Genomic DNA, 66918 nt, shown 5'->3' with positions numbered 1-66918 from the left:
CGAATGAGGTCTTATCAGTTCTATGTCGTCCTTCACCATCCGTCAGACCAGAGGCTGAATGAGAAGATGAAAGTAAAAAGAGAAAAATAAAAAGGTGAAAGGAGAGATGCCGTGTGATCGAGAGAGAGAGAGAGAACATTCCTGAAGCGTCTGCAGGCTACATACAGACAGTGAATAGAGGCCCCGAAGGCTTGGATTTAGTGGTGTCTGCTGCCTGCCAGTGCTGCTGGTTTGAAAATTGCCTCTGAATCACCAGAAAAAGTATCCTAAATTACACCATGCCCCCTTGGCACACATTACAGTATTAAACATTCTGAGGAGGAGAGGAGGTGCATGACTTTACATAAGAGTTCTTCTATCTCTAGTGAGCAACATCCTCTGCTGCTCTTCCATCCCTAGTCACTCACACTGGGTTAGCTCACTTCTACATGTCCTGTTATCCTGGGTGACACAGGGCAGCCACTCTGTCATGGTTTTAGCACTGTTATAAATGTCTGCTTGTGCTAAATATTTGTTTTCTTCTGCTGGGTCAATATGTCTAATAACTAATAAGGGTCCTGAAATCCTACAAATTGGGGTTGCTGGCCTGGGTGTTGGCTGAATTAGGGATTGCCAACACAATCCTCAATAACAGAAGACTTGCTGGGAGCCCATCCAATTTCCAGGGGATGTTGAGTACTACTACTGACCTAGTTACTGACACTACAGGGGCCGGGAGGGCCAGGTAGAGCAGCAGGCAGGCCCCACAGCAGACAGACAGCAGTCTCCTGTCTCCATCGAAGCCAGCCAGAGGCCCAGTGGGCCTGTTTCACTGTAGGCCAGGGAGACCAACCTTCAGCCCAGCCCGCCGCCATGGGTCCAGCGTCCGGCTGACGGATCCACTTGGATCCACTAACAGGCAGGGTGGGGTGCAGTAAAACACTGGGGGGGGGGGGGGGGGGGTTGGATGGAGAGCGATGGAGGTGGTGGAGCTGCAGCCTTAGCTGATACCAGCTGTCTGAATAAACTCTAATTAGCACCACCACACCCTTATCGCTTGGAGGTGACAGGAGCAAATGTTCCTAGTGAACCACCCAGGAACAACAGCCTAAATAACATGGGAGAATGACTGTGTGACAGGTGACCACCTCACCTCCTGAACCAAATGGCCTGGTGAAACATGGCAGACACAGAATGCAGACATTCAAAACGACAACAAAAACAAATCAACTCAACAATGTGTGAATTCAAGCTGCACTGTTATTCTTACACCCTTGCCTCCACCACCATAAAAATGCTGGACATTCCAGAAAAAGAAGAACAACAAAATAACCAATCCCTGATAACAATTCAATATTGGGAAAGACAATACGCTACACAGGGTCTAAACTGCATTATGATGAGAGTCACAGCATTCTCACCCAATTTACGATAGAATAGTGTGGGCATTGTCATGGGTATATGGTTTTAGAATCGGGCTGGATCTTGACCGAAGCCGTCCCCTCCCTCCTTAACCCAAATTCTCATACACCTCTCTCTTCTCCCGAAAGAGCTCAATTCCCATGATGCATCCCACTAACTGATACAATGATAATAACACAGTAAGTACAATGATGCAACATGTGACCTAAGTAGAACACCTGATACGTTGTTTAACCTCTATGAGACCCAGTACAATGCAGGCGGCACCCAGCCACACCAGGTTCCTCTTCAGGGACTCTTTGATCATATGCACAAAGCCCTGGAAGGACGACGCACGCACACGCACACACACACACACACACACACACACACACACACACACACACACACACACACACACACACACACACACACACACACACACACACACACACACACACACACACACACACACACAGTTGTGAATCCTCTCTTCCTGTGACTAAATGAGCTGTTAATGAACTGTCTGTCCTCCAGGGGCCACAGTGTGTGCAGTCAGTCACTCAGAGAACCATCTGATATATATTGACCGTGTTTAACTTTATCCTCTCAAGTCCCTGCTTGTCTTACTTGCTGGATTGCTGACCTCCAGGATCTGCGCTAAGCATGACTAAAAGCGTGTTATTATAGGTTTTAGTGAAAAGACTTAGATAAGTCTAGATAAGCATTTTAGATAAAGCCTCATTACTCTTTAGGGCCCTTAAAACCTCTCATCATTGTCACAGCAATTCCCATGTAGGGAATCATGATCACCTTTTTGTTAACCTCATCTAAGGCCTTTGTAACCCCCTCGCCCTTCCCTGTGCTGGTTAATACTGACCCTCTGGTAGATGTCTGTGGTGACGACTTTCACACAGGCCACATAATGGAGTGTGGCACAAAACTAATATTCCCATGAGAGCTCTGCAGGAGCCAGTCAGTGTAGTTCTCTGCACCACAACAAAGGAACTGAAACACACATATACACTATCAAAGTTTGTTTCTCACAGAGACTATTCCCCTGGTAAGGAGTGAATAGCACTCTGCTTACTGCATGCTGTAGGTCAACGATGGCAACCTTATCCCCAGGGCTGTGCTGTACGATCACCTCGTTGACTTTCAGTGTGATCCTTCTCTCCACCTGCAGAGGGTGCAGAGGACACAAAAAGCACTTTCACCCTTGTCAATCAAGCAATACTAGTTGAATTCCCTGGAAAACAGACAGTGATCATCTGCAGTAGGTTGAGACAGCCGAGCAGACTCATGTTTACCTTGTTTCTGAAGACATAGAAGAGAATACCAGACACTATCTGCAGACTGAGGATCAGCATTAGGAAGTGTGTGAACAGAGTACAAACAACTAAGATGTTACTTCTCCAAAAGCAAAATGCAAACGTTGCAGAGCTAGGACAGGTTGTGATTTAGTATGTGAAGATGGAACACGGCATATTGACTGTTCTCCAAAACATAAAGCCCCAAGTTACCATATCTCACACTGTGCTGTACTACCCACCAATCCAAGGAGCAGACGGCTGTCTGACCACGCCCCAATGCTACCCAGGAAGGCCAGCAGGGAGATGATGATACCCACCACTATGAGGAGGATGGAGGTGTGAGACATGCCCTGGGATATGTGGGTGAAAGACTCCATTTCTGTGTAGGTGGGCTGAGACATAGCCCCGACCATGACCAGGGCCAAGCCAGACACCTGGTAGAACATTAACACATGCAATATAAATCACAGGTTAGTCAAATAACTGTAGTTTTCTCAATATAACCTTTAAACCTTTTTAATGGTTCACTCTAGAGCAATTGCAGTCAGTCAGGCACATATGTGTTCTATGAAAGTGCCCCTGGAGTGATCAGGACAGGTAGTGGTGTATATTTGAGGACATTGTGCGTGTAAGAGGTGAATGTATGACTTACCCAGAATAGAGCGTTTAGGAGGATAAAGAAGAACTTTCTTCAGAAATATTTTCTTCCAAACTGAAAAGTATAGAGGAGTTTTGAAGTCCACATTCAAGATTTTTGATTTTATAGTCACTTCTCTATATTTGTATTACTTGTACAACTTTGCCTATACCTACATATGTTTTGTACTAATAGGCTAAAGAAAATATCAGTTAGGGTAGGTACACGGAACATTTTGTACTTCATTGAGCGTTTTGACAAATATGCATACCAGTATAGATCTAACACCAAAACCATGAGACTCACCTGAAATGTGTACAAACACCTGGAATTATTGAATAGGAGGCTCAATTAACACAGCATTTCTATAGCTCCAAATGTCTATAGTACTTGTCAGAGTGAGAGAGAGAGAGAGAAGCAAAATAAGTTATCAGCGACACGATTTAGATAAAGCAAGTGGACTGCATCAGCTAGGCCTATCCTTGAAATGATTCGGTTGACATCATCACAACAATGAACTGTAAAACCAACTGGATATGATGGGTGTAGTTTCATGAGTTTACCCAGTTGTTGTGATACTGTAACACTGGGATACTGTAACACTGTTACATGAATTGAAAAGAAATAGAAGCAAACTAGGAAGGGTATTCACGATTGTTCCCCTCTCTCGTTTAATCTCAGACTGTTATTTATGACGGACTTGTTTTTGTCAACAGTCCATGATGTCCTATCGAAACAAACACCTTAGGCCGGTTAAAGTTGCCCCTAGACGTTGATCTTGGGCCAGTTTCGCATTTCCCCTACTACTGGTTCATGTTAGGATCAGGGAATGGGAAGCTGTTGATCCAACACCAGCGATGTAGCCTGCTGAGCGATGCAAAGAGCTTTTAAACAGTTTCACCGGGCACTAAGTAAGTCGCTCGCAGAACGGCAGAAAATAGCCGTACGGGATGCGGTGCGTCCGGTGGGGGCGTCATTGTTTCTACTTGGGTCACAGTTGAGTCATATTCCCCACACACGGAGCAGTACTATTGGTTACATTTTCACTTGGAAATTCCATCCGTTGTCCATTTGGTACAGTGTGGAATTCAGGATCAGAGGCCCTGCCACCTCTGGTGCCCGAGGCTTGGTTCTTTTTCCGTCTCTGGCCTATGTCCTATTGGTGATCATGCTCTTTTAAGAGGTTGGTTAAAGCTATTTATTGTATAACAATAATCCCAATTGTTCCACAATAACGTATTCGTTTACCAATTCCAAACATGTCTTCAAAGTGTTATTTTGGTAAATTCAGGAATTTGTTTGGTAGTGGTATTTGGTTATGTGAGATTTTAAATGAGATCTTCCCCCCTCTTGTTTTACACCCGTCTGACTGGATCCACCACCACTGTCTGTGTTACCAACTCAGTTCTTGATGCCTTCTTGCTTCATACCTATTCTCTAAGGGCACCACCTGAAGCCTTCCAGTTTAGTATTGGCCTATCATTTTTTAGTCCAGCCCTCAGAGGCAGGTGCAGCGTGACTTTTATTCTGCCAAGCAGTCATATCATCAAACAATGGAGGAAGATTGGAGCTGGAAAGAGGCAAGTCAAGTCACATATACCTGTAGGGCATGATAAATCAAAAAGCTATGTAATAAGGTTACAGTCACCATTATGTTTTCTATGTAATATCTCTTATTCTGGTATGGTTCTTACATTTACCTCTATCACCCCTCCCCCTCTGCTATATTGACATATCAATGAGTGTTGTGTGTTTGGGTACGTTTACCAGTTGTGGAAAAAGTACCCAATTGTCATACTTGAGTAAAAGTCTAGATAAACTCAAGTAAAAGTGAAAGTTACACAGTAAAATACTACTTGAAAAAAAGTATTTGGTTTTAAATATACTTAAGTATCAAAAGTAAATATACTGTGGATATAGATACTTTTGTACCCGTTTCCTCCAACATCTTCACAAGGTCCTTTGCTGTTGTTCTGGAATTGATTTGCACTTTTTGCAAAGTACGTTCATCTCTAGGAGACAGAACGCATCTCCTTCCTGAGCGGTATGACGGCTGCGTGGTCCCATGGTGTTTATACTTGCGTACTATTGTTTGTACAGATGAACATGGTACCTTCAGGTGTTTGGAAATTGCTCCCAAGGATGAACCAGACTTGTGGAGGTCTACAATTTGTTCTCTGAGGTCTTGGCTGATTTCTTTTGGTTTTCACATGATGTCAAGCAAAGAGACACTGAGTTTGAAGGTAGGCCTTGAAATACATCCACAGGTACACCTCCAATTGACCCAAATGATGTCAATTAGCCTATCAGATGCTTCTAAAGCCATGACATCATTTTCTGGAATTTTCCAAGCTGTTTAAAGGCACAGTCAACTTAGTGTATGTAAACTTCTGACCCACTGGAATTGTGATACAGTGAATTATAAGTGAAATAATCTGTCTGTAAACAATTGTTGGAAAAATGACTTGTGTCATGCACAAAGTAGATGTCCTAACCGACTTGCCAAAACTATAGTGTGTTAACAAGACATTTGTGGAGTGGTTGACAAACACGTTTTAATGACTCCACCCTAAGTGTATGTAAACTTCCGACTTCAACTGTGAAGTACAGCTACCCCAAAAAACGACTTATAGTATGTTCAAGTATTTTTACTTCAGTACTTTACACCATTGAGGTTTACTTTGCTAGTGACATTTATTGGAGGGTTTTGTTCTCTCAGGAGGCCCAGAAGAAGGTGTCAAGGTTCCTAGTGAAGCTGAGGCTGAAGAGTCCTTCTTGGAGCTCTGATGACAGGTCCAGTTCGGAGTCAGAGCGAGCTAACGCTGAAGTCCGCCAGGGGAAGTCCGCTACATCCCCAGATAACATTGACAGCGGCAGGAAGAAGATCAAGTTCCCACTCCTCTTCACCAAGACAGCCGTGGCTGTGACCACCACCAACCCACTTCTCACTCAGAATGACCGGCCCAGCGTGAAGCTTTCTGCCAAGGCAGAAAAGGCCCATAAGACTGTGATGGTGGCCGGTATCCCAGAGGAGATTGGTGTTGGAGCTAAGGTCATGCAGAAGACCTTACCGGCCAAACCGAAGTACAGCTGGTCATGGCCCAGTCCAAGTGAAGAAGATGACAAAGTCCAGGGCAAAGTCAAAGACTTCTACAAGACCAAACTAGGTAAACAGAAAGAAGATAACGTCCCGCCAATAGCCAAAGAACCCCGGATAAAAGGGTCCTTCCATGGAGCAGAGCAAGGCAGAGGCAGGGACTATAGCAGGAGGAGGGCGCGCCTCTCCTACGACATCCAGTGCAGACTCAACCAAGCCATGACAGATTCAGACAGACTCAAAGCTAGAGCGATCACCAAGAGATCGCTGGTGAGAATCTCCAACAAAGTCCCAACCGACAGATGTCAGAGTTGGAGCGATTCAAACCCAGGGATATCACCAAGAGGATAATTCCCTGTGATGAGCTGCAGCAAAGGCCCAACCAGCCAATGCCAAATCCAGATAAAGCTGCCCTGGTTAAACTCCCGGCGATTCCACGGCAGAGATGCCAGACAGCACCATCAACACAGAGGACCTGGAGGAGTTCCTAAACTCACTGTCAGTACCTACCCTCTGCTCCATACTTACCATTCATACCTATTCTGTTCCCCACAACTGTCACTGTTATTCCCTGACACCTCTATATGCTTGTGCCTGTTTGCCTGTAGGGGCATGACTCGTATTGAAGACCTGGCAACTACGGTGCCTGACGATCCCCAGATCGATACCCAGTCTGATGATAAGTAGCATGCATACTGTTAGCCTGTCTTCTATTGTCAACTAATACTAGCTACCAATACAAAACCCTTTTAAAAATGTATTAATTAATGATGATCTTCTATTGTACATGTATTTTGAAGTAATGTTCCTATGTTATGGGAAACAATCAAACAATAATATCTATTGTCTATTCTACCACATGTAGCCTTCAAAGAAGTCTTTGGGCAGTTTGCAAAGAACAGCAATGGTTCTCTCAATGAGGAGGGCCTGGCGTCCACACTGGACAGAGTGGGGATCAGTATCAGCCCAGAGGAGGTGAAGAAAGCCCTGCAGAAGGCTGACTACGACATGTGTTTCTGCCTCAGTATCTGGAATTACCCCAAAATATAATAACATGCTTTCCATTATAAACATGTTAGAACAGAATACATAAAAATAGTTTGTGTCCCAAATGGCCCCCTGTTCCCTATATAGTGTGGGACATTTGTACCCATATAGGGCTCGGGTCAAAAGTAGTGCACTATAGATTGCCTTTTGGGGTGCAGTTATACACATTCCCTTAGTTGACATGAGTTGACAGGCTGGCTGACTGGCTGTTTTTGTTTCTTGGCTTCAGAGGACGGAGAGGTGGGGTTTCAAGATTTCCTGCATGTGATGGCGGACAGCCAGCGCTTCTCCAAGTGTGTGAAAGGTGAAGATCCCCGACTAAGATGTTGCCTTCAATAAACATATCTGGATTCACACGTAAATATGAACATACGACTCACAGAGCTGCCATATCGCTTGTGAGACTGTATTAAGATGGTGCTTACTGTCCTCTCTCTCACTCCTTTCTGAGCTGAAGGAGCGGACCCATCCCAGTCTGTTGAGGTGTGTGAGACAGTGTTTTACAAGGCCCTGACCAGGATGCTGGCTGCTGGTATCCTGTCCAGTGGTACTACAACAGAGATAGTACCGTAAGCCATTCTAAGTCACGCTACTTTCTTTTCGTATATGAATAGCCGACCGACATCATGTGAAGCTACACATGAGTGTGTACTAACTGGATGTCGTCAAAGATTATGTAAGGTTAACAAGACATTTTCAGGGAAAAACAAAAAGAAACAACTTTTCATTGCAGTATCTTGTGAATTTTCAATAAACGTTATCTGTTTACACAGAAATAATACATTCTGGTGGTCAGCTGTGTCAGCCATATTTGACTGTCCCCTACCTCTGACCAGGTACTACCATAAAAAGACTCTGAGGCTGATCCGGCAGGCCGTGCGACCAGACAGGGGACGGGGACCATGTTCTCATCTACTACACCAAGGGAGCTCATCTCATAGGCCTGAAGAGCAACCAGCTCCTCAAGTACATCCAGCCAGTGGGTGAGCTAGCACATGATAACACCCAGCACATACAGTACTCCTTTCTCCCTCATCCCTATATTCATATTGAACTGCTTCAGCTTTCATACTCTCCTAGTCCAATTTATATTGATTGGCAGAGGAGTGATGAGGGACTGTTGTTGTTTTGATGTGCAGAGACAATTGCCCAGAGCCAGAAGGAGAAGGACAGCCCGTACTTGAGGCGTCCCAGCCTTAACGTGGCCTACACCTCCTGGGACCCCCAATGCATGTCCCCGAACCCTGCACAGTGGGCCAAAATGCATCGGCTGCATGAAGTCTGTCAAGACCTGGAAGACCATTGAGATTAATTTTTCGAAAACATTTTCACAAATTGAAATTTGTGAGAAATATAGAAAGGCAGCGAAAATATGTTGCTACTCTTCTTGTATTTGTACCAGCAGTCAATCAAGCACCATGGGATGGAGAAAATGGAGACGATCACACCTGTGAAGATGAAGGTGAACATGTCCATGAAGGAGAGGGACCACCTCACTTACAATGAGATCAACCAGATAAAGCAGAAGGTAAGACGGATTTGAACTGTATGTATGACAATATTGATGCAGTCAGTCCCACATTGAAGTTCTCTCTGTCTCTGTCTCTGTCAGTCCAGTCTAAATCAAGTCTGAAGGAGTACCTGAAGGACCTGACCCAGCTGAAGCGTAGGGACATGTGGAACTCCTTGGGCTCCCTTCAGTGTTACTGCGCCCTCCACAGCCAGAAGGACTTCCCCAAAACCTTCACCACCAACTCCTGGTCCTGAAGCAGCTGACGGAGACTGGAGACCTGGACGCTCCCTGTAGGTCCACCCTACGCCCGCATATAGCCAATCACTGGAGCCCATCGCCAGGAAGCAGCGTGCCTCGTCCAATCAGGGAGGCTAAAAAGAGAAGACCCCGGCGGCAACCCCCACTGACAGGAAGAGCAGTACACTGTAGAAAAGAGGAATAACACCAATAGCAATCATAACAATACTGATACGATCAATTACTTTAACCACAAAGATCCCACCCCCACTTCCTCTCACTACAGTCTCCACTCCCCCACCCCTCCTGATCCCAGTCACCCCCACTTCCTCTGACCACAGTCTCCACTCCCCCACCCCTCCTGATCCCAGCCACCCCCACTTCCTCTCACTACAGTCTCCACTCCCCCACCCCTCCTGATCCCAGTCACCCCCACTTCCTCTCACTACAGTCTCCACTCCCCCACCCCTCCTGATCCCAGTCACCCCCACTTCCTCTCACTACAGTCTCCACTCCCCCACCCCTCCTGATCCCAGCCACCCCCACTTCCTCTGACCACAGTCTCTACTCCCCCACCCCTCCTGATCCCAGCCACCCCCACTTCCTCTGACCACAGTCTCCACTCCCCCACCCCTCCTGATCCCAGCCACCCCCACTTCCTCTGACCACAGTCTCCACTCCCCCACCCCTCCTGATCCCAGCCACCCCCACTTCCTCTCACTACAGTCTCCACTCCCCCACCCCTCCTGATCCCAGTCACCCCCACTTCCTCTGACCACAGTCTCCACTCCCCCACCCCTCCTGATCCCAGCCACCCCCACTTCCTCTCACTACAGTCTCCACTCCCCCACCCCTCCTGATCCCAGCCACCCCCACTTCCTCTGACCACAGTCTCCACTCCCCCACCCCTCCTGATCCCAGCCACCCCCACTTCCTCTGACCACAGTCTCCACTCCCCCACCCCTCCTGATCCCAGCCACCCCCACTTCCTCTGACCACAGTCTCCACTCCCCCACCCCTCCTGATCCCAGCCACCCCCACTTCCTCTCACTACAGTCTCCACTCCCCCACCCCTCCTGATCCCAGCCACCCCCACTTCCTCTGACCACAGTCTCCACTCCCCCACCCCTCCTGATCCCAGCCACCCCCACTTCCTCTGACTACAGTCTCCACTCCCCCACCCCTCCTGATCCCAGCCACCCCCACTTCCTCTGACTACAGTCTCCACTCCCCCACCCCTCCTGATCCCAGCCACCCCCACTTCCTCTGACTACAGTCTCCACTCCCCCACCCCTCCTGATCCCAGCCACCCCCACTTCCTCTGACCACAGTCTCCACTCCCCCACCCCTCCTGATCCCAGCCACCCCCACTTCCTCTGACCACAGTCTCCACTCCCCCACCCCTCCTGATCCCAGCCACCCCCACTTCCTCTGACCACAGTCTCCACTCCCCCACCCCTCCTGATCCCAGCCACCCCCACTTCCTCTCACTACAGTCTCCACTCCCCCACCCCTCCTGATCCCAGCCACCCCCACTTCCTCTGACCACAGTCTCCACTCCCCCACCCCTCCTGATCCCAGCCACCCCCACTTCCTCTGACCACAGTCTCCACTCCCCCACCCCTCCTGATCCCAGCCACCCCCACTTCCTCTGACCACAGTCTCCACTCCCCCACCCCTCCTGATCCCAGCCACCCCCACTTCCTCTCACTACAGTCTCCACTCCCCCACCCCTCCTGATCCCAGCCACCCCCACTTCCTCTCACTACAATCTCCACTCCCCCACCCCTCCTGATCCCAGCCACCCCCACTTCCTCTGACCACAGTCTCCACTCCCCCACCCCTCCTGATCCCAGCCACCCCCACTTCCTCTGACCACAGTCTCCACTCCCCCACCCCTCCTGATCCCAGCCACCCCCACTTCCTCTGACCACAGTCTCCACTCCCCCACCCCTCCTGATCCCAGCCACCCCCACTTCCTCTGACCACAGTCTCCACTCCCCCACCCCTCCTGATCCCAGCCACCCCCACTTCCTCTGACCACAGTCTCCACTCCCCCACCCCTCCTGATCCCAGCCACCCCCACTTCCTCTGACTACAGTCTCCACTCCCCCACCCCTCCTGATCCCAGCCACCCCCACTTCCTCTGACCACAGTCTCCACTCCCCCACCCCTCCTGATCCCAGCCACCCCCACTTCCTCTGACCACAGTCTCCACTCCCCCACCCCTCCTGATCCCAGCCACCCCCACTTCCTCTGACTACAGTCTCCACTCCCCCACCCCTCCTGATCCCAGCCACCCCCACTTCCTCTGACCACAGTCTCCACTCCCCCACCCCTCCTGATCCCAGCCACCCCCACTTCCTCTCACTACAGTCTCCACTCCCCCACCCCTCCTGATCCCAGCCACCCCCACTTCCTCTGACCACAGTCTCCACTCCCCCACCCCTCCTGATCCCAGTCACCCCCACTTCCTCTCACTACAGTCTCCACTCCCCCACCCCTCCTGATCCCAGCCACCCCCACTTCCTCTGACCACAGTCTCCACTCCCCCACCCCTCCTGATCCCAGCCACCCCCACTTCCTCTCACTACAGTCTCCACTCCCCCACCCCTCCTGATCCCAGCCACCCCCACTTCCTCTGACCACAGTCTCCACTCCCCCACCCCTCCTGATCCCAGCCACCCCCACTTCCTCTGACCACAGTCTCCACTCCCCCACCCCACCAGATCCCCCCCCCCACTTCCTCTGACCACAGTCTCCACTCCCCCACCCCTCCTGATCCCAGCCACCCCCACTTCCTCTGACCACAGTCTCCACTCCCCCACCCCTCCTGATCCCAGCCACCCCCACTTCCTCTGACCACAGTCTCCACTCCCCCACCCCTCCTGATCCCAGCCACCCCCACTTCCTCTGACCACAGTCTCCACTCCCCCACCCCTCCTGATCCCAGCCACCCCCACTTCCTCTGACCACAGTCTCCACTCCCCCACCCCTCCTGATCCCAGCCACCCCCACTTCCTCTGACCACAGTCTCCACTCCCCCACCCCTCCTGATCCCAGCCACCCCCACTTCCTCTGACCACAGTCTCCACTCCCCCACCCCTCCTGATCCCAGCCACCCCCACTTCCTCTGACCACAGTCTCCACTCCCCCACCCCTCCTGATCCCAGCCACCCCCACTTCCTCTGACCACAGTCTCCACTCCCCCACCCCTCCTGATCCCAGCCACCCCCACTTCCTCTGACCACAGTCTCCACTCCCCCACCCCTCCTGATCCCAGCCACCCCCACTTCCTCTGACCACAGTCTCCACTCCCCCACCCCTCCTGATCCCAGCCACCCCCACTTCCTCTGACCACAGTCTCCACTCCCCCACCCCTCCTGATCCCAGCCACCCCCACTTCCTCTCACACAGTCTCCACTCCCCCACCCCTCCTGATCCCAGCCACCCCCACTTCCTCTGATCCCAGACCACAGTCTCCACTCCCCCACCCCTCCTGATCCCAGCCACCCCCACTTCCTCTGACCACAGTCTCCACTCCCCCACCCCTCCTGATCCCAGCCACCCCCACTTCCTCTGACCACAGTCTCCACTCCCCCACCCCTCCTGATCCCAGCCACCCCCACTTCCTCTGACCACAGTCTCCACTCCCCCACCCCTCCTGATCCCAGCCACCCCCACTTCCTCTGACCACAGTCTCCACTCCCCCACCCCTCCTGATCCCAGCCACCCCCACTTCCTCTGACCACAGTCTCCACTCCCCCACCCCTCCTGATCCCAGCCACCCCCACTTCCTCTGACCACAGTCTCCACTCCCCCACCCCTCCTGATCCCAGCCACCCCCACTTCCTCTGACCACAGTCTCCACTCCCCCACCCCTCCTGATCCCAGCCACCCCCACTTCCTCTGACCACAGTCTCCACTCCCCCACCCCTCCTGATCCCAGCCACCCCCACTTCCTCTGACCACAGTCTCCACTCCCCCACCCCTCCTGATCCCAGCCACCCCCACTTCCTCTGACCACAGTCTCCACTCCCCCACCCCTCCTGATCCCAGCCACCCCCACTTCCTCTGACCACAGTCTCCACTCCCCCACCCCTCCTGATCCCAGCCACCCCCACTTCCTCTGACCACAGTCTCCACTCCCCCACCCCTCCTGATCCCAGCCACCCCCACTTCCTCTCACTACAGTCTCCACTCCCCCACCCCTCCTGATCCCAGCCACCCCCACTTCCTCTGACCACAGTCTCCACTCCCCCACCCCTCCTGATCCCAGCCACCCCCACTTCCTCTCACTACAGTCTCCACTCCCCCACCCCTCCTGATCCCAGCCACCCCCACTTCCTCTCACTACAGTCTCCACTCCCCCACCCCTCCTGATCCCAGCCACCCCCACTTCCTCTGACTACAGTCTCCACTCCCCCACCCCTCCTGATCCCAGCCACCCCCACTTCCTCTCACTACAGTCTCCACTCCCCCACCCCTCCTGATCCCAGCCACCCCCACTTCCTCTCACTACAGTCTCCACTCCCCCACCCCTCCTGATCCCAGCCACCCCCACTTCCTCTCACTACAGTCTCCACTCCCCCACCCCTCCTGATCCCAGCCACCCCCACTTCCTCTCACTACAGTCTCCACTCCCCCACCCCTCCTGATCCCAGCCACCCCCACTTCCTCTCACTACAGTCTCCACTCCCCCACCCCTCCTGATCCCAGCCACCCCCACTTCCTCTGACTACAGTCTCCACTCCCCCACCCCTCCTGATCCCAGCCACCCCCACTTCCTCTCACTACAGTCTCCACTCCCCCACCCCTCCTGATCCCAGCCACCCCCACTTCCTCTCACTACAGTCTCCACTCCCCCACCCCTCCTGATCCCAGCCACCCCCACTTCCTCTCACTACAGTCTCCACTCCCCCACCCCTCCTGATCCCAGCCACCCCCACTTCCTCTCACTACAGTCTCCACTCCCCCACCCCTCCTGATTCCAGTCCCTATGATGACTTCGAACCAGAGCGGCTGTAGTTATGAGTGCAAAAACCTCCCATGCTATGTGTACAAACAGGACCGGCCCCCTAGCTGATCTGTTGCCATGGGCCTAACTTACATTAGCCCGCCCCTGAGGCCCATGAGAGGGGGAGGAATGGAGGAGAGGTGTGTGTTGCCTGGATGTTGTGTCCAAACAGTCATTTCCAATAACTCCCACGTCAAGAGCCACTTCTCCACTCTAGACATCCCACATTAACCTCAGTCTATGTCTAAATCTAAGGGTCCTACAAGGCCAGCCAAGACATGGAGCCTAGGAGGAGAGCCAGAACTACTCATCCCCTTGGCCTGCTCCAACTGGCTGGGTTACACTATGGTCTGCTGATTAAGTCCCTGACAGGTCCAGGTCCTGATAGGGTTGAGGACCCTGATATCAGGCCCAATTGAGGAAGGGATCAGTGCTGGTCTGATCCATTCATTATGAACAGTCTCAGTCTGATGTTAACCAGACATGCCTGAGACACACACACACAGACACAGCGTACGTTAGCCCTCCGCCTGGCTCCCATTAAGAAGATGACAGGTAATAAAATAAACCACAGTGAAACAGGGAGCTCTGTTGTTAAAGCTGTTGTGCTTGAATGTGTCTGTGCACTTGGCGATATCATAAATGAGCAGTGACACTGTTTACTAAGCATACTTGGCCTGATGGCCCCTGTCATCCTGTAAACCAGATGCTTTAGCCTCAGCAGTTTCCTTTTCCTCTCTTCTGTATGCTGAGACCAGATAAGCGCTATTGTGGCAAATACAACAGTTTGGGCTCGATATTTTCTCAGCTAATTGGATAGTTGGGCATTGGTCCTGCCTGGGATATCTCATCATATTTTTCTCCAAACAAATCTATCATTGTTTGGAAATGTTAAACTAGGTAAGGCTGGCCCGTGTCTGTTTCTCTGGATGTCATGGGGAAAGAGAGAGGGCCCCCTAGTGCCTTTGACTGGGTCCTAAAGGATTATTGTTGTTTGACTGAGACCGCCTCTCCAGATGGTTTACCACAAGGTGGTGCCAGTGTATCAGCCCTTATTGTCTGGTTCAGTCGCTTCACTTCCTCAGAAAGGCTCATTTTTCTCTGTCTTGTTATGAAGAAGATATACATTTTAGGTATAATGAATCTACACTTTAGTATAGTAGTTTATTACTGTTGATATGAAGTAATAATATACTGTAGTAGTAGTCATTTTTTTAACAAGGCAAGTCAGTTAAGAACAAATTCTTATTTTCAATGACGGCTTCATCAAACTCCTGTCAATATCATTTTTTTAAATGTCACCTTTATTTAACCAGGTAGGCCAGTTCAGGGGCAGAACGACAGATTTGTACCTTGTCAGCTCAGGGGTTTGAACTTGCAACCTTCCAGTTACTAGTACAACGCTCTAACCACTAGGCTACCCTGCCGTCCTCAAAGCTCTTCAAAATGTTACGCTTCATCAAACTCCTGATGTCAATATCATTTTTTAAATTTCACCTTTATTTAACCAGGTAGGCCAGTTGAGAACAAGTTCTCATTTACAACTGCAACCTGGCCAAGATAAAGCAAAGCAGTGCGACAAAAACAACAACACAGAGTTACACATAAACAAACGTACAGTCAACAACACAACATAAAATAAAAATAGAAAAATCTATGTACAGAGTGCAAATGTAGAAGAGTAGGGAGGTAGGCAATAAATAGGCCCTAGAGGCGAAAATAATAACATTTAGCATTAATACTGGACTGATAGATGTGCAGATGATGATGTGCAAGTAGAGATACTGGAGTGCAAAAGAGCAACAGGGTAAGTAATAATAGGGGGATGAGGTAGTCGGGTGTGCTATTTACAGATTGGCTGTGTACAGTGATTGGTAAGCTGCTCAGACAGCTGATGCTTCAAATTAGAGAGGGAGATGTAAGACTCCAGCTTCAAAGATTTTTGCAATTCGTTCCAGTCATTGGCAGCAGAGAACTAGAAGGAAAGGCGGCCAAAGTAAGTGTTGGCTTTGGGGATGACCAGTGCAATATACCTGCTGGAGCGTGTGCTATGGGTGGGTGTTGCTATGGTGACCAGTGAGCTGAGATAAGGCGGGGCTTTACCTCGCAAAGACTTATAGATGACCTGGAGCCAGTGGGTTTGGCGGCGGATATGTAGTGAGGGCCAGCCAACGAGAGCATACAGGTCACAGTGGTGGGTAGTATATGGGGCTTTGGTGATAAAACGGATGGCACTGTGATAGACTACATCCAGTTTGCCGAGTAGAGTGTTGGGGGTTGTTTTGTAAATGACATTTCCGAAGTCAAGACTCGGTAGGATAGTCAGTTTTACAAGGGTATGTTTGACGGCATGAATGAAGGAGACTTTATTTGCGAAATAGGAAGCCGATTCTAGATTTAATTTTGGATTGGAGATGCTTAATGTGAGTCTGGAAGGAGAGTTTACCATCTAACCAGACACCTAGGTATTTGTAGTTGTCCACATATTCTAGGTCAGAAGCATCCAGAGTAGTGATGCTAGTCGGGCGAGAGGGTGCGGGCAGCAATCGGTTGAAGAGCATGCACTTAGTTTTACTAGCATGTAAAAGCAGTTGGAGGCCACGGAAGGAGTGTTGTATACTGTTGAAGCTCATTTGGAGGTTTGTTAACACAGTGTCCAAAGAAGAGCCAGATGTATAAAGAATGGTGTTGTCGGCTTTGAGGTGGATCAGAGAATCACCAGCAGCAAGAGCGACATCATTGAAATATACAGAGACAAGAGTCAGCACGAGAATTGAACCCTGTGGCACCCCCATAGAGACGGCCAGATGTCCGGACAACAGGCTTTGACACACTGAACTCAATTTGAGAAGTAGTTGGTGAACCAGGCGAGGCAGTCATTTGAGAAGCCAAGGCTATTGGGTGTGCCGATAAGAATGCGGTGATTGACAGAGTCGAAAGCCTTGGCCAGGTCGATGAAGACGGCTGCACAGTACTGTCTTTTATCGATGGCGGTTATGATATCGTTTAGGACCTTGAGCGTGGCTGAGGTGCACCCATGACCAGCTCGGCAACCAGATTGCATAGTGGAGATGGTACGGTGGGATTCGAAATGGTCGGTGATCTGTTTATTAACTTGGCTTTCAAATATTTTAGAAAGGCAGGGCAGGATGGATATAGTTCTATAACAGTTTGGGTCTAGAGTGTCTCCCCCTTTGAGGAGGGGGTGACCGTGGCAGCTTTCCAATCTTTGGGGATCTCAGACAATATGAAAGAGAGGTTCAATAGGCTAGTAATGGGGGTTGCAACAATTTTGACTTTTAATTTTAGAAAGAGAGGGTCCAGATTGTCTAGCCCAGCTGATTTGTAGGGATCCAGATTTTTCAGTTCTCTCAGAACACCAGCTGTCTGGATTTGGGTGAAGGAGAAGCAGGGGGAGCAAGTTGCTTCAGGGGGTGCTGAGATGTTGTCCCTAAGGTAGGAAATTTAAATTATCGATTATCGTAGATTTATCGGTGGTGACAGTGTTTCCTATCCTCAGTGCAGTGGGCTGCTGGGAGGAGATCCTCTTATTCTCCATGGACTTTACAGTGTCCCAAAACGTTTTGTAATTAGTGCTACAGGTAGCAATTTTCTGTTTGAAAAAGCTAGCCTTAGCTTTCCTAACTGATTGAGTATATTGGTTCCTGACTTCCCTGAAAAGTTGCATATCGCGCAGGGTATTCGATGCTAATGCAGAACGCCACAGGATGTTTTTGTGCTGTTCAAGGGCAGTCAAGTCTGGGGTGAACCAAGGGCTATATTTATTCTTAGTTCTACATTTTTTGAATGGGGCATGCTTATTTAAGATGGAGAGGAAAGCACTTTTGAAGAGCAACCAGGCATCCTCTACTGACGGGATGAGGTCAATATCCTTCCAGGATACCCGGGCCAGGTCGATTAGAAAGGCCTGCTCGCTGAAGTGTTTTAGGGAGCGTTTGACAGTGATGAGGGGTGGTCGTTTGACCGCGGACCCAGTATGCACGCAGGCAATGAGGCAATGATCGCTGAGATCCTGGTTGAAGACAGCAGAGGTGTATTTAGAGGGCAGGTTGGTCAGGATGATATCTAAGAGGGTGCCCATCATGGTTACGGATTTAGGGCTGGACCTGGTAGGTTCCTTGATGATTTGTGTGAGATTGAGGGCATCTAGCTTAAATTGTAGGATGTTTGTAACAGGATCTTAATGTTGTCAATGATGTTCACACCAGGCTGTTAGCTTCTGAAACCACTTCCTTATTCTCACCAGATGTTATTTCCACAGAGGAAACTTATATTGATGTGTTGTTCAGTAATCAGAGGAGAAGTCCAAGCAACAGCAGCATTGTGTCAGGCTTCCAGCTATTCATCGGTCTTCTCCCAGCATTCATTATTACATTCTGTAGGAAGGAAGGTTTCAGATCTTTAGGATTAGTCTGTTTCTCTCATTTTCAGTTCTCAGTTCTCTCTCTGTACCTATTTAGTTAGCTCATTTTCTTTTAGTGGGTGTTCCATGACTTAGTAAATGGCGACGACGTATATCAGGTACACATTTCCAAAAATGTGAAAATGACATGTAGGCTTTTACCAGATTCTTAACCTCAGCTGCATATCTGGCATCTCTCTTTAGAGAGACGCCTTTCAAAGTGACTGAAAGCAGCTCCAGCTGCATGTTTATCTCCAGACACATCTAGAGGATGTTTAGACTGAGGAGTCACACTCAGCCACCCCAGGAGAGATATAAAGGCCATTTGGACAGATCACTGGAACTGAACATTTAGATAGAGTGAACGTTAAGACCCCACATGCCAGGTGGGTGAGAGAGAGTAGGCCTCACTAACGACAGACACAACAAATGTAAACCATTTAAGTCATTCAGTCAATTGGTGTCATTGGTGCTGTAAAGTTGATATTGTCTGTATGGATGTGGCTCCTCCCATGAATCACCCAGGAGCCTCTCTGTCCTGTCTGTCGTTAGAGGCTCCCGCTGATGAATGAAGCATTATCACCGTCTTTTTTCGTAACGAGCTGCTTCCAGCATGACTTGCCAAATGTTTCTCCAACTCTGTACTGTATGCTGTTCGTCTGTCAACACCGCTCTGATTCAAACTCCTGTGTAGGCTTTTGTTAGGCAGTACAAATAGTTTTTTTGTTTGGATTCTGTCCTGCATAATAGGGCCTATATGAATGGTCCTGTGTTAGCAGAATTGAGCTCTTCTCGCTCTAGCGTCTATTTCGGATGCCAAATTAGACGTGTGGATGTGTGCACGGTCTACTCTGTGTGTGTGTGTGTGTGTGTGTGTGTGTGTGTGTGTGTGTGTGTGTGTGTGTGTGTGTGTGTGTGTGTGTGTGTGTGTGTGTGTGTGTGTGTGTGTGTGTGTGTGTGTGGCCTCGTACTGAGTGTGTTGTAGCTGTGTTGTTGTTGGACGAGGTAATAGGTTTAGGCATGAGGTTATCTTATGGATTTATCAAAGAGACCCTATTACCTGGTTGAATAACACTCTGGAATCTGCCTGCAATCTGGACTCAGGGGTAGACCTAACATAGTAAATGAAAATCCGGGACACTCAAATGAATATGATATGTTACATTTGGTGTGGTAAGTATTCATTTGTGGATGTCCATCATCCATTTCATATTATATGTTACAAGTTACAATTCATATTATATGTTACAAATTACAATTCATATTATATGTTACGAATTACAATTCATATTATATGTTACGAATTACAATTCATATTATATGTTACAAATTACAATTCAAATGACATGTTCCGAATTGCAATTCATATTTGTATGATATGTTCAGAATTTGCAATACGTATATGTTACGAATTCCAATTTGTTGTGGCTAACGTTATCTAGGTGGGTAGGTGGCTTACACTAATGTTAGCTAGGATAGGGTTTAGGGTTAGGTTAAAAGTTAGGGTTAGGGGAAGAGTTAACTAACATTCTAAGTAGTTGCAAGTAGCTATAAACTAGTAAGTATTTGCTAAGTTGCTAATTAGCTAAAATGCTAATGTCCGTGATGAGATTCAAACACGCAACCTTTGAGTTACTAGACGTTAGCGTTATATGCCAAACCATCCACCCTCCTTTTGTTTTTGCCTTAAGTAACCTTCTGTCGTATGTAGCCACACCAAACGTAACAAATCATACTAATTTTAGTGTCCCAGATTTTCGTTTACTATGTTACATCTAGTCTATTAGACCAGCCTGGGAATCTTTAGTGCCCTTCTAGTAAAGCGTCTCAGCTTCTTCCTCAAGTTGTCTTGTGAAATAAAATGACAGACTGCCTTATCTATGAGGACTGAGGACACAGTGTTGAGTAATGCCATTCACATTCATCTTGTAAGTCTTAAGGATAAATCCTAGTGGATCCCACTAGAAGGAATTCTAGGGAATCCACCTGTCTGTACAGATGGTCGGTGTTTATTACAGCGCTGTAATTCTAGTAGAAATGTGATGGTTAACAGAGTAGTTTAGCATGCACCTCCTAGTAGTGCACCTTGACACATGCAGACCATCCATAGTCTCTGCTTTATTTCGGTTACTGAACCAATGAGTTGTTGCAATATGACATGCATTGCAAGTGGTGTAATTCCAATTTGTTGTCAAAGTGTAATCTAGCAAGAATGTACTTATGTCACGAACCGGCTCGAAGTTCATAACAAAAAGGGAGACAAAGTGGAGAGAAGGAATGACAAAACGTATTTATTAACTAAAGTAAACTAAATACAATTACCAGTGGTGTGTGTAGTCAGTAATCAGTAGTGTAAGTGAGTGTTTGCGTGCATAAATGTGATCATGAGGGGTGTTGAAAGGTGCTAAAGCAAGCAAGCAAAACATCCACAAAAATGCCACAACCAAAATCTTTTAGTGTCTGCACAGAGAGAGTCTCCTCAATGAATGGGGAAGAGGTGTATTTATACTGGGACACACCTGGGCTCAGGTGTGTCCCATGTCACTGACAAACCTCCAGGCTCCGCCCACCGGCATCCTAATAAGGAAAACAAGAGCAAAGAGAAGACAGACAGAGTGGGAAGGTCATCACAATCACAACATGGTAGCTAAACAACACCTCCTCACAATGTTTATCTCTCTCTCTAATGTATTTGCTGTGATAATTCTTAACCCAGATTCTACAGAAACCCAAACAGCCCAACTCACTGACCTTGAACATGGCAGTCGTTCTGTGTGGTTAAGGATGTGGAATATGGGAGGGCTGGAGCAGGGATGGAAAGTGAGGGGAGCAGAGTGATATTGAGTGAATGATCTACTACAGTAGTACTTGAAATCAGGGCAGTGAAACACAAATGCTCTGTGTGTGAGAAGGATGCAGAGGCATTAAGCTAGGTATTAATAAGTTACTATCAGTAAAGGTATCAACAGTTCAGTGAACAGTTTCAATAACTATGATAGACAAACATCTAGTGTATTTGTTGGTGCCAGTGCAGCACACTGCTTCACAAGACTGGAACACAAGACTTACTGTCGTCAGGTTGACTGTAGTTTACTGGCTTACTGTGCTGTGTGAGAGAACTGACTAGACCTAGATCTACATAGGTCATTCTACTATTACCAGGGATGCTCATAGTAACAGTGTCTGTACAGTAAAGCCTCCTCTCTACTGAGCCTGAGGGAAGGGAACGCACCCACAGAGCTGCTGGTTGCTGCAGTAGCAGCCACTCGTTCTACAGTCTGTGTTACCATGGACACGGCTCACTGTGGAAAGATTTCTAGTGGCTGTCTCTCTCTGGGATTTATGTTAACTGTTATGGGGGCGTGGCTGTTGTGTTCAATACTCTTACCCACCGGTGTGAAATTATACACACAGTACGTAACAGAGATGTCACACACATCCAAAGTTCAGTCTCTACACTGATAAGTGAGCACTCAAACAGTAAGACAGGTGAATGTGAACAAATCAAACACTTGACAAAGCAACCTTTGGCTGTGTTTGTATATGGATAATCTCTCTCTTTCTGTATGTGTGTGTGTGTGTGTGTGTGTTTCTATTAGCTGTGGGGTTAGTGAGCTTAGGGGGTGGGTGGGTGTGAGAAGGGGACAGAGATACACAGACACACTGATAGGGACAAAGTGAAAGGGAGAAAGAGAGTCTCCTCCCTCATGCCCCTCTCTCTAACTATGACTGATCTATGAGTTGGCTGTGAGTGTGAGAGAGCAACAGTGACCGAGAGAGGGAGAGGATGTTTGATAAGCGGCTTGGGAAATGACTGTTTAAGTTTGTGCGTTGAATGCAGAGACATTGTGGAGCCGGACATGAGCAGTGACAGCAGCTCCAAGAAGCGCTATGTATCAACCCTCAGGATGTACATCGGACCCACCAACACTTCCCCTGGGCAGGGAAAAAACATCCTGGCAGCCAGTATCACTTCTGCTACTGCCACTAGGACTGGGATAGACACAGCCTCTAGTACAGGTAAGAGTGTGTGTGTGTGTGTGTGTGTGTGTGTGTGTGTGTGTGTGTGTGTGTGTGTGTGTGTGTGTGTGTGTGTGTGTGTGTGTGTGTGTGAGTGTTCAGTGCGTGTGCGTGTGCGTACTGTCTGTCAGCGCGTAATGGTATAGTGCGTGGTGGTGATGGGGGGGGGGGGGGGGGGGGTATAGGAGATTAACTATTGGCATTGCTTTCTAGTTGTTCAGGTCAACATTGTAATAGACAAGTCAGAACAGACATTTATCCCAGAGACTGCATAGCTGAATGAACCCTAACCACACACCATGACAAAGCATTTGGCTTTCATTTTCAGACAGTATATTTGCTTGTTTTACATGACAATGTTATTTATTGGTTTTGTTTCTGCTTACCAGTTTGATATTGTAGATGTTAACATCTTGTATTGGTGTTTGGACTCTGTACTTCTTGAGTACTGGCTTTTGTTTTGTTGTTGCTTATAGTTACAGTGCAAAATGTCCACTGCCATCCACCTAACAAAATATTTATGGCGTGTACCACCAAAGCGTTTGTGTTTCATGTATTTTCAGATTTTCCCTAAATCTTTATTTAACTAGGCAAGTCAGTTAAGAACAAATTCTTAGTTTCAATGACGGCCTAGGAACAGTGGCAGAACAACAGTACCTTGGGGATTTGAACTTGCAACCTTTCGGTTATTAGTCCAACACTCTAACCACTAGGCTACCCTGCCACCCCAACCATTACCTGAGAAGTGAAGGGTGCAGGAATCCACATGCCCAGTTGTTGATTGTGAGTGCATTTAAAAGGCCATGTGGTTCTTGTTTTGAACAACCCGAGGAAGGGGTTTGGAGAAAAAACATTAGTCCTGCCGCCCTCAGCCTCCTTTGTACATGTTTTGTGACTGTGTTTCTCTCAGAGTGCAGTATCCTAAACACCTGTAGTGTAGGATGACATTACTGTGACAGTTCCATCCGCACTGGAAAGTAAAAGAGGCGTGTAAGCAGCGTGTGAATTATATCGTGACATTAGGGGGATAAAAAAAAATTACATTCATGGATGATGTGACAATCACAGCTAAGTCAGTTCTAGAAGGCAGATGGATTTTGGAGGATCTGGAAGAGCTCACCAAATGTTCCAGGATGGAGTTCAAGCCTGAAAAGGGTAAGTGTCCAGGAACTGTACCGATTCAAGATTGGAGAGGAGACCATCCCCATCGTCAGGATGGTTATGGTCCTGGGGAAGTGCTAAAGTTCTCTGGTCTAGAGGCACCAAGGTAGTCCACCTCGAGCCTGGGGAAGTGTGAAGAGCCTGGGGAAGTGTGAAGAGCCCGGGGAAGTGTGAAGAGCCTGGGGAAGTGGTACAGTCCCGAGCTCAATGACAAAGAGAGTGTGAAGGAGATGCTCTTGCAAGCTGACACGTGGATGGCATCTCTGAAGAAGAGCGGCCTGCCAGGCAAATTTAAGGCATGAGGCTACCAACACAGGGTACTTCCCAGACTCCTCTGCCACTGCTTGCCTATGGGGTACCTCTTTCAACAGTGGAGGCACTAGAGAGGAAAATGAACAACTTCCTCAGGAGATGGCTGGCGGTCCCATGAAGCTACTCCTTCATCTGCCTGTACAGCACAGACAGCAAGCTGCAGCTGCCAATACATTTTTTTGTAAATGAGTACAAGGCAACAAAAGCACGTCAGGCTATGATGCTGCGGGACAGCAAGGATGAGAGGGTTTGCCAGGCAGCGATCGAACTCAGGAAAAAACAGGGCAGCTGGACATGATGGAAGAGCGTGCAAGAGAGGGCACTCACCTGGCAAGACATCTGGAACATGGAAGGGCAGCGGATTACGTTTCTGCTTTTCTCTGTGTATGATGTGTTGCCCACACCAACAAACCTCCACACATGGGGGTTGACAGAGAGCCCCAGCTGCACACTATGTGGATGACCAGCCAACCTGGAGCACGTGTCCTCTTGACAAGCAGCTCTGACCAATGGAAAGTTCAGGTGTCAGCATGACCAAATACTGACTCGGGACTGGCCGCGGGACTGGCCGCGGGAATGGAGCAGGCAAGGAGAAAGCCCAAACAACTCACCAGGGCCCCTGTTTCATCCACTTCCTCAGGCCAGGAGACATCGCAGCAAAGAGAACAAGGACCAAAGGGATCCTTGACACAGCAGGTGACTGGGAGATGTGGGCCAACTTCAAGAAGCAGCTCCAGTTCCCAGAGAAGATAGCCAGCACAATCCTCAGACCAGATATCGTTATCTGGTCTAGAGGACCAAGCAGGTGGTCCTCATCGAGCTCACAGTGCCCTGGGTGGAGAGGATAGAGGAGGCACATGAGTGGAAGCTCGAGAAATACCAGTCCCTCATCCTTAAGTCAGAAGAATGGATGGAGAGCCTGGAATCTACCAATTGAGGTCGGCTGCAGGAGCGTCGCAGGCCAATCACTCTAGAGAACCCAGGGGGTGTTCAGCATTGAAGGAGTGGCAAGGAAGAAGCTAGTGTCTGACGTCAGCAAGCAGACAGTGTCATCCCGTTGGATCTGGCTGAAGATTAAAGCCAGGGATCAATGTTAAGATGAAAATAAAGATAAAAGTTTAGTTGTTGTCAATAAATATGTATTGTTGCATAACAAACAGATTTACAATTTAGATACTGTGAGATGTTTTAGTGCCAAGATGTTGGCTGTGTGCTACTGCTGTCTTAATACTAATTTGGTGGTCTGGTGGAGAAACACAGAGGAAGGGTCTCAGTGTTTCTGTTGCATGTGTTTTGCTTATTTTCCCAATATACATGTGTGGGTTTGGGCTATTTGTGTCTGCGTTGTAGACAATATAATAGGAGTCACGGTATGCTGGAGTCTTTCCTGTAACAGGGAGAGCTGATAAATACTCTGCTAGATGAGAGATGTGGTTAACACAATAGAGCAGAGGAAGAACAGAAATACAAAAGCAGCGATAAGGAAACGTTGTCAGCAATGCAAGATGACAGGCCAGGCAGAACACCCCGCTGTTAGCTGACCAAAAGTGTTTTAGCAGTTGTTTTCCCCCAGGGTGAGAAAACAGAGTGGCCAAATTCCACCCAAATTAGTAGGTCTACTGGTATCAAAGTGCTATGGTACATGTACAAATGACCTGTACCGCCGCACATTGACTCAGTACCGGTACCCCCTGTATATAGCCTCATTATTGTCATTTTAGTGTGTTCATTTTTATAATTTTTTACTTTAGTTTATTTGGTAAATATTTTTCTTAACTCTTCTTGAACTACACAGTTGGTTAAGGGCTTGTAAAGTAAGCATTTCACGGTAAGGTCTACACTTGTTGTATGTGACAAAGTGTGATTTGAGTGTTGATTGATTCATTTCAGAGCACATACACAAAGATGCTACATGTACGTGTGGTTGTTTCGCGTGCCAAACAGAGCGATAGGAGCCTGCTTATCAGGCTGTCATAGAACAGATGGCCCGCTGTATGAATTTCAAATGTGCTTATGATACTCTCTGTTCCCTGACCCCTGACCCCCGTCCCATTCACCCCCTGTTACCCTGTCTCTCACCCCACCTGCACCATCTCATCCAGGGGACAGCTGCCACACACCAACCCCCCTCAGAAGTCTGGATCCACCCCTGTTCACAGAGCCTTTGGAGGACTGCTCGGCAGATGAAGGAAGTGACGTCACACTCCGAGGGGTTATCACAGGAAGTCAGCCAATCAGTGTGTCCTGGCTGCACAATGGTGAGCTGGGGACAGGCCTTATTCTCCATGTCCTGCACAATTTGGCTCTGTGCCATTAGAATTCAACTTTATGAATTTGACTTGGAATTTGAATAGAAAATGTCTTCATTAAAATCAATGTCCACTGTGACATTTTATATCCATTGCCAAATGTACTTGAACGCCCAAACAACAAGGTAAATAAAAAGCACATTTGCGTCACTCTACTGCCCATGTTGCAAATTAGTACTACCTTGTGATGTTTTGTAGTTCTTTATATATCACCCCTTTAGAAGGATAAGAAACTACTTCCAAGTGATACTGCTCACGCTCCTCCATTAACACCTGAATTAAATGTTAAGACAGTGGGTGTTCTCCCTCACACATACTCAGTTTCCTTTTCTATGCCGGTCTCTCTCGTTCACATTCACACTCTCTGAGACGAACAGACACACACCCTGAAGCTGAGGACTAGTGTCAGTGGCCTGAGCTCTGAGAGAGTTTAATGTTGCAGTATATGGGTGTTCCCGTGGGCAGGTGAGGCAGTGTTTTTTGGGAAGCCCCTCTTCGATGGCAGTGAGGCTAGGTTGGTGGTGAGGGAATGCCTACCTGAGGACGCGGGCGCCTACACCTGTGTGGCAGAGAACCGAGCGGGAAAGACCTCCAGCAGTGCAGCTGTGTGTGTGAGAGGTAAGACAACACACACACAATGCTGAAGTGTGCTCAGATCACTGGCGTACCACAAGCAGATCAGTGAAACTGCAGTATGCCACTGGCTTTTTGCATGAACACCAACAACACAAAGGGTTAACTGCACTGCAGTAAGAGTTTAGATTCTGATGTTGTGTTTTTTTTCCCCTTTTGTCCCTTCTGTTACGGGATACGAAACTGAAATTGTCCCCTGATGGAAACAACGCAGACTTTAAGCCTATCTGCGGAGTCCTGAACGCAACTTTACACACTTCCACTCCCCTCAACATTATGGAGAACAGAGGCTCAAAGTTACTACTGTCCTCCAACAATGACAGTGTCTTCAGACAATCCAGCTCCACAATAAGCTCTAACACCCCGAGCACAGGAGGACCCCGAAAAGGTGAAACATGAACTCATTATAGACTATCTCTTATTCCCTGAGTGTACAAAACATTAGGAACACCTTCCTAAAATTGAGTTGCACCCCCTTTTGCATAGTCCACTGTAGCATAGTTAAACCTAGAGACAGTGGGTGTGTCCAAATACCCATGCTAGAGTACTACAAACTAAAACCGCATACTCATTTCGGCGTTTCAACGAGTAGAATTAACTCGTCTTTTTCAACTCATGTGTTTGACAACAGCTGATAATCAGATACATTGATCTGCTGTACCAAAATGAACGATGGACAAGAGTCAACGCAATCACGCATTAGATGACGAAATTTCACATACTATAAAACATATTTTTTTTCGCATACTATTTAGTACGCTGGTATTCAGACAACTTTGTGAACAAAAACTGTAATGTAATGTAAAACTGTAATTTACTACGTGAGGCATATATGATCAAATATATCGGAGTTGTTCCTGTTGTCATAGAGATAAAGGCCTCATCATGGACATAACCCATTTTAGCATGGACGTTGCCATTGAGGGCTTCCACCATTTTAAATTAGTCAACTGGGTGGAGATTCCTATAAGTTGGGAGCAATCAGCCAATGATGAAGGAAATGGACTACTTTAAAATGGAGAAGCCCATGCTGTCACAGACACTATAATGGCACAGATAAAAATATGAGCCCTCTATTTATCTCTATGGCCTGGTGTTCACACGTGTATCTGCCCTCTCATTGGCTAGAATGGTCCGACCTGATCTTGCTTCCTCCTGCCTGCCTTCCATATTTGAGGACATGTATTTCCATTGTTAGAGCTTTCACTCGAATATCTTGTCAATATAATAAACAATCTTTGGTTATGGTCCAGAGAGAGCTTAGCCACGCCCTCCCACACCCCTATCACTAACTACCTGCACCTGTGATCTCATCTCACATCACCTCGGTTCCACCAGTCTCCACAGAAGTCACGCCAAAGAAGAGAGCCAGCTCGGGGACAGGTAAGATACACACTAGTCTCTCCTTTCATCTGTGAACAAGCCAAGAGCTGCACCTGCCTCTCTTTCAATGCATTTATTCTGTATAACATTTCCAGTTGTTGTCCTTGCTTTCATCTTTTGTGTTTTTATCAACCCACAGCGTTTGAATCATATTGTCGTCCAGCCTCAGATACTAGAGCTACACATTTAGTTTGACCCTTTGTACTCCTCTGTATTGCCAGTGTGTATTGTGCTGCTGTGGTGAGGGACTTTGCTCTGGTCTGGGTAAGGCTAGAGTGTTATTGTGTATGAACTGGGTAAGGCTAGAGTGTTATTGTGTATGAACTGGGTAAGGCTAGAGTGTTATTGTGTATGAACTGGGTAAGGCTAGAGTGTTATTGTGTATGAACTGGGTAAGGCTAGAGTGTTATTGTGTATGAACTGGGTAAGGCTAGAGTGTTATTGTGTATGAACTGGGTAAGGCTAGAGTGTTATTGTGTATAAACTGGGTAAGGCTAGAGTGTTATTGTGTATGAACTGGGTAAGGGTGTTACCAGGTAGAACCATAAAAGGATGTATAGTTCACACGGGCCACCAGTTGCCCATCCCTGACTTAATTGCATCCTTTTGTGTAGATAACTTGTAACTTTGTCAATAGATGGTGTAGGTTTACATCGTTCAGTGGATTGCCCAGAAGCTGATTTGTCATAACTTAATGTATGCTGGCTGTCCAGTCTTATCAGGTGCCTCTAATCTGTGTGTAAGAAAGAGGAAAGTTGTTTAGAAGTAGGCCGGTAAATAAATGTATTCAATATTTAAAAATAGACGGGCATCAGTTGAATGCATTCCATGGGAGGTTTTGTGACGTCAGTCCTTCTTGTCTCAAAGAAAAAGTGCTTTATACACTCACACCAATTAGAACAGAAGTGCAGCTTTATCACAGTGGTTTTAGTCAAATATGCCATACTGCCATACTGATTTGACTACTGACCAGAAAGAGGCTGTGTCCACAAAGCCCTTTGGGGCTTTGCACTTAAATGGATTTCTCCAATGTAATGTAATGTCAGGGTTATAAGGAAGTCATCTGTACGTGGTTATAATTGATATCTAACCATTTCTATCTTCAGCATACTTGATAACAGTATAGGCAATTCATTTTCAATGTAAATGATGTTTGGTCTGAATGTTTTACCATGTTATGTACTGGTGTGTGTGTGTAGGTGTTTGTAGTTGTTGGATACTGCTGGTTTCATAAGGACTGCTGCTACTTGTGTGTATGTCATCTGTGTTTGGTCATAAAATCCTGCCTGCAGACCCGCACACATAAACACAAACACAACAGTCGTACAAGCACATACACACAAACGCAACAGTCGTACAAGCAAACAGACCCATCATACACACACAATGACACTTACATGTACAAAAACAAACGCAGTTCTCACACATAGTTAATAATGTTTTGTAAACAAATAATTATTGTGGCCCCTTGAGGCCTCTAGTGGACTCTAGTCAAAACTCAGAAGTTTGTTTTACCCTGTCTTTCACAGTCTCGTTGCAGTTTAAGGATCCCCCATCCTACATTGAGGCACGGCTAGGAGAGACAGCCCGTCTGACGTGTGTGTTCTGCGGAAGTCCCCCTGTGGTGTCCTGCTGGATACGAAATAAAGAACCGGTACAATATTTTTTAATTTAAAAAAAATATATTTTCTAACAAGTAAACAAATATCACTAGCCTTCTTTTCATAGTGTTCTGAGCGTGTGAGTGTATAGTTTGTCTATCTTTGTCTAACTCACTCTGTAGGTTGTAGATGGGTCTGAGTTGTGGGTAGAGAGCAGTGATCAGAGCACTACGTTGGTGATAGCAGAGCCAGGACCTGAGCATTCAGGTCGCTACACCGTTGTAGTACGAGACCGCAAGAGCTCGGCGCATCACACCCTCACTCTTTCTGTCATAGGTAAATAACCCTTGCAAAACATTTCTGTGCTTTGTGTGTTTTTGTGCCGAACCTGTTTGTAACCTGTACCGTGTCTTCCTGGTCCTAGAGCGGCCCCAGTCCCCAGCTTCCAGCCCTGTGGTGTCTCTCCTTTCTGTCTCTCCTCTCTGTTTGGTCCTGTCCTGGTCTGGGCCCTGCTACGACGGAGGCAGTGCTGTCCTGGGCTATGTGGTGGAGGTGAGGAGAAAAGGCCCCGCTGAGTCTGGGGACTGGAGTGCGCTATCAGCCCATTGCAAGAGTACTTCTTACAAGGTGCGCTCCGGGCTTGAGCCTCAGGCGGAGTACTGCTTCCGGGTGAGGGCCTACAACGTGGTGGGGGTGAGCGAGCCCAGTGAGGAGTCTCAGCTTATCAAGATGGAGCAGATAGGTGAGCCATGTTGGTGTCTAGTTGATTGGTTCCAGCAGGAGTCGTATACTGTGAACTACATGTGTGGCTGTATACCGTGTGGCTCAGTTGGTAGAGCATGGTGCTTGCAATGCCAGGGTTGTGGTTTTGATTCCCACTGGGGACCAGTACAGGAAAAAGTATCCACTCACTACTGTAAGTCGCTCTGGTTAAAAGCGTTTGCTAAATAATTAAAATGTAAAATCTTAATCTATCTGCAGCTGATGGCACCTTCATGCCATCAGCTGCAGAGAGGAACACATTTCAACAAGATTTTTCAACTCAATCTGTTTCCAGTAGATTTGTATCAATGGCATGCATTAGGTGAATTGATTGATGCGGCCTATCTGATGACTGACAGCTCACATGTCCGTCTCTGTGTGTGATCTGTAGCTGAGCCACAAGAGGAGGAGTCTCCTCGGACATATGAGGACGTCGCCATCGACTCCACCCACAAGGCCACCGATCACTACAATATACTGGAGAAACTGGGAGTGTAAGTATCTCCCATGAAACAATACACAAAAAAACACACACTGGTAGGTTCATTGACATGAACAAATATGTCTGTTCATCTACAGATAAGGGACACTCACTAACTGGTTTCATGCCAGCTCTTGTTCACAAGGTTTTTCAAGCAAAAAAAATGGTTCACTCCCCTCTGAAATGTCAAAGACATGGCTGATCTAGCCTTGACAAAAACACTTGTAGATTCAGTGTTTAGTCAACAGAAAGGGGAATATTGAGTCACAGAGCATGGAGGGGAGAAGTGTTCAGAAAGACAGCGCATAGAGGAGAGAAGTGTTCAGACAGACAGCGCATAGAGGAGAGAAGTGTTCAGACAGACAGCGCATAGAGGAGAGAAGTGTTCAGACAGACAGCGCATAGAGGAGAGAAGTGTTCAGAGAGAGTATGTAGCAACCCTGATCCTCTCCATTTAGTCAGAATAAGGGACGTGCTTTAATTTTCTGATCCACTCACTCTACCATATCTTTTACATGTGTATGTATCTCTACTAACACCTCTCCTTCCTCTGAACTTGTACAGTATGAAGGCAGAGAGTTGTCTCAGTGATTTAGTGGTTAGGACCATAGAATAGAATCTCTAAATTCTAGTACTGTAGTTAGGACACTGAGATTTTCCTGACCATGACCTGACCAGAAAATCTCTGGTGAAAACCCCAGAGTTTTTCCTGGTCAGGTCACATGGTCAGGGATAACTCAGAGACAGCAACCCTTCCTTTACATTCCTGGTCAGATCTCTATCTCAGCTCTCCAGATGGAGAAAGCTGTTCTGCAGCCATGATTATACAGACGGTATAATTTTTTTTGACAAACAAATCGGTTCCACACAAAATCTGTGTGGCCCTCTGTTGAATATTTAAATCCAGATGTGGCCCTCGAGACAATGTTTCCCCACACACATTCATGTGATCATAGACTGAATCTGATTTGTATGGACAAAAGTGTCTCATCAATCCATTGCGTGGATGGCAATATTAGTGCAAACTTTACTAGCTCTGTGTAGATGTAAAGCAGTTAAACTACTCTGTTGGCCATACTTATTCTTCCGCTGCCACCTGTAGGGACAAAACCGTAAAAGCTACCAAGGTATTTGGGAGGTATTTGGTCTCCAGGGGTGTTTTGACTGTACAATGTGGGAGGTATTTGGTCTCCAGGGGTGTTTTGACTGTACAATGTGGGAGGTATTTGGTCTCCAGGGGTGTTTTGACTGTACTATGTGGGAGGTATTTGAGGACAGCAGCTCTGATCTGGATGAACTCACAGAGGTTATTTCAGACTATGTAAACTTCTGTGTTGAGTCAGTTGTGCCTACTAAGACCTGTAAAATCTTCCCTAACAATAAGCCTTGGGTATCAAAACATCTAAAATCACTACTTGATAGGAAGAAGGCAGTTTATGCTGGGGGTGACAGACAGGCTTCAAGAGATGTACAACGTGAGATACAAAGATAGATACTGGTGGACAAGGAGGCATACAAGCAAAGGGTGGAGAGGACCCTCTCCTCAGGAAACTCGAGGCTGGCCTGGCAAGGGATTAAACAGGCTGACGTTTTGAAGTTGTTCAGGGAATGTAACACACACAAAAGCCCAGGCCCAGACAAAATAAGTGGACATGTGTTAAAGTACTGTGCTTGAACAATTGGCTGGTGTTTTTAGACATTTTCCAATCCTCACTCGACCAGCAACATGTACCAGTATTGTGGAAAAACTCAATAATTATACCCTTTCCTAAAGCATCTAATCCCTCTGTGCTGAATGACTACGGCCCTGTCGCCTTGACATCCTTAGTAATGAAATGCCTTGAGAAACTTGTGTAAAGTCATATTCTCAGCGTCACCCAGAAGTTCATTGATCCATTTCAGTTTGCCTATCAGCCTAGCAGAGGAATTTATGATGCCGTTCTTATTCTCCTCCAAATGGTCTACAGACATCTAAAGAGTGCCAAATCCCATGTAAGGGTTTTGTTTGTTGACTTTTCTTCTGCCTTCAACACAATCCAATTACATTCATTCTGGCACAGAGACTCATTTGGGACTTCTCCTTAGATGGGAGGCTGGATTTGTGGCTGTTGGACTTCCTGAGCCAACCCTCACAGTGGGTCAAAATAGGTCCCCCATGTGTAGGATTTACGCAACACCAACACAGGCTCTCCTGTACATCTTGTACATTAATAGTTGTACTAGTTCCCATCCTGACAGACACCTCGATAAGTTCGCTGGTGACCCTGCCTTGATCAGCCTGTTGCATGATGATGTGGAACACCATGGCCCGCTCCTAGATGACTCTGTAGAGTGGTGTGAGGAATCACACTTGGTCCTCAATACCAATAAGACCAAAGAGATGTGCATAGACTTCAGGAAGCATACAACACCTACCTCTGCAACATCTATCAGAGGTCAGAACATAGAGATTTTAGAGGAATACAAATACCTGGGTGTCCTCTTGGACAATAAGCTTCAGTGGAGTAAATGTACAGACCTGATCTACAAAACGATCCAACAGAGACTGTACTTTCTGGGATCTTTTAATGTAGACTTCTATACTGACTCTGTTTTATAAGTCTTTCCTTGAGAGTATTTTAACTGTTTGTATTGTTTGTTGGTTTGGCAATGCCACTGTCAGCCAGAGAAATATGCTGAGAAGGATTATCACCACAGCAAGCAAGGTACTTGGAGTCACACAGACAGGCCTGGATGAGATTTTTAAGGTAATTTTAGACTCAAGCCACTGTACCTGGACTTTGAACTACTCCCATCTGGGAGCAGGTATAGGGCACCCCTCAGCAGGAAAAACAGGACTAGACAATTTGTGCCAGGTGTGGTATCCTGCCTAAATAGCTTGGGCTAATGTTCCTATCATCCCAGTAAGGCCAGCAGGCTAGTCTCTTTTTATCGGTACAGTTGAAGTTGGAAGTTTACATACACCTTAGCCAAATACATTTAAACTCAGTTTTTCACAATTCCTGACATTTAATCCTAGTAAAAATTCCCTGTCTTAGCTCAGTTAGGATCACCACTTTATTTTAAGAATGAGAAATGTCAAAATAATAGTAGAGAATTATTTCAGCTTTTAATTCTTTCATCATTCTTTCAAATTCCCAGTGGGTCAGAAGTTTGCATACACTCAATTAGTATTTGGTAGCATTGCCTTTTAAATTGTTCAACTTGAATCAAATGTTTCAGGTAGCCTTCCACAAGCTTCCCACAGTAAGTTGGGTGAATTTTGGCCCACTCCTCCTGACAGAGCTGGTGTAACTGAGTCAGGTTTGTAGCCTCCTTGCTCGCACACACTTTTTCAGTTCTGCCCACTAAATGTCTATAGGATTGAGGTCAGGGCTTTGTGATGGCCACTCCAATACCTTGACTTTGTTGTCCTGAAGCCATTTTGCCACAACTTTGGAAGTATGCTTGGGGTCATTGTCCATTTGGAAGGCCCATTTGCGACCAAGTTTTAACTTCCTGACTGATGTCTTGAGCTGTTGTTTCAATATATCCACACAATCTTCCTCCCTCATGATGCCATCTATTTTGTGAAGTGCACCAGTCCCTACTGCAGCAAAGCACCCTCACAACATGATGTTGCCAGCCTCGTGCTTCACGGTAGGGATGGTGTTCTTCGGTTTGCAAGCTCCCCCTTTTTCCTCCAAACATAACTATGGTCATTATGGCCAAACAGTTCTATTTTTGTTTCATCAGACCAGAGGATATTTCTTCAAAAAGTACAATCTTTGTCCCCATGTGCAGTTGCAAACCGTAGTCTGGCTTTTTTATGGCGGTTTTGGAGCAGTGGCTTCTTCCTTGCTGAGTGGCCTTTCAGGTTATGTCGATGTAGGACTCATTTTACTGTGGATATAGATACTTTTGTACCTGTTTCCTCCAGCATCTTCACAAGGTCCTTTGCTGTTGTTCTGGGACTGATTTGCACTTTTTGCACCAAATAATGTTCATCTCTAGGAGACAGAACGCGTCTCCTTCCTGAGCGGTATAACGGCTGCGTGGTCCCATGGTGTTTATACTTGCGTACAATTGTTTGTACAGATGAACGTGGCACCTTCAGGCATTTGGAAATTGCTCCCAAGGATGAACCAGAGGTCTTGGCTGATTTCTTTTGATTTTCCCATGATGTCAAGCAAAGAGGCACAGAGTTTGAAGGTAGGCCTTGAAATGCATCCGCAGGTACACCTCCATTTGACTCAAATGATGTCAATTAGCCAATCAGATGCTTCTAAAGCCATGACATACATTTCTGGAATTTTCCAAGCTGTTTAAAGGCACAGTCAATTTAGTGTATGTAAACTTCTGACTCACTGGAATTGTGATACAGTGAAATAATCTGTCTGTAAACAATTGTTGGACAAATGACGTGTCATGCACAAAGTAGATGTCCTAACTGACTTGCCAAAACTATAGTTTGTTAATTAACCAGACATTTGTGGAGTGGTTGAAAAATTAGATTTAATGACTCCAGCCTAAGTTTGGGAGCTTCTGACTTCAACGGTATGTAACTGTTATCAAAGTTGATTTGTTATTTAAACGCCTCTTTAAGCATGTACATGACACTGCAACAAAATTCCCCCGATGGGACAATAGTCAGTAAAGTTAATGACATCTATCTCCTGTGACACTCCACAGGGGGAGGTTTGGCCAGGTGTTCAAACTCACTCACAAGCAGACGGGCCGTGTGTGTGCCGGAAAGTTCTACAAGGGCCGGCGAGTCAAGGAGAGGGAGGCGGCCCGTAAAGAGATGGAGCTGATGAACTACCTGCACCACCCCAAACTGGTCCAGTGTCTGGGGGCCTATGATCTCAAGCCAGAGATGGTCATGGTCATGGAGTTGTAAGTATAGAATCTAAACAACAATCATTGACCACAATACATGGCAGTGGAAGCCATGGAGCCCTGTAGAAGTAAATGCATGAGGTCCGCTGTCACTAATGTGAATTGAGTTGAATTTAATCCAATTGAAAATACAACCATTATTGACCCTGTGATTGTTTGTGTGCAGCATTGCCGGAGGTGAGCTGTTTGAGCGTATAGTGGACGACAGCTTTGTGCACACAGAGCCGGTCAGTGTGCACTACATGCAGCAGATCGTGGAGGGGATTGGCTACATGCACCAGCAGAACATCATCCACCTGGACCTGAAGCCTGAAAACATAGTGTGTGTTGATCACACTGGCACGCGCATTAAGATCATTGACTTTGGCCTGGCCAGCAAGCTGGGTGAGTATGGGGCTGGCTGAGGGACAGAGCCAAGGGTGTTGAATGGTGCTGCAGGTTTTGGAAGAATTGTTGGTTTGCATTGCGACACCTGGAAAATGAATGATGTCTGCCTCTGTGTTCACTGTGATATATGGTTGTGCCTTAAATGGTACCCTATTACCTATATAGGGAATAACTTTTGATCAGGGCCCATAGGGGCTGTGTTTTAAAAAGGTCCTGGTCCAAATTAGTGCACTATGTAGGGAATAGGGTGTCATTTGGGACGCATCCTCATTACCCTGAGGTGTTGTCTGTCTTCCAGACCCCTCCACTCCCCTGAAGGTGATGCACGGGACACCAGAGTTTGTGGCTCCAGAGGTGATTGGCTATGAGCCTGTTAGCTTAGCTACAGACATGTGGAGCATTGGAGTCATCTGCTACATATTGTGAGTACTAAGGCAATAAATATTCTGTTTAAATAATTCTCAATTAGAGACATTCCTCTCTGCCTACAACAGGGCTTGACAAAATTTAGCTTTTCTACCACCTAGTGGCCATACATTGCTATTGCTCATATATAGTGTGTGTGTTTGTGTGCGTGTTCAGACTGAGTGGTGAGTCTCCCTTCCAGGGTAACAGTGAGGCAGAGACCCTGGCCTTGGTGACTGGTGCTCAGTGGGAGTTTGATGAGGAGAGCTTCGAAGAGATCACTGACCAGGCCAAAGATTTCATCAGCTCCCTGCTCAACAAGGAACCAAGGTCTGGGACAACACCATATACCTGTACATGTATATATGTGTATGTCTCTGAGTGACTGTCTATGGATGAGCCTTGTCCATCCTCTAACCCTCTCTGTCCGTCCCTACCCAGGTGCAGGATATCCTGTGAGGAGGCTCTGGTCCACTCCTGGATAGCTGAGCCCATCTCAGCCGACCCCAGCACCACCAAGTGTCTCTCCAAGGAGAAGATGAAGAGGTACCTCGCCAAGCAGAAGTGGAAGGTAGGTATTGGGTTCCCCACCAAGGTGACACTTTGTATTTTACTACATTTCAGTTCTTTCATTATTTCATCATCCCCCAGTTGGTGTGAACTGACTGAAGCCTCTCTGTGTATCTCCTGTAGAAAACAGGGAAAGCCCTGCTGGCGCTGAAGAGGATGGCTCTGCTGTCTAAAGCCGATGGGCCTGGCTCTCCCACCACCCCTGCAGAAGGTGAGACCTCCCTCCAGACTTCCAAAACCTGCCATACTCAATACAAACCATGTCAGTTTCTCATAACCCTAGCATTCCTCATGTGATACACAGGGGTGCAACTTTTCATTCTGAAATTGCAGTTCCACCACAGTTTTATAATTGGAATGTGATACAGCATCAGGCAGCGGTGTGCTTTAGGACCACGCGGACCCACTTCTAAAACCAAAGTTGCGCCCCTAGTGTTATGACCCTGTTAGACCTGTCAACCAAATGAGCGCTACGCATACCATTGGTTGACTTGTCCTCAGTCTGGTTGACCAGGCTACGACTCTGATGTGATCCTTGACCCTGTGTCTGACCCCTGACAGACAGCCCCCTGAGTCCTGAGGCAGAGCAGGCCCTGCAGTCTCTAGAGGTCAAACTCCAGGGGGGGCCCCAGTTCTCCCTGACCCTAACGGACCAGACTGCCTCCCAGGGCTCCACCGCCCGCCTCTCCTGTCACCTCACAGGTACCTACCTATACACTGCATTCCACTACAAACGGCTTCCATCTCAATCGCTTTGTTAGACCTGTTTGGTTGACCGAATTACACCTTTTCACTGAGTTTCAGCTGGTGCTTGAAAAGATTTGAAAGGCTTTGTTTTAAAGTTGGGCATTGATTAAGAGCTATCGTGCCTAACTAAGTCCCTTGCTCAAGGCCACACAGCTGCATCCTGCTGTGTGATACATGTTAAACTTTTCAAGTGTGTAACTGTTACATTCTATTTTCCTGAGCTCTTGTCATTGGATGTTTCCTCTCTCTCACCCCTCTGACCTTTCCTTTCAGGGTATCCTGACCCGGAGGTGGTGTGGTTGAGGGGGGAGGAGCCTCTGGAGGAGTCATCGCGGGTGCAGATAGAGTATGAAGAGGATGGGCTCTGCACCCTGGTCCTGGCCCAGGTCGGGCCAGAAGACTCGGATGTTTACACCTGTAGGGCCACCAACGACCAGGGGAAGGCATTGTGTTCAGCCAAACTCATAGTAAAGGAATAGGTTTGTTCAGAAATATGACTACGTATTGAAACACAAACAAGCAGATATTCAGACGCCCATGTTTGTGAAATGTCTTTCAAACGTTCCAGAAAATGTTGCACAGCGCTTGAACCACTAAACTCTGTACATTACTGCGCTTGTGAAACAACTCTTTGATTTCCGATGGAAAACCTCCAAAGTCCTACTAGTTATTTTGGACATGCGTACGGGTTTGAAAAGAATGTGAATTAAGACTACTGTGAATAGTGTCTTAATAATAAAGGAGTCTTTTTGCACCAGGTATGGTTGTTAAACATTTGCCAGATGTAAGTTGAATTATCATGTAGTGTAACTGCTATGAATTTGGAATTATTTTTTATTTTTCTCATTGAACCGTTACTGTACAAACATTTTATAGTTGCCTCTAAGACCAATGGCTTTTAATTTTTACAGTTATGTCCACCAGATGACACATATTCTTTTGACAAAGAGTTTGTCTTGTGGTGGAACAGCAGCCTCGTGGAAAGTGTGACAAAAGACCGAAAGCATATCATTTCACAGCATGATAACCCCACTGTGTTACAGATGACTATGTTGTGTCTACTAACTTAAGGGCAGGATTCAATCCATATCGCTGAAAATCTGCGTTGCGCGTGCTTGAAATTTAAACGTCATTTCCAATCGAGCCGGTCTGCTGTAAATGCAGTTGCCACTGACATTTAAAGGCAATCGGGCTACAACGCTGAACTTCTGCGATACGGATTGAATACAACCTTTATATAAAAAAATTAAGTAATTTCAACCATTTTAGCTGTTGAAATGTGTTCAATGTTTACATGGGGAAGAGCAGGAAGCCACTGAAGGTGTTGTAGTTCATTCTATCATCATGGACCAGCCTGTTAGCCTGTAACTCCACATAGACGTTATCTCCCACCTCCAGAGGAATGACCACTGCGTTGCTGCCACTGTCGTGCGCATCGGTTCCTACAGTGTCCCAGACAGACACCAGCCTCTGGCCATTCTTGGTCAAACACACCACAGAATTAGGAGGGGTGTTCAGGTTGTTCATCATTGTGAAATGGAAGTAGTATATTCCTTTGACTGTGGCAGTGAAGATACCTGTAGGGACATAGCTTTTAGTTTCTAAACACAGCACCACACAACATGATGCAACACACAAACAGACAATATCTAGTACCTGTGGCAGGGTTGTAGGAGCTGCCGATGTTTGAGAAGACGTTCTTGTACTGCAGGGGAATGGGAGTGGTGAAAGGTCCTGTGTTCCCAGGGGCATCGCCTGTCAGCCAGAGAGTTGCGGAGAAGGCCACCTGAGGCCGACCTGAGAGAGATACAGGATGGATGAGATTATATTGAACTGTCAGTTGTCATAATGTATTCAAAGATCAGAGGCTGTTAGAACGTTGAATATAGGAGAATCCCTATAATAGACAGAGGAGGTTGGTGACACGTGAAAAGCGCTACATTACCTCCAGTTAGTCTCTTCAGCACCTCCACTTCATTCTCACTGGTTTGTAACCGGGTCTCCATGAGTCTCAGGTTATCCCCCATAGTTCCCAGTTTCTCCCCCATGGCTCCTAGTTTCTCTCCTATAGAGATCAGTTCTTTCATCAGAGAGCAAGTGTCAGATGGGCAGCATGCTTTCTGGTCCTCGTGGTCTCCTTGACCCTGTGTCCCAGACAGACAGCAACATAGTGCCAGCAAAAAGAATGCAAAACCCTTCATTCTCAAAGCCTTCTGAAACCTTTCCTGCAGTATCATTCTGTATTGTTTCTCAGCCCAGTCTTCCTCTTTATATTGTGCACTTGTCAAATGTTGCACAAGATGCGGGAAAGTTTTGGGTGGTTAACAGAGAGGGAAAATACAGACTTGCGCAAAACAACAAATTAATGGACCTGCTTTGAAAAAAGAGAGAGAGTAAAGAGAGGCAATGAAGTTAAAAACAGTAGCTTAAAGACAACAGGGCATTTATTAAAGGTCACTTACAAAATGTAAACGTGTTTAGCTTATAACAATCATAAACCATGCAGACCTCTATGCTTTATGTTGCCCCATGACCTCTGACTCTCCCTAAATTACTGTTCTTCCATAATGATACATAGGAAACACTTATTTCAGATCTAAAACCCCTGTCCACAACTAACTTTTATGTTGAATGTGTGAATGAAATGAAGACCCTGTCAATTGCAGTGGTGTAAAGTACTTAAGTAAAAATCATTGAATGTACTACTTAAGTCGTTTTTGGGGGGTATCTGTACTTAACTATTTCAATTTTTTACTACTTTTACTTCACTACATTCCTTAAGAAAATAATTTACTTTTTACTCCATACATTTTCCCTGACACCCAAAAGTACATTTTGACAGGAAGATGGTCGAATTCATTCACTTATCAAGAGAAAATCCCTAGTCATCCCTATGGCCTCTGATCTGGCAGACTCACTAAACACAAATGTTTGTTTTGTAAATTATGTCTGAGTGTTGGAGTGTGACCCTGGCTATCCGTAAATTAAATATATATTTTTTAAATAGTGCCGTCTGGTTTGCTTAATATAAGGAATTTGAAATTATTCATGACTTTTACTTTTGATACTTAAGTATATTTATAACCAAATAAATTGCTGTCTCTGCCTGGCCGGTTCCCCTCTTTCCACTGGGATTCTCTGCCTCTAACCCTATTACAGGGGCTGAGTCACTGGCTTACTGGGGCGCTCTCATACCGTCCCTGGGAGGGGTGCGTCACCTGAGTGGGTTGAGTCACTGATGTGATCGTCTTGTCTGGGTTGGCGCCCCCCCTTGGGTTGTGCCGTGGCGGAAATCTTTGTGGGCTATACTCAGCCTTGTCTCAGGATGGTAAGTTGGTGGTTGAAGATATCCCTCTAGTGTGTGGGGGCTGTGCTTTGGCAAAGTGGGTGGGGTTATATCCTTCGTGTTTGGCCCTGTCCGGGGGTGTCCTCGGTTGGGGCCACAGTGTCTCCTGACCCCTCCTGTCTCAGCCTCCAGTATTTATGCTGCAGTAGTTTGTGTCGGGGGGCTAGGGTCAGTTTGTTATATCTGGAGTACTTCTCCTGTCCTATTCGGTGTCCTGTGTGAAATTAAGTGTGCTCTCTCTAATTCTCTCTTTCTCTCTTTCTTTCTCTCTCTCGGAGGACCTGAGCCCTAGGACCATGCCTCAGGACTACCTGACATGATGACTCCTTGCTGTCCCCAGTCCACCTGGCCGTGCTGCTGCTCCAGTTTCAACTGTTCTGCCTTATTATTATTGGACCATGCTGGTAATTTATGAACATTTGAACATCTTGGCCATGTTCTGTTATAATCTCCACCTGGCACAACCAGAAGAGGACTGGCCACCCCACATAGCCTGGTTCCTCTCTAGGTTTCTTCCTAGGTTTTGGCCTTTCTAGGGAGTTTTTCCTAGCCACTGTGCTTCTACACCTGCATTGCTTGCTGTTTGGGTTTTTAGGCTGGGTTTCTGTACAGTACTTTGAGATATCAGCTGATGTACGAAGGGCTATATAAATACATTTGATTTGATTTGATTTGAAATACTTTAGACTTTTACTCAAGTAGTATTTTACTGGGTGACTTTCTCTTACTTGAGTCATTTTCTATTAAGGTATCTATACTTTTACTCAAGTATGACAATTGAGTACTTTTTCCACCACTGGTCAATTGAAACTCATATGATTACAGGACATTATTTGATTTTTATGTGTCACTTATTTACAGACACATTAAATGTGTCTGACGGGGTCTTTATAAATGGAGTTTACTTTGTCAGTATCTTGGAAAATCCATTTTGAGATGCATGCATCTTCCTTTCAAATGTACCTCACCCTGATCAATATAATAGCCAGTTCACTTAGGGGGAATTCAGACTTGAGTTATGGCACTTAGGAGTAGTAAAGGAATGTTTTTTCATGAATGGTTAAACGTTTATTGACAGATGTAAGTTCATGTACATATAGTAAAAGTTATTACATTTTTTTCACTTCAGTGAAGCATTACCATACAAAACTGTTCAGTTACATCTAGGATCAATACATTTTGTATTTATTTATACAGTTACATGTCCACCTGATGACAACCTACTCTTATACATTATTGCACTGCATTATAACCCCACAGTGTGCTATGAAGCACAGATTACTATTTCATGTCTACTAAAGAAAATAAAGTCATTTCAACCATTTAGCTGTTGAAATGTGTTCCATGTTTACATTGTGAAGAGCAGGAAGCCGCTGAAGGTGTTGTAGTTCATGCTATCATCATAAACCAGCCTGTTAGCCTGTAACTCCACATAGACGTTATCTCCCACCTCCAGAGGAATGACCACTGCGTTGCTGCCACTGTCGTTGGCATCAGATCCTGTAGTGTCCCAGACAGACACCAGCCTCTGGCCATTCTTGGTCAAACACACCACAGAATTAGGAGGGGTGTTCAGGTTGTTCATCATTGAGAAACGGAAGTAGTACATTCCTTTGACCGTGGCAGTGAAGATACCTGTAGGGACATAGCTTTTAGTTTACACACACACACACACACACACACACACACACACACACACAGAGAGAGAGCGTGAGAGTATATCTAGTACCTGTGGCAGGGTTGTAGGAGCTGCCGGTGTTTGAGAAGACCTTCTTGTACTGCAGGGGAATGGGAGTGGTGAAAGGTCCAGTGTTCCCAGAGGCATCGCCTGTCTCCCAGAGAGTTGCGGAGAAGGCCACCTGAGGCCGACCTGAGAGAGATACAGGATGGATGAGATTACCTATATTAAAAAGTACACTGAGTGTACAAAACATTAGGAACATTGTCCTAATAATGAGTTACACCCCCTTTTGCCCCCACAACAGCCTCAATTTGTCAGGGCATGGACTCTATAAGGTGTCGAAAGCTTTCCTCAGGAATGCGGGCCGATGTTGACTCCAATGCTTCCCACAGTTGTGTCAAGTTGGCTCGATGTCCTTTGGGTGGTGGACTATTCTGGATACAAACGGGAAACTGTTGAGCGTGAAAAACCCAGCAGTGTTGCAGTTCTTGACACACTCGAACCGGTGCCCTGGCACCTACTACCGTACCCCGTTCAAAGGCACTATTTTGTCTTACCCATTCACCCTCTGAATGGCACTATTCTGCCCTTGAGTTACCTTCTAACAGGATGGCAGCACAGGCACATATACACAAACCATCTCTCAATTGTCTCAAGGCTTAAAAATCCTTATGTAACCTGTCTCCTCCCCTTATTCTATATGAAGTGGATTTAAAAAGTGACATCAATACCGGATCATAGCTCACCTGGATTCAACTGGTCAGTCTGTCATGGAAAGAGCAGGTGTTCCTAATGTTTTGTACACTTAGTGTATATCATATCAGTTGTATACAATAATGTATTCAAAGATCAGAGGCTGTTAGAACGTTGAATATAGGATAATCCCTATAATAGACAGAGAAGCAATGGGTGGATAGGAGGTTGGTGACACGTGAAAAGCGCTATATTACCTCCAGTTAGTCTCTTCAGCTCCTCCACTTCATTCTCACTGGTTTGTAACCGGGTCTCCATGAGTCTCAGATTATCCCCCATAGTTCCCAGTTTCTCCCCCATGGCTCCTAGTTTCTCTGCTATAGATGTCAGTTCTTTCATCAGAGAGCAAGTGTCAGATGGGCAGCATGTTTTCTGGTCCTTGTGGTCTCCCTGACCCTGTGTCCCAGACAGACAGCAACATAGTGCCAGCAAAAAGAATGCAAAACCCTTCATTCTCGAACTCATGTTCGTCTGAAACTTTTCCTGCAGTACGGTTCTGCATGTTTTCCTCAGTCTTCCTCTTTATAAATATGCCATCAGGAAGTAGGAACTATTTATCTGAGAAGTGCTGAACACTTTCCTTTGTCTTTGCAAGGACAAGGGCAAAGGAAATGTAGAGGGGCTCTAGAGGAAGATAGTTCAGCTCTCAGTTAAAATGGAAAAAGGTCAAACAAAGTATTTTCCCTGGATATTTATGTCATTCTTTCTGCATTGGATATGTTTGGTAAAATCATTTTAGGAGAAAATAATACAGCCCATGCTGTGATAACATAATTTACTCGCCTTTTATGGTGCATACTATAATTATAGCATCAACAAATAGCAAATACATATAAAAGAGAGTTAACCATGTTAGGGTATATTGAGAGTTGTAGTTAGTATTTATTGGGCCATTGTGTAACGATTGATTGAAATAACTTTTCATTAGATAAGTTGTATGTTTTGATGGAAGCAGTTGATTTTGTGTCCTGTATTTAATGGTTTGATGGAAGTAGTTGATTTTGTGTCCTGTATTTAATGGTTTGATGGAAGCAGTTGATTTTGTGTCCTGTATTTAATGGTTTGATGGAAGCAGTTGATTTTGTGTCCTGTATTTAATGGTTTGATGGAAGCAGTTGATTTTGTGTCATGTATTTAATGGTTTGATGGAAGCAGTTGATTTTGTGTCCTGTATTTAATGGTTTGATGGAAGTAGTTGATTTTGTGTCTTGTATCTAATGGTTTGATGGAAGCAGTTGATTTTGTGTCCTGTATTTAATGGTTTGATGGAAGCAGTTGATTTTGTGTCCTGTATTTAATGGTTTGATGGAAGCAGTTGATTTTGTGTCCTGTATTTAATGGTTTGATGGAAGTAGTTGATTTTGTGTCTTGTATCTAATGGTTTGATGGAAGCAGTTGATTTTGTGTCCTGTATTTAATGGTTTGATGGAAGTAGTTGATTTTGTGTCCTGTATTTAATGGTTTGATGGAAGTAGTTGATTTTGTGTCCTGTATTTAATGGTTTGATTCTTAATGCATTTAATGCACCATAATCATTATGTCCACTAGAGAGCAGCCTTTTCATTGGAGGAAGAGAAGTCAATGTGGGGCTTTTTCATTGGCTTGATGACATTGGTTGAGAAAAGTGGATTCTAACAGTACATTACTGTACTTGATGCTGTAGAACTACATAATGTTCTTGACTGGGTAAGGCTATCACTACATTTATTTTGGTCATGCACACTTGTTGGGAGGAGACAAGGCATCTAGGTTGGGGGGGGGGGGGGTATTATATGTAGATGGGTAAGAATTATTTTTATCCATTTTGAATTCAGGGTGTAACAACAAAATGTGCAATAAGTCAAGGGGTATGAATAGTTTCTGAAGGCACTCTAAATAGGGCACAATTTTCATATTGATAGAGGATGTCAAAAAAAGTGGCCAGTCAGTTTAAACCAGTTGGGTTGTGGAGACGACATACACTATGACCTTGTCTCATATGCAACTTCACAGCTTTTAAAATGTGTGGCTGGGCCATGTCTCATCTTTTGTCTGTTATTTTACGTGGAGGAGTATCCCGCCTGTCGGGTGTGTTAAATGAATACATTGAGAGAGTGTGAGGGTGTGATGCTTGTGATAAATCTGAGCTAGGAGCAGCTGATGGTGACTGAGGCACTGGTCTGGCTCACTACCAGCCTGTGTCCATGTCTCTGCCAGCTGACGGTCCGTGGCATTCCTAAATCACGAGCAGTAGACTCACTGTTATCAAGTTGTATTACTTTTTCCAAGGACTAAAAAATAAACACAACTTAGAGTATAACCTTCAGTTACCCCCGGAGCACTTTCTCAACTGAAAAATAACCCAGCTGCCAAGGCAAGCCAGTATCCACATTCACAACAGCAGAAAGCCTTTTCTGAAAATCTTCCTAAATCTTGATTGGCTATGGTTTAACAGTGAGGAAGCAGGAGGGAGGAGTTGACCCTGCCTTCAGGTCTTTTGTGTTGTGTTCCTTCCTGGCTCTTACACAACTAATCCTCAAGTCATGTGCCTTCCTGGAACTGTCCTGATGGAACAGAACATTGGTACACAGTAGAACAGGTCTACTACAGGACAACTTTCTGTTACTGGAGCCGAGTTGTTCTCTTGGCTGTTTGAACAATGCTTTCTACACATCTGTGATCCTACCAACTTTCACCTAGCTCCGTCTTGACGATGACAGTAATCAACAATGAACAGAAGACACAGTTGACAACACATACAAAAATAAATGCACGAGGTACAAAGAGTATCAAAATGAGCTTTGTTTAATTTTCCATTCAGACAAAACATTTTTATTGTATTAGTGCCAGGAAGAAAAAGCTGACCTCTCAGATGTTTTTGAACACCACAAAGGAGTCACTTGATCTTCTGTAACTTAAAAAGAAGGTCCCTTTCAAACATGAACATTTGACAACAAACATCCACTTCCATCCCAAATAAAAATAATGTACATTCAAGTAAATAAATTAAAGTTTCTGTAATACAAATAAATAGGTGCTTTTGTGTACATAAGAACAAAATCCAAAATAGAAGACCCAGTCTCCTGCATAAGACATGGTGAAATGGAGTGGTGAGGGGTTTCAGGTGGGGATGGTGGTCGGGAGTGGGTCTTATTTCAGTCCGTGTCAGTGAGTGGGGTCAGTGAGTCTTCTCATGCTGCTCGCCTCCTCGCTGGCGCCTCCTGGAAGGGGGCGTGGTGGCCCCTGTATAGTTTGGCTGCCCGCGACTCAAAGGCGTTCACCATCTGCTTCACCACCTCATCAAAGAACAGGGAGGCCAGCTGGGAGTGCAGCAAAGACCTGAACTCGAAGGATACCTGAAGAGTGAAGGGGAGAAAATAAGTACTCAAATGCCATAACCATGCGGCTGACACAAGTGTACCAATCCATCTGAGGAATATTGTTTCCTTCGAGGACAGTCCTCATATCGTAACGAGGGACCACCATCTGTATTCCTGATTTAATGGCTGGCAAACAGCCGGAACGAACTCATTCCATTCCGCACTATTCATTATTCCTGCCAAGTCATCCTAAGGCCTTAATGAGCCGGTCCTCCATCTCCAAAATCCCTCACCCCATTTCCACTACAGGTAACCTGTCCCAATTATTGGGTCACAAAGTCCCTGACAGGGAGTAGAGAGGGAGCGATATCGCTATGACCACTGGCCAGCTATGTGAAGAGGCTAGGAACACTAACAACTGTACGTGATATAAATAAAACCTCAATTGACTTAACTCAACCTCTTCCTCCCCCCCCCAAAAAAGTATCTATAAAAGGTTGCGAGAAATGCAAGGCCTGGTATAAAACTAGTCCCCTGGCAGGCAACTTGATCTCAAGCCCTAAAGTTCATTAGTAGTCACTTATGTTCGTGTGAGTAGACCTGTGTAACATTCATCAAATGCTAACTACACTAAGACGGTGTACTTCAGTGGGCTATTATCTAACCTCGCTGACTTTTAGTCTCAGGCTGACACCAAATGAAAGTGAACTGTTCTGGTGGACAAAACGGTGGTACTCACGTGGAAGTCGATGTTGCAGGAGTCTGGTTGGTCCTCGGCTGCAGGGGCAATCCTCCATATCGTCTCCAGGTGGCTGAAGAGGGTTCCGTCTGTACACACGGCCTGTGAGACAACATGTGCACTCATCAATACACACTGCTCTTGTCCAGGACATGGCCCCAGACAAAGCCTCTCTAATCCTTGCTCTATGGACATAAGAGCACAATGTTGGCAGCTAGGTGATAAAAAAAAAAACGACTTAGTATTTATCCCCTAGGAGGATCTAATCAATGTACCGTATTACAGACGATTTAACCCATTCATCCGGTCCCATAGTACATTTGAATCCCACAAGTTAGAGTACTGAAATGCCTTCAGAAAGTATTCACACCCCTTGACTGTTTCCACATTTTGTTGTGTTACAGCCTGAATTTAAAATGGATTACATCACTGGCCAAGACCCAATATGTAAAAGTAGAATTAATTTTTTTAGAAATGTGTACAAATTTAAAAAAAAAACAAAGCTGAAATGTCTTGACCCTTTTGTTATGGCAAGTCTAAATAAGTTCAGGAGTAAAAATGTTGCTAAACAAGTCACATAATAAGTTGCATGGACTCACTCTGTGCCATAGTGTTTAAGGGCACCTATTGGTAGATAGGTTAAAAAAACAAGACATTGAATATCCCTTTGAGCATGGTGAAGTTATTAATTACAATTTGGATGGTGTATCAATACACCCAGTCACTACAAAGATAGAGGCGTCCTTCCTAACTCAGTTGCCAGAGAGGAAGAAAACAGCTCAGGGATTTCACCATGAGTCTAATGGTGACAATAAAACAGTGTTTTCTCCTATCACAGCCATTAAACTGAGGATGGATCAACAACAGTGTAGTTACTCCACAATATTAACCTATTTGACAGAGTAAAAATAAGGAAGCTGTACAAAACCTGTACAAAATAAAAATATTACAAAACTTGCATCCTGTTTGCAATAAGGCACTAAAGTAAAACTGCAAAGTGGCAAAGAAATTAACTTTATGTCCTGAATACAAAGTTTGTATTGTTTGGGGGCAAATCCAACACACGTCACTGTGTACCACTCTACATATTTTCAAGCATGGTGGTGACTGCATTATGTTATGAGTATGCTTGTCATTGGCAAGGACTAGTGAGGTTTTTTTAGGATAAAAATAAACAATTGAGCTAAGCACAGGATAAATCCTACAGGAAAACCTGGTTGAGTCTACTTCCCAAAAGACAAAGAAAAATTCCCTGTCCTGCATGACAATAGCATAAAACACAAGGCCAAAGAAGACAGTGAATACTCCCGAGTGGCTGAGTTACAGTTTTGACTTAAAAATCATCTTGAAAATCTATGGCAAAACTTGGAAATGGCTGTCTAGCAATGATCAACAACCAACTTGACAGAGCTTGAAGAATTTCTAAAATAATAAATGTGCAAATATTGTACAATCCAGGTGTGCAAAGCGCTTAGACTTACCCAGAACGACTCACTGCTGTAATCACTGCCAAATATGATTCTAACATATATTGACTTAAATTATATTTTTATGCATTTCATTTTTCATAAAAATTTGCAAAAGTATAATGGGGTTATTATGGGGTATTCTATGTTGATGGGCAAGAATGACTGTTTTTATCCATTTTGAATTCAGGGTGTAACAACAAAATGTGGAATAAGTCAAGGGGTATGAATACTTTCTGAAGGCACTCTAAATAGGGCACAATTTCCATATTGATACAGGATGTCTACCCTCTCTGTGCTATAAACCGTGTTGTACAATGTTATCGGGGCTTACCCTGACTTGGTGGTTTGGGACAACCGTGACCTCCGAGGTGTAACGCTCCACGATGGGAGGGAACCCAATCTCCAGCTGGGCCCGAACATCCCCGTTCCTTCCCTTCCCGACCCGGGACTTCTTACACCAAGGGACAAAGTGCTGGTACTGGTCCACACTGGCCACCACACTGTACATCTGCTCTGGAGTGTACCTGGATGGGGAAGGAGAGGGGGATCCATCAAGAAGATGCTCATAGGACTACTCATGTAACCTTTTTTTTTTTTTAATAAGTCAGGAGTAAACATTGGCTGTGATATAGGAAAGATACAATATGCTCCGGTCTATTTCAATCCAACCACATGTTAACTGAGGGGTATTGAAGTTGAGAATAGGAAAGTGGGGGCTTTAGAATCACCTCTGGTCAACAGGGGCCGACAAGACAGAGGGGCAGAGTTGAGTTGTGTGTGTGATGAAGTCTCACCCTAGTGTGCGGCTCTCAGAGTACTCCATCCTGCGGCCAGTGATGGAGGCAGCCAGGTTAATAAAGCTGCGGGAGGGTGTGGTCCAGAGGAGGGGGGAGGACAGGGGCAGGGTGGCACGCCGTGCTGACAGGACCCCACAGCTGCCCAGGTGTCTGGGAGGAGGAGGAGAGAGAGAAAATGTGTTCATCTTTGGTAAAGCACACTGGTCTTAGGTTTAACCACCTGCTGTGGAGACGTTTTTGTTTGATAGTCAATGTTTCCAAACTCCAGAAGAAAATAACCGTTTTAAAGTATCATAACAAAGACGATCTACATTATTTTGTCCCAGTTTGGTGAAAATAGTTTGGTTGTGTGTTTAAATCCCAGACTTAAAACAATGAGATCAGATCAAACACTTTCAAAAGCTCTAGAACTTCTACTGTGTAGTAGGCCGATCTAAAATGGTTACTAAACTCAGACGAATTTGATGGATAAAGTAAGACACCTGAGGGTTATGAACAGAGCACGTTGACAGACTACTGCCTGACATTCAGAGAAACTGACATGTTCTAATTCTGTAGCCTAATCTACGCCAATATAGGACAAACCGTCATCAATCGCGAGATGTGCATCTTGTCACTTGCCAATAGAAACTTTCTCCAGATGGAAAAATGTAATTTCCTCTTTAAAATTCTTAACATGTTCAATTGTACTGCACTATGTTCCAAATTTGTTCAGGATTTACCAACTTTAATTGTAACCGGAAATCCAGCTTCATTTTCTCAACATCCTAGCCTACATTTTATACAAACGTCTCAGATGTAAAATATATTTTATGTACATTTTTTTTTAGTGCCGTTGTATTCAACCATTGTGAAAAATAAATAAGCCAATGGCTACAGTTGATGAATGATCAAAATAGCCTACACGTTGTTGCAAACTTGCTGGAGGATCGCTTACCGGCATTTTTGCTCTTACCTGATATTTACTCTGTTGGGATTTCCTCGTACAACTTTTGAAGAGTGTACTTCAGACATCTCAACCAGTACCCTGAAAAGAAGAGGGGTGATTTTGTTGGCCATGCTCGATGTTAGTGGTAATACAAATTCTCAAAGTTTGAAGAGAAGCGTTAACTCCCTGCGTATGCTGGCTTTGTCCAAGGTCTGCTATAAAATCATGTGGCACTCTGGTTACATAAAATGGACCAATAATGTGTGACGTGGAGGGGGGTCTATGTCAGACAACCAATCGGAACGAACGATAGGAGTGTTATAGGCTATTGAGTATTCATGTTTGATCAATCAGTCATCAAGCTGTAAATTCCCATAAAGACCATTCAATATTTTGGGTAGGTTCAGTTTTTTCTGTTCGGCATAGATAACTATCTTTCTCTCTCTCGCAAACACACACGCACGCACTCGCATTCAGTTGCCTACTGCAGGTATGAAAACTATATCATGCTGTGTATTACCTCATTGACTTGACATTCAGGGCGGCTTGCCGAGGGCTGCACCGAGCCCCCGCACAAAAAAAATCGGAATGGTGACATTTGCGCGATCAGTTTTCTATCGCTCATTTGCACTTCACGTCGATGATATCATGTCACCGTGTGGGACTGTGGGTCAATTAACCTTGTCAGAGTGGGCGCCCTGATTCTAGTTTGTGAGCTAGGCAGGCTACTGCCTGGGAACGTCTCCCACACAGAAGTACGAGATGGGGAGGGGGGCGGGGGTAGGTTGACCTCAGGTCTCCCCACTGGAAGCCGAAGGTATGGGAAGCGGGGGAATCTATCAAATAGCGAACCTCTAACTTTGTACAGTACTAATGCAATTAGTAAAATCAGTCACACTAGGAAATGCTACCAAATAAACCACAATTCATTAATAATACTGTGAATATATAGTTTCACAGACATATTGTTGCATTTTTTTCTGGTTTGTTCGAAATTGTTAAGAATAATCTAAAACCAGTCTGCACACCACCAAGGTGAATTGGTTTAGTCTTGACTCTTGGTTGAAAATGTTGGGGGATGGGTAATGTATTGATGCTCGAGAGCCAAATCAACACAAAAAGTGTATATTTGTCTTTGTTACTTCTTTTTGATATTTCTGAGTCTTATTTTGTATATATTTGTATATTTATATAGTTTTAAATGGTATCATTATTTATTTGTGTTGTTCCAAATGTCTGAATTAAAATTACAGTTAGTGCAGAATGGTGCTGAAGGGGGGGCACAAATTCAGCACAAATTCCCCCCCAAAATATTTCAGTGAAAATTTGTGCAATCACATTGCATAATTTAACACACAACACAGGATAAATGTGACCAGGAAACACCACAAATTCCCCTTGACAAACGAGCCCATTATTATTGCAAAGTAGTCTACACAACCGCTTACAACATAATGAAATATACAACATGTCTATCCCCTACATATTCAGAGAGAGAGAGAGCGAGAGAGAGAGAGAGAGGAAGAGAGAGCGATAGAGATCTAAAGCTGAATCCACCTGTTGTGCACAGGTGGATTCAGGACCATGGTCAGCGCATTGGCCAGACACCAGCTCGGCACTGGATTAGAATATGCGCTAACCGTTTATTGCACAAATAAGCAAGGAAGAATAGAAAGCTCTGAAGGTGTTTTCATTAAGCCCAAAAGAGCACCATTTTTACCAAATGAAAACAGCAACTCACAATACAATACAAAGCCTTTAGGGCTATATCTTGAACTGTATGGCAGGTATGAAATAACTAGCACACTTGAAGCAGCAAACACAAACGTCTACCAAGGCAGGCATGAAAACATGAAATCATCATAAATGGCCTAATATCGGGTATGAATTGTCACAACCTGATCTGTTTCACCTGTCCTTGTGCTTGTCTCCACTCCCTTCCAGGTGTCGCCCATCTTTCTCATTATCCCCTGTGTATTTATACCTGTGTTTTCTGTCTGTCTGTGCCAGTTCGTCTTGTTTGTCAAGTCAACCAGCGTGTTTCTCTCAGCTCCTCCTTTTCCAAAGTCTCTCTTCTTTCTCGCCCTCCTGGTTTTGACCCTTGCCTGTCCTGCCTCTGAGCCCACCTGCCTGACCACTCTGCCTGCCCCTGACACTGAGGCCGCCTGCCTGACCACTCTACCTGACCCTGAGCCTGCCTGCCGTCCTGTACCTTTGCCTCCTCTGGATTACTGACCTCTGCCTGCCCTTGACATGTCTATTGCCTGCCCCTGTTGGAATATTAAACCATTGTCAATTCAACGTGTCTGCTACTGGGACTTACCTTGACACCTGATAGTAGGAACTGGTCATGACTGACCCAGCAGACCCGGGCCAGCTGCGCGACGCCATCTTCTCCCAGGGAGCCTCCATCAGTTTGCACGAAGAATTGCTTCGTGGCCTTATGGAGGGGTCCAAACGTTGGCTGAACGTCATGACCGGGCGTTGGATATTTTGCTGGAGCAATTCTGCGGGTTGTCTGGGAGGCAGCCTACCACGGTGGTAACCCCACAGCCCCTCTGTAACTCGACTGTGAGCAGCACCGTCTCATCAGTCACTCCACCTTCTCGGGAGCCCCGCTTGGATTTCTGCACGTTGGCAGCGGAGAGTGCTTGGAACCAGGAAGCGCTGTTCGATATGTTCCTACACGGCATCTCGGAGGAGTTACCTACGGATCTCGATTCCCTCATCGCTTTGACCATCCAAATTGATGGGCGATTACGGGAATGACGGAGGGAGGGGAAATTCGATTAAGTTCGCTATTCCAGGGATTCCACCTTGCCTCCGAGTCATCCCGGAAGTCCTGTTGCCAAGAGAACCCAAGGCTTCCCGACCTCCCTCGAGAGTCGCTGAAGATGACCGAGTCACCACTTCCTGAGCCTATGCCACTAGGCAGAGCTGGGCTGTCGCCAGCGGAACGGCAATACAGGATCGACACGAAGAGTCTGTATTGCAGGACTTTGGGTCATTTTGTGGCCTCTTGTCCTTTAAAAGACCAGGCTCACCGTTAGGAGCGAGTACTCTGGTGGGCCATATGAGGAACTTTTCTGCTTCCCTTGCACCCCTTTTCATGCCATTCTGCTGCGGGGAAACCAGTCTAAATCTCTCGGGGTCCTCATTGACCCGATGAGAACTTTTTGGACGCTACCCTGGCTTCCTAGCTGAACATCCCCACTCAGCCCCTCTCCATTCCCATGGATGTTAGAGCGCTGGACGGGTGCTTTATAGGCCGTGTCACTCATAATACCACTCCCAGAAACCAACGGGTGTCAGGGAATCACAGCGAGACTATTCAATTTCTTCTCATCAAGTCTCCTCAGATTCCCATGGATTTGGGATTCTACTGGCTCCAGTGACACAATCCCCGCATCAACTGGTCTACGGGTGCCATCATGGGCTGGAGTCCGTTCTGCCACGGCCATTGTTTGAAGTCAGCGCAGCCCGCCCCGGGACGGCTTCCTGTGGGCTCGGAAGGTGCCCAGGACCTCTCCACCATCGCAGCGGAATTCCAGGACTTCCGGGAGGTGTTCAGCAAGGCCCGGGCCACGTTGCTTCTGCCGCACCAACCCTATGAATGCGGGATTGACCTTCTCCCTAGCACCACACCGTCCCGGGGATGTCTGTACTCTCTGTCGGGACCAGAGACTCCCTCTTCATCTCCCGTAGGCGCAGGGTTCTTCTTCATGGAGAAAAAGGACAAGACCCTGTGCCTGTGCATTGACTACCAGGGACTCAATGTTACCCACTACCACTCGTTTCCTCGGCCTTCGTGCTGCTCCAGGGTGCCACTGTGTTTTCCAAGCTGGATCTACGGAACGCCTACCACCTGGTGCGGACACTAGAGGGGGACGTGTGGGAGACTGTCTTCAACATGGCCAGCGGCCACTACGAGTATCTGGCCATGCTCTTTGGCCTCACCAACGCCCCTGCTGTGTTCCAGGCTCTGGTAAATGATGTTCACCGTGACAGAATCCCCAACTGTGTCTTTTTGAAAAGTTGACATAACTCATGACTAGCTAACTCTAGAATTGCAGGAGGGGGGGGTGGTACCATATGATTGCGAAACAACATTAGATCCCAGGAACCTCCTATGCATGGGTGGGCCAGTGTTCAATCTGGCAGGGCCTCTGCCCAGACTGGCCCTGCCCTGGCTTTGCCTCAGTGTCCTCAACACTGTCACAGTGATGCTCTTGTGGAGAGTCAAAGTCCAAATCCACCATCCATGATGTGGGTGGGTGTTTCATGACGGAGGGGATGACTGAGACAGGAATTGGTTATGATGCAAACCTGGACTTTGGTACACTGCCTGGTACACTATCTCCAACTGTGGGTGCAAACAAACTCAGGGCAACTTGCAAATTATAGCAGGTTGACATGGGTCACATGACATGACCTACTGTACTGCAGGCTAGAAAAAAACATCCATATTGGTATTACCAAATGCAACATGGCCTAAATCCACTATTTGATTAAAATAATTGTGGCTATGCTGTGTGTTGACCTCCCATATTAATTAATGTCCTATAGCTTACGCTACTATAAGGCCAGCTATAAAACTGTTAGGTAATTCATAATTAGATGGTTAGTGGTAACATAGCCATAAGTGGGAGAATTAGGTCACATACAGGATCATCAGGCCACTATTAGGCCAGTTTACCAAACAGCGATCAGAGATGGCATATACTGTACATATACATAACTCAGAGGCTAGCTCGCTCTGTGCTGTAATGGTAGGTTCTTAGACTAGCGTTTGGCTCTTGGGTGTTAGAGCCTCACACTGTATTTTACATAACCCACAGAGCGTAAAATAAGACCTAGTTTGCTCTGTTGAGAGTGGGGACATTTTGTGTCATATTTTTGTGCCAGTCTGGGATGGAATGAAACAGGAGCCTCAAGCGAGAGATATGTATGTCTTGAACTTTTTTTTCACAGGCTTTTAGAATTACAGTGTACCTCATTGTTTTCATTAGACTCAAATTCAAAGTTAAAAAAATAAATAAAAAAAAGACCATTGTCCGCAACTATACATGGCCTTCACAAAGGAGACAAAAGAAACCACCACTTACAGTGGCGTCTTTACGCTTTAGAGACATTACCATCAGTCACCTGGCTGTATGTTTTACGTAGTTATGACAATTATTGAACTTTATAGGCTTACCCCTCATTCAAATCAGGAACTTTATCAACAAGCCAACACGATGGCTAGGATTACAGTATATGCCACCTGGTGGACAAAATAAAGAACATCTGTGGATGGTGTGAGAAACACTTCAGTAATATTTACAGTAAATCAGTGAGTAAGACGGCGTACGACGCATAAACAGGTTGAACAGGGATGTTGATGAGTAGCTTGAATGCGGTCTCTTGGAGGTTGAAATCTCCTCCTTCAAACTGAAATAAATTGGCATCAGTTTTCATGAGTCATAACATGGACCTTAACCAGAACCACAGAGACTGAAATGTACCTCGTTAGGAACAGAACACTGTGTGTATGTGTGTGCGCGCGCGCGTGTGTGTGTGTGTGTGTGCGCGCAGACGTTCATATGCTTTGTTTGTGTTCAGTTGTTTGTCACTTTGTAGCAATGTTTGGAGAGGAAGGACAGAGAACCTCTTCTGTTTTTCCTCTGGGTTAGAGGTATTTCTAACATGTCCATGAAATAGGTCACAGAGCTAGAAAATCACATGAGGGAGAAAGTCTGTACATAGTTCAATGTCAGAACATTGTGAACTGGCAGGGAAAACATACTGTGTTGGGGAGTAGTGAACTACGTTTAGTTCAACTAGTTCAAACTGCATTTTGCAGTAGCTTGGTGGTAGTTGAACTTAATTTAAATATTGGTAGTGTATTGACTGCTTTTCACCATGTGGTGGTGTGCAACTTTAACTACTGGAACTACACACTACTTCTTTTGCAAAAATAAAATGATAAATGGATGAAGTAGGCAAGAATTTCCTTTGTATTTCGACATCAGATCTGTCTAATTCTCACTTGAAACATAGTTTTGTGTTTAATACACTAAATTAGACATTCTGTTGTGACCCTCGAGTGATCTGCTGTTGCAATTTGTCATCTATGACATTTAGATATGATAATTTATCACAAAGTAGTTTGGATGTAGAGAAATGCTTTTTCAAAGTAACTTTTGTTAAGTAAAATATATATTTTTTAAGGGTGGCTTAACTTCTTCCAGTGTGAAGTAATTGTTTGCTCAACACTACTAATGATTAACACAAACAATGAAATGTCAAACAGACAGAACAGGATAAATGCCTTGCTTGTCAAACCAATCATTGTCTAGGAATGAAGTCTCTCCCTGACATATCGCTCTTCCCCATGATAATCATCAATACAAAAAAATTATGTTCAAAGGGAATATTGTGCAAGCGAAATATTGGTATGTTTAGACGAGTGCCAGACAGACAGGGCCTGATAATCTGATCTGGGTCCTTGAGTTAGCCTTATCTCAAGGCCTGGAAGCTGACTGGGGGTATAGTCTGTCACAGCTGGAGTAGGGCTGGTTGAACTGAAGACACACACACACACACACACACACACACACACACACACACACACACACACACACACACACACACACACATGGTGGGCACACACAGGCATACGGGCATACACACATTTGTGAGATAGTGATCCAAGAAGTAAATTGCTGGGTGGAATAATACCCATGACAGTTTCATATCCATGCCATGCCCTTGAGAATGTTATCACACCCATGATACACCAGTCAGCAACAGAGCCTTGTGGGAGGGAACAGTATCAGCAATGTGCGCATTAATAAAAGATATGAACCCAAACACAAATACAGTATAAGTGCAAAATATTATTACATATATATATTTTTTAATTTAAACATCTAATCATGGAGTCGAAGGTAAAAAAACAAAACAAATGAAGATTTCATTCCAAAACGCTATGTACCATTTTCAGAAATGTTGGTAAATTAGCTTTTATTGTTTAAAGAAATTATAAACTAGATTGGTGTGATTTTTCACTACCTAATCATGTCATGGGGTTGCTCAATGACAGACATTAATTTGTTTAAAATATATCTAATAACTTAATTTCAGAGAACGGGGCAATCTTTGTCCGGCAGGGAAATGTAATTTTATAGTTGAAAAAAGGGAATTTTGTTTGAATATTTGATCTTAAAAATGACATTAAGTGGAATTTTAGTTAGGAGGTTGTTACTTTACGTTGTGTGGTAGCTGATACTTTGGTTTATAAACATTTATACTTCAACTGTTGTTAATATTAAGAAAAATATTTGTAAAAGCAAAAGTTGGGATTGTCCTGTCTGTCGAGAATCCCTGAGAGACAAATTCACCTTACTCTCAGATAAATGAGTAGTACTGCTAGGTTTTACACAGTCAAATGTTTAAAAAAATAACTACATTTTTAATAAAGGACTGTATGAATGATACATTTGTGGCATCAATATTTAATATATATATATTAAAAAGCATTCAATACCGTAATATAAGATATACATATTTTACATTTGAATAATTTAGCAGATGCTCTTATCCAGAGCAACTTACAGTAAAAGTGCCTTCATCTTAAGATGGCTAGGTGAGACAACCACACATCACAGTCAAATATACAGGATACAATCATTTCATTCCATGCTAAACAATGGATACATCGAGATTTGAAAAAAAAAACGCATTTTCATACACATACACTCAAATCTAAGAACAGCAATATCTTACACACACATGAAGGTACACATTAGCAATCACTTATGATGAAAAACATTGGTGGATATAGAGTATTGGAAATAAACATTTCAAATGTATAAGAAAGTTGTGACATAATAGCAAAACCTCCACCTTGAAGTTGGTGGTTGAACAGTGTGTGTAAAGAAGACAATTTTGGCTATCTATGTATTTTGCTGAAATTATGTCCTTGTGTGTGGCTCCAATGCAAATCATGTGTATAACCTATATACAGCCTAAAGTTCAAAGTTTGGACACACCAACTCATTCAAGGGTTTTTCTTTATTTTTACTATTTTCTACATTGTAGAATAATAGTGAAGACATCAAAACTATGAAATAACATGTATGGAATCATGTAGTAACCAAAAAAGTGTTCATATATTTGAGATTTGAGATTCTTCAAAGTAGCCACCCTTTGCCTTGATGACAGCTTTGCACACTCTTGGCATTCTCTCAACCAGCTTAATGAGGTAGTCCCCTGGAATACACATCAATTAACAGGTGTGCCTTGTTAAAGTTAATTTGTGGAATTTCTTTCCTTCTTATTGTGTTTGAGCCAATCAGTTGTGTTGTGACAAGGTAGGGGTGGTATACAGAAGATAGCCCTATTTGGTAAAATACCAAGTCCATATTATGGCAAGAACAGCTCAAATAAGCAAAGAGAAACAACAATCCATCATTACTGTAAGATATGAAGGTCAGTCAATGCGGAAAATTTGAAGAACTTTGAAAGTTTCTTCAAGTGCAATCGCAAAAACCATCAAGAGCTATTATGAAACTGGCTCCCATGAGGACCGCCACAGGAAAGAAAGATCCAGAGTTACCTCTGCTGCAGAGGATAAGTTCATTAGAGTTAAGTGCACCTCAGATTGCAGCCAAAATAAATGATTCACTGAGTTCAAGTAACAGACACATCTCAACATCAAGTGTTCAGAGGTGAATCAGGCCTTCATGGTCAAATTGCCCACGAAGAAACCACTGCTAAAGGACATCAATCAGAAGAAGAGACTTGCTTAGGCCAAGAAACACAAGCAATTGACATTAGACTGGTGGAAATCTGTCTTTTGGTCTGATGAGTCCAAATTTGCGAGTTTTGGTTCCAACCTCTGTGTCTTTGATAGACGCAGAGTAGGTGAACGTATGATCTCCGCATGTGTGGTTCCCACCATGAAGCATGGAGGAGGAGGTGTGATGGTGTGGGGGTGCTTTGCTGGTGACACTGTCAGTGATTTATTTTGAATTCAAGGCACACTTAACCAGCATGGCTACAACAGCATTCTGCAACGATACACCATCCCATCTGGTTTGCGCTTAGTAGGACTATCATTTGTTTTTCAACAGAACTATGACCCAAAACACCTCCAGGCTGTGTAAGGGCTATTTGACCACGTTGAGTGATGGAGTGCTGCATCAAATGACCTGGCCTCCACAATCACCCGACCTCAACCCAATTGAGATGGTTTTGGATGAGTTGGACAACAGAGTGAAGGAAAAGCAGCCAACAAGTGCTCAGGATATGTGTAAACTCCTTCAAGACTGTTGGAAAAGCATTCCTTATGAAGCTGGTTGAGAGAATGCCAAGAGTGTGCAAAGCTGTCATCAAGGCAAAGGGTGGCTACTTTGAAAAATCTCAAATATTAAATATATTTTGATTTGTTTAACACCTTTTTGGTTACTACATGATTCCATATGTGTTATTTCAGTAAAAAATAAAGAAAAACCCTGGAATGAGTAGGCGTTCTAAAAATGTTGACTGGTACTGTATGTATAAAGTAAAGGGTTATATTACATTCCATAGTTTGATGGCTATTTTTGTTCCCCCTTCCCATTAGTTGAGAAGATGATCTTGCTCATATTTCTGATGTACTGGGACCCGTCCAGTGCTGAGATTTTAGGGCTGCTGAGCGGAATGAGGGCATTGTTGGTGTAGTATCTGAATGCAGGGTTCGATGACTGGATGGCATCCAGAAATACCTGTATTGAGAGGGGTCCAGCTATTAAATCTACTCAACAGTACTACTTACACTTCCATAGAAAATCTATAAATATCTAGTATCATATACATACGTATGTACATGCAGTATGCTCTGGAGACAGGGAGGAACACCATAGAAGATCAGCTAAATAACTAATAGATGTCAAGTAAGCAGTATCTGTACCTTCACAATATCCTCTGTGTCCTGAGCTGCGTTCTGGAACACCATCCCACAGTGTTGCAGGTACGTGTCATAGAGGCTGCGTGTGTGGGCGTCGACCTGCTGCAGCGAAGAGTCCCCTGGCTCTGCCCTCTGCAGGTTGTCCAGGAAATCCGTGTTGACAGGGCCGCACTCAATAAGACTCACACTGCGTGATGGTGGATGGAGTCAATCAGTACCAACACAGTGCACATCCAAAATGAAACACTGACAAAGGGATACATGAGCTGAGGACCTCTGTCTGGACTCACTGGATGTTGAAGTGCTGCAGGAGAATGGCCAGACTCTCACAGGCACCCTCTACTGCAAACTTACTGGCACAGTACACCTCATTAAAGGGGAGTCCTACAATACAATAACACACAGAGATATGTGATTATCATGGCAATAAATACTAAACAAACCCCCAAATCTGACCTCAGAGCAGTGTCTAAATGCAATTTCATCCCACTCCCCCTTCTGTCACCCCAGCCCTGCTCTCTCTCTCTCTCTCTCACCCTGTAGCCCACCAATGCTGCCAGTGACCAGGATGCGTCCATGGCCCTGGGCCTTCATCCCTGGTAGGAAGGCCTGGATGGTGCTGATGGTGCCCAGGAGGTTGACCTCCAGGATCTGCCTCATGGTGGCCAGAGACTGGGCCTCCAGCGGCCCCATCAACCCCACACCAGCATTACACACTGCCAACATGAATACCACAGACAAACAGAAAGCCAGAGCACATGACATCCTGTATGCTGTACACATGTAAAGAAATTGTCGTTGATGTACAAATATGAAGGACATCTGTTCTTCTGTTTCGCGCACACAACCACACACACACACGATATAACACTATTCCTGTAAGTCATGACTCTGGTCATACCCAGAATGTTCACCCTCTTCTCCCTGACCCTGTCCCTGGCATCCAGAATGGACCGCTGGTCAGTGATGTCCATCTGGAGGATGTCCAGGGTGTCCTTGTGCAGGCCCTTCACACAGTCCAGCAGACGCTCCTTCTTGGCAAGATTCCTCATGGTGGCATAGACTAAACAGAGTTGATATCAGTGGTCAAGGATATCAGAGATTTACCATTAAACATGTACGAAACAAAACAGATGAAATACAGAGCTTGACATTGACATTATATTGTCACCATAGTTTTAAAAACTAGAATTTTCTGTAATTAAATTGTGATGCAGGTAAACCAACCAAAACCTGTTTCTAATATGTGGATGCCATGTAGTAAACAGGCATAAAACTCAGAGACAGCTTACTGCTTCAAAGCCCTTATGCAACAAACACATCACGTATTGTGCCCACACTGTTTATTGCATGATCTTACGGCACTGAATAAAATAAACGCTTTCTGTACAGTGATGCCCTTGCAAGTCAGTCACTGCTTACCTTTGTATATTTTCGCTGGATCCGAGGCCAGCCGGACGGCCAGACTGAGGCCTATCCCCGAGGAGCATCCTGTGATCAGCACCACTGTCTGCTCCATTGGGCTGCTGGTCTACACGTCCTCTGGGTCAGGTAGCTAACAGAGAGATGAGGTCTGAGGGAAGGAGACGAGGAGATACACGGAGCAGCTCTGTAGGGCTTGATGAGGGGTGTGAGATGAGATGGTATGGTAAGAGATACAGTTAGTGTTGTTTGTTGATGCTCAAAGTCATGTTTTCACTGTCATCCCTATCACAAGGTCCCTAGAATGTAAACATGCTCTCATTTCCCAGCCCAGGATGAAGTTTTGCTAGGCCAGGTGTTCCCACGAGGTCTGTCTGTGGCCATCAACCCATCACCCGAGCCCTTTCACTCCCTATTTGGTTCAAAACATTCTCTAAGACCTAAACCTCAACTGGAGTTGTGGAGCATTGAGCAAGTTGAGGAAGCTAAACGTCTAGGTATAACATTGGATGTTCACTTATCATGATCAAATTATATTGATAAAGTTGTTGTGAAGATGGGGAGGGGTATGTCTGTTCTTAACAGATGTTCTGCGTTTTTGACGTAAAAATCAACTGTACTAGTTGTTTGGGCTCTGGTCTTGTCTTATCTTGTTTACGGTCCGGTAATATGGTCAAGTGCAGCAAAGGAAGACCTAGTAAAGCTGCAGCTGGCTCCCAACAGAACAGCAGGCCTTGTCCTTAACTGCACACACAGAACTAACATCAACAACATGCATTCCAGTCTTTCCTGGTTGAGGGTTGACGAGAGATTCACTGCTTCTCTTCTAGTTTTTATGAGAAATATTATTGTGATAAAAATTCCTGATTGTCTGCATAATCAAATAACATTCAGCTCAGACACCCATATGTCGCCCACAAGACATAACACCAGGGGTCTCTTCACAGTCCCCAAGTCCAAAATGAATTCACGGCAACGCACAGTACTATACAGAGCCATATGACCACATGAAACTCCCTTCCATCTCCAATTACTCAAGCAAACAACAAAATGACCTTAAAAAAACGGATTAAACAACATCTCATGGAACATCAGGGACTGTGAGGAGGCAGACACACGCACGCGCACACACAGACACACTCTAACACACACATTATTTTCTAGTTGTATTGTTTGCATTCTTTTTGTTGTTGTATGGTGTGTATATAGTTGTATTTAAAATGTGTGTGACTGTCCTTGTCTATCAGTCTATCAGTGTTTTGTTACTTGTTTTGTGGGTTTTTTTGTGGACCCTAGGAAGAGTAGCCGCTGCTTCTGCAAAAGCTAATGGGGGATCCAAACAAACAAATAAAATAAATATGACACACCGATAGAGACTGGAGCTTTGATTTTTTTCCTCATTGTCAGCCAAACTATCACATCATTTGAAAAAAACTCCCAAACCTGAGGAAAATGATCTGGAACAATAAAGATCCCTACAGCAGTTAGTTACTTTACCCAGGAGATGGAAGCACTGTCATTATCAATGTGTGCAGCACAGGAGCCCTAGCCAGTGGGCCCTCTGGTCAGTATCGGGTCACACTCAAACCCACACTGACCACACATTCTCCTAGAATACACAGTGGACCACTAACACTCCACCTAAAACAATAATGTTGAGAAAAGCCAGTGAAGAACACAAAAGGACCTTAGATAAAAGGAAGAATAGAGACATTTAGAGTATAATTAGTCTCTCGTTGGCTATACTGGCCAACTGACACCCACAATTACCATAAATGCATTGGCTGAAATGACTACATAGCCAGTCATTTAAAGCCTGTAAACCCCTGGTAGGATAGTTATAAGGCTCGTAGTGAGTGTCATGTAGATGCTCTTTGTTTTGGAAAGCTGAAGGGTAGGGTAGGGTAGGCTGAAACATTGTTTCAAATCCATCCTATGAACTGTGCCATTTAAGTTCAGACCTCTAGCCATAGGAACTAAGTTATAGCACAACTGTTAATATATAGGCCTATGCATTCTCTTGCTGGAATAGATAGCAGAGGCCAGTGCTGAAACCTTGACATTTGACTTCTGAGAACTTGTGCCACAGGTTAGGAGAATTAGGTTAAGGAAAAGTTAGTTCGGAAAAATTGAAAGTATGCATCTTAGAAATAGGTTTCACATACAAACATTATATGTCCAAACTCCAAATCATATTTTACCTTTATTTAACTAGGCAAGTCAGTTAAGAACAAATTCTTATTTTCAATGACAGCCTAGGAACAGTGGGGTAACTGTCTGTTCAGGGGCAGAATGACAGATTTGTACCTTGTCAGCTCAGGGGTTTGAACTTGCAACCTTCTGGTTACTAGACCAACACTCTAACTACTAGGCTACCCTGCCGCCTCACTTGGCTTCCAAATAATAACATGGTGTGGTAGAACATTTGTTTTTGTTGGAGAATTACTGCATGGCTCCAGAGTGGCGCACTGCAGCTCAGTGCTAGAGGCATCACTACAGACCCTGGTTTGATCCCGGGCGGTATCACAACTGGCCGTAATCGGGAGACCCATAGGGCGGCGCACAATTGGCCCAGCGTCGTCTGGGTTAGGGGAGGGTTTAGCCAGGGTAGGCCATCATTATAAAATAAGAATTTGTTCTTAACTGACTTGCCTAGTAGACTTGTTAGCGGCCATGAATTAATTCAAACTTGAGTTGGTTTTGGGGTGTGGTTTGATGTGGGTATCGCTTGTGTGTGTTCGCAGGTGGGAATTATTTAGACAAATTATTTCACCAATTAGCTTCAGCCGGCTGGTGTGCGACCTGTGGCAAAATTGTTTTCCCTTTGGATAGCCCATCTCTGGGGCTAGTTCGGGACGTCAATAAATGACACAATGTAAATTAGACAATGTTTTCATGTTGCACACCTTTTAGTCTTTTCATTAAATGCTTTCAATATTTGTATATGAATTTCTACAATTTAAAGTTGGTTTGAAGTTTTTAAGTCATTGAAATTTGGAGCTATTGGAAATTTTTAACATATTGTCTCATGTACATTGTGTAATTTACAGATGGTCCCTAACTAGCCCCATTGGGATATCCAAAGGTAACCCAAATTGACCACGGGCATGACGATTGGGTCGCATGCAGTTGCACTCCGAATTGATGATTGTATGTTGTGGGTAGGTTTGAAAAAACCCAACCTTCATGTACATTGTGTGCAGTCAGGAACACAAGTCTCACTAAACTCAGTTTTGGACGAGACTGATATAGTTTGAGGGTTCTTTCAATGGTGGATGGATGACTCTTTATGTGGATAGAAATAGGATGGAGACTGATTATTCTTTTGTATATTTAATCATCAACTGACCATTGTTACAGCCACTGAGGTATAAAGAACTGGAGACTGCATCCCAAGATGTCCGACTGTTTTTTTTTCAATATAACGTACGCACATTCACATACTCTGATTCATGGACCGTCTATATACAGGTTGCATCCGGTTTACATGGTCCAACTTCCCATGCGCACTAGCACTTAGTGAGCACAGGGAACAGCACTAGCAGTGACGATGTCTTCACATCATCCAAAAACATTGTAGACATTGGATGAATATAAAATGTTAACATCTTTGGCTGCAGGTAATGAAGAAAAAAAACTGTTTCAGTCACAATTTAAATAATTCCGTGGATGTTAAGTGCACAAATGTGATGACTAAAGTGCCTTATTAGGAACTTCTCTATGTGTCGTCTATGGAAATTCTCTTTCTGGGCCGGGTGTCAGTTAACCTGCAATACCGAAAAAAGACTGTAGGAGCAGTCAACTGTGCTTCTAGAACCAGAACCCTGGTACCTTGCTTACAGCCTGAGCTGCGCTATGTCCTGTACTCTTTACAAGTAACAAACATCTGACCAATCAGAATATAACAAAGTAGAGGACAGGTAGGTAGGGGACAGAAAATCTATCATTCCTATTCCAAACAACTGATTCACCATATTTTAGAACTAGCAACAGTAGCTTAGAAAATAATATTTATCATAAAATAATCCTACACTGACTTATGATCCTATTTACACATTGTAGTCAATTTTGACAGTAGAATACATGTTTCTGACTCATATCAATGCCACATATAGGCTGTTTTCTAAGTGAGAAGTTGTTTTTTAAGGCAGTTGTTGAATCATTTTGAGTATTCACAATAATCGTAGGCCTATTATTTTAATTTACTATGTGCCTGTGTCAGGTCATCTGACATTTGAGT

At 45.1% G+C, this 66918-nt stretch overlaps 5 protein-coding genes across 8 annotated transcripts; 1 reads left to right on the top strand and 4 right to left on the bottom strand.

Annotated features, from left to right (window-relative positions):
• The first annotated feature begins 22322 nt into the window (after positions 1 to 22322).
• On the top strand, positions 22323 to 42325 carry LOC139421177 (myosin light chain kinase, smooth muscle-like). 2 transcript variants are annotated; one of them, XM_071171796.1, is made up of 18 exons: positions 22323 to 22684; positions 26260 to 26415; positions 26932 to 27084; positions 27314 to 27487; positions 28438 to 28482; positions 30012 to 30136; positions 30266 to 30419; positions 30508 to 30825; positions 31237 to 31339; positions 35998 to 36201; positions 36371 to 36588; positions 36890 to 37013; positions 37174 to 37326; positions 37438 to 37567; positions 37690 to 37777; positions 38128 to 38268; positions 38587 to 38792; positions 41938 to 42325. In XM_071171796.1, the coding sequence occupies exons 1-17, from the start codon at positions 22525 to 22527 to the stop codon at positions 38790 to 38792; spliced, it is 2652 nt and encodes an 883-aa protein (XP_071027897.1). In that variant the 5' UTR covers positions 22323 to 22524; the 3' UTR covers positions 41938 to 42325. The 2 variants fall into 2 exon arrangements, with proteins under 2 accessions (XP_071027897.1, XP_071027898.1); XM_071171797.1 differs by lacking the exons at positions 27314 to 27487; positions 41938 to 42325 and having other exon boundaries at positions 38587 to 39096.
• LOC139421180 (complement C1q-like protein 2) lies at positions 39075 to 40556 on the bottom strand. The gene is made up of 3 exons (XM_071171801.1): positions 40259 to 40556; positions 39970 to 40110; positions 39075 to 39890 (listed from the first exon to the last, which is right to left on the bottom strand). The coding sequence occupies exons 1-3, from the start codon at positions 40548 to 40550 to the stop codon at positions 39604 to 39606; spliced, it is 720 nt and encodes a 239-aa protein (XP_071027902.1). The 5' UTR covers positions 40551 to 40556; the 3' UTR covers positions 39075 to 39603.
• Positions 42326 to 42704: 379 nt separating the features above from the next.
• LOC139421181 (complement C1q-like protein 2) lies at positions 42705 to 44585 on the bottom strand. The gene is made up of 3 exons (XM_071171802.1): positions 44291 to 44585; positions 43389 to 43529; positions 42705 to 43294 (listed from the first exon to the last, which is right to left on the bottom strand). Exons 1-3 carry the CDS (start codon positions 44556 to 44558, stop codon positions 43008 to 43010), a joined length of 696 nt encoding a protein of 231 aa, XP_071027903.1. The 5' UTR covers positions 44559 to 44585; the 3' UTR covers positions 42705 to 43007.
• A 2276-nt stretch (positions 44586 to 46861) lies between these two features.
• Positions 46862 to 55430, bottom strand: LOC139421178 (coenzyme Q-binding protein COQ10 homolog, mitochondrial-like). Of its 3 annotated transcripts, none has more exons than XM_071171798.1 (6): positions 53649 to 55430; positions 51353 to 51424; positions 50395 to 50547; positions 49932 to 50124; positions 48132 to 48233; positions 46862 to 47428 (listed from the first exon to the last, which is right to left on the bottom strand). In XM_071171798.1, the coding sequence occupies exons 1-6, from the start codon at positions 53798 to 53800 to the stop codon at positions 47264 to 47266; spliced, it is 837 nt and encodes a 278-aa protein (XP_071027899.1). In that variant the 5' UTR covers positions 53801 to 55430; the 3' UTR covers positions 46862 to 47263. The 3 variants fall into 3 exon arrangements, with proteins under 3 accessions (XP_071027899.1, XP_071027901.1, XP_071027900.1); XM_071171800.1 differs by lacking the exon at positions 53649 to 55430 and adding an exon at positions 53238 to 53326; XM_071171799.1 differs by lacking the exon at positions 53649 to 55430 and adding an exon at positions 51708 to 51726.
• A 5309-nt stretch (positions 55431 to 60739) lies between these two features.
• LOC139422206 (estradiol 17-beta-dehydrogenase 1-like) lies at positions 60740 to 62775 on the bottom strand. The gene is made up of 6 exons (XM_071173374.1): positions 62679 to 62775; positions 62158 to 62319; positions 61793 to 61972; positions 61547 to 61640; positions 61260 to 61443; positions 60740 to 61074 (listed from the first exon to the last, which is right to left on the bottom strand). The coding sequence occupies exons 1-6, from the start codon at positions 62773 to 62775 to the stop codon at positions 60907 to 60909; spliced, it is 885 nt and encodes a 294-aa protein (XP_071029475.1). The 3' UTR covers positions 60740 to 60906.
• Positions 62776 to 66918: the final 4143 nt, after the last annotated feature.

Source organism: Oncorhynchus clarkii, chromosome 12 (genome assembly GCF_045791955.1).
Source record: "Oncorhynchus clarkii lewisi isolate Uvic-CL-2024 chromosome 12, UVic_Ocla_1.0, whole genome shotgun sequence".
In the NCBI taxonomy this organism is placed as follows: Eukaryota; Metazoa; Chordata; class Actinopteri; order Salmoniformes; family Salmonidae; genus Oncorhynchus; species Oncorhynchus clarkii.
The sequence above is the reverse complement of the archived record's forward strand: the minus strand, read 5'-3'. Positions and strand labels throughout refer to the sequence as shown.

Coding starts and splice junctions, on each gene's coding strand:
- LOC139421180 (XM_071171801.1), bottom strand. CDS start 40,550: ATGATACTGCAGGAAAGGTTTCAGAAGGCTTTGAGAATGAAGGGTTTT. Junction 40,111..40,258: donor GCTGAAGAGACTAACTGGAG/GTAATGTAGCGC, acceptor TATCTCTCTCAG/GTCGGCCTCAGGTGGCCTTC. Junction 39,891..39,969: donor CTCCTACAACCCTGCCACAG/GTACTAGATATT, acceptor ATGTCCCTACAG/GTATCTTCACTGCCACAGTC.
- LOC139421178 (XM_071171798.1), bottom strand. CDS start 53,800: ATGACGTTCAGCCAACGTTTGGACCCCTCCATAAGGCCACGAAGCAAT. Junction 50,548..51,352: donor CCCAACAGAGTAAATATCAG/GTAAGAGCAAAA, acceptor TCCTCCTCCCAG/ACACCTGGGCAGCTGTGGGG. Junction 47,429..48,131: donor CCTGCAACATCGACTTCCAC/GTGAGTACCACC, acceptor TTCACTCTTCAG/GTATCCTTCGAGTTCAGGTC.
- LOC139421177 (XM_071171796.1), top strand. CDS start 22,525: ATGAGCAGTGACAGCAGCTCCAAGAAGCGCTATGTATCAACCCTCAGG. Junction 22,685..26,259: donor AGACACAGCCTCTAGTACAG/GTAAGAGTGTGT, acceptor CATCTCATCCAG/GGGACAGCTGCCACACACCA. Junction 26,416..26,931: donor TGTGTCCTGGCTGCACAATG/GTGAGCTGGGGA, acceptor TCCCGTGGGCAG/GTGAGGCAGTGTTTTTTGGG.
- LOC139422206 (XM_071173374.1), bottom strand. CDS start 62,775: ATGGAGCAGACAGTGGTGCTGATCACAGGATGCTCCTCGGGGATAGGC. Junction 62,320..62,678: donor TCCAGCGAAAATATACAAAG/GTAAGCAGTGAC, acceptor AACTCTGTTTAG/TCTATGCCACCATGAGGAAT. Junction 61,973..62,157: donor GAAGAGGGTGAACATTCTGG/GTATGACCAGAG, acceptor TCATGTTGGCAG/TGTGTAATGCTGGTGTGGGG.
- LOC139421181 (XM_071171802.1), bottom strand. CDS start 44,558: ATGAGTTCGAGAATGAAGGGTTTTGCATTCTTTTTGCTGGCACTATGT. Junction 43,530..44,290: donor GCTGAAGAGACTAACTGGAG/GTAATATAGCGC, acceptor TATCTCTCTCAG/GTCGGCCTCAGGTGGCCTTC. Junction 43,295..43,388: donor CTCCTACAACCCTGCCACAG/GTACTAGATATA, acceptor ATGTCCCTACAG/GTATCTTCACTGCCACGGTC.